The sequence below is a fragment of the Arvicola amphibius genome, chromosome 4 (assembly GCF_903992535.2).
Source record: "Arvicola amphibius chromosome 4, mArvAmp1.2, whole genome shotgun sequence".
In the NCBI taxonomy this organism is placed as follows: Eukaryota; Metazoa; Chordata; class Mammalia; order Rodentia; family Cricetidae; genus Arvicola; species Arvicola amphibius.
This window is the reverse complement of record NC_052050.1, coordinates 141,421,569-141,493,657: the sequence shown is the minus strand read 5'-3', so window position 1 is coordinate 141,493,657 and position 72,089 is coordinate 141,421,569.

The window sequence follows — 72,089 nt, the reverse complement described above, 5'->3', positions numbered from 1 at the left end:
ATGTATTTTTCCCAGTGACACTGTGCTGAAGCCTTGTCTACCGCCTGTAGTGCTATTGCATAGAACTTTCTGGAGAAGAGACCTAGTGAAACAATGCTGGGTCACCAGGTGTATCCTTGAGAAAGATACTTGGATGCTGCATCTCTTTTGCTTTTCTCGTTGCCTTTTCATCCGCCTTATTTTCCATCCACAAGACCGAGCAACCATGGACTGGAACCTCAGAAATCATGAGATAAAACTTACCTTTACTTCTATTAAAAAAAACATTAAATTTTATCTTATTATATGTGCATGAGTGTTTTGCCTACATGTATGTCTATGTACCTACCATATGTGTGCCTAGTGGCCTGTAGAGGTCAAAAGACATGCTGGATTCCCTGGAACTGGTGTCACAGATAGTTGGGATCTGCCATGTAGGAGATGGGATTCAAACCTGGATCCTCTAGAAGAGTAACAAAGGCTCCTAACCAGAGCCCTCTCTCCAATCCCATCTGCCATCCTTTGAAGAGGATTGTTTCAGCTATTTTCTCACGATGGTAAAACGTTGACTAATACGGAAGATGTAAAAATCAGCAAATGTCTCTGCATCAACTTGTTTTTAGCCTCTGAAATCAACTCCTCCAACATAGCTAAGGGTCTCCAAATCACCATTTCTTTGACGGCTGGCTATCACAGACCATTTTGACCAGCATTGACTAAGTGCTTTAGGGCATGTGCTATTGAATAATTCCATCAACAATAATAAAAGTTGTTGTTTAATTAGAAGGGAAAGAACGCTGTTGCATTCACAGGGAGATAATGAAAGAATTCAATAAAAGCCCATGACAATCGTAATAGGCTGGTAGTCCCCAGGTCCTCCCCATTCTAAGTATTGCTGTTGGCAGTCTGTGTGCCTGCTGAGCAAGAGGAAACAGACCTGCTGAGCACCTGGGACAAGGTCTTGCAGATGAAAACCAGCTGCGCGCAAAGGAGCTGAGGGAAAAGGCAGTGTGGATATTTTGAACTTTTAGGCTACTCTTCAGCAGCAGTCGCTTCCGAGATGGTGAGAGCGAGCTATGGACACAGGAGGAAAAAGCCATGAGTTCGGGTTTGAGATTCAGACCTCTGATGACAGTCTGACTGTCCCTATGCCTGTAACTGTATGCTGGTCCTCCTTTCAGCACATGGTTCCTCCATCCATCAGGTAGTTGGAGTCATCCCTGACTCTTCTCTTTACATACTTTGACCAATCTTTCCAGCAAGCACATTAGGCTTGACTTGCAGCACACATTGAGAATCCAGCCATTTCCCCTTCCTGCAAAGCCACTATCTCTTTTAGATATGTTTGATATTTTCTAACCCACTGTGAGGTGCTGTCCCTTTCAATATCTTCAATACCACAATCATAAAGACCTGTCAAGAGAGTGGATGAAAACAAAGGCAATTCATTCACTTCTCTTTGAGTATGGGATGGACTCACTGAGCCCCTTCCAAAAATTATGGAGACAGAGTGCACCTTCTAGTGGAGACCCGTGCAGAGACCAATCTCATCAAACAACGAAGCTTCCATTACCAGTGAGAAGTGATGCCATATTAATGGTGTCATGATAAAAAGGCAGGTTTTCTCAGAGGGATTCTGCCCAAACACCATTAACCTGGTCCAATAACAAGGAAACAGGCAAAAGTAATTTGAAAGACATCCTGTAGTGTAAACAGTAGCCCTCAAAACTCTCAAAGTTACAAAAGTAAATACTGAAGAACCAAAAAAGATCGAAGAGACAGAACACATTAACACACAATATTGTGTCCTGGGACACAAGAATAACATCCTTAGGAACTCAGCTGGCCGAAGTCTAGATACCAACTGTACAGCAGTCCTGGCTTGTCTGTGACTTCTCTTTCCATGGTTTTCATCACTCGTGGCCAGTCAGGAAACAAATATATAAAGCTGAAAATCCCACAAATTGTAATTGTAAGCTGTGTCCTACTCTGAGTAGCACAACGAAATCTTGAGGTGTTCCGCTCCATCCTTCCTAAGACCTGAATAATTTTGTTGTCCAGCGTATCCATGTTGTATGTGCTACCTTCCTGTTGGCCAGTTAGTAACTGTCTTGGTTATTAGGTTGGCTATTTGATCTCAAAGTTCTTGCATTCAAGTAATTGTTATTTTATTTAATTATGTCTCTGACTGCAAAAGTGATGACGTTGGTAAATCAGATACATCAAAGTGAAGCTGTGCAGTCCTTTAAGGAAAATTGAATTTTTATGACTTAATAATAAATGGGAAATATCATATGTTGACATTTACACTAAGAAAGAAGCTTGTGTTCATGAAACTGCAAAGAAGGGGACATTTGGGTTTATTTTCTGTTACTATAATAAAATACTTGAAATAATAAACTTAAAAAGAATAAAGATCTACTTTGGCTCAGTTTCAGAATTTTCAACCCATAAATTGGCTCATCCATTTTTTGCCTGTGGCAACGCAGTAATGTATCATAGTATGGTACACACAATAGAGCAAATCTGCTCACCTCAAGAAGGCCAGGAAATAAAGCAGAGGAGACAAAGTGACATTCAAAGACACTTACCCAGTGACCAAAAATTACCCCGTAACTACCACCATAAGTGGTTCCTGTCACTTCCTAATAGTATCACACATTGGAGACCAAGCCTCTAATGCACATGTAAACAGGTAACACCCCAGACAGAAAATCTAGAATGCTTCACACCACAGAAGTTAGGACCAAGTTATGAGAAGTACTTACTGACGATGGAAAAGGACTAAATGATAATCTAAATGCTGTCCGTGGTTGTAATCCTTGGTCTTAGTACATAGTTCTGGAGACAAGGGGAGGCACTGGTGCCTTCGGGATGGTAATATCAAGGAATAAATCCTGGTTTCAGCAAGTGTGCTGTGGCTATCTAAGGTACAAACATCAGAGAAAACTAATGAGTGGCCTATGGCGACAATGGGCTATTAGAAAATAGTGTTCTAAATAGAAACTTACTCCAAACTTTTAAAAAGCATACACATGTGAAAGAAAGTCACATTGGTTTAGTCCTCTGCTCGCGCTCTCATACGTACCCTGTCCCCCATGGCTCTACAGCCTGGCCCCTCTGCTGCACCTCTTGGACTATGCCAGCCTTCTGCTGTCACTCTTGTTGGTCACACATTCTTCATACTGAGGACATGTTCTCAGCTTGGGCGCTGTGCTGTGCATCTCATCCTCCGGAGCTCTTCCTGCAGATGTGTGGATCTAGTTTCTGAAGGTCTGATTCAAATGTCAGCCTCTTAGTCAGGTTTCTATGGTTACACATCTAAAGCTGCAGCTTCCCCTTGATATTGTCTAACACATTTCTTTTTCCTGCAATGACTTTCACCTTAGCCCTTGCTGAAGCTACCTTACTGCAGCTGAGCTGGATTTTCCTTTGCCTTATTGCTAGACGCTAAGCACCAAAATGCAGATTCTTGGCTACTCTTTATGGCAATATCCTCAACTCCCTCCAGCACATGGTAGGTGCTCATTAAATCTTTTCTTAAGAATTAAAATGGCCTTTGGTGTTTCTTCAACTTTGACTCCTCCATAATCCTGATTTCTTGGAAGTTTAAACTTGTTCAAGACTATGAGGAAGACAGCACAGTGTTTGGCATGAAAAAACTTAAGTTCTTTCTTTTTTCAGGTCACTAGAGACTTCTCATTCCTAATGTTAGCCCTCTTAACAAATTTACTAGCTCTGTGGCTGACTATTCCACAAGTAGGTACAGATTTTGTTGAATTAGGGCTGAAAACAAAGATTTGCAACTTGTGATTAATCTTTACCACACACAAGTCCCAACATATGGCAAAGCTCTGTGTCTTATGCCTGCTTTTATTTCAAGAAGGAGATGGAGGAGCACAAGTATCAAGATTTTGAAATTGATTTGTAAGTCTAAAGTGACAATGACATATTCTAAGTAGTCCCACAGCCTTAAAAGCTGCAGAGCTTATTTTCAGTACATTTTCCCTATGTTCACCCTGACTTTTGGAAAAACTTCACTCATAACTGCATCGGAGGCTCTCTTGTGTAGATGGACTTATACTCTCATCTATGGCTGATATGAGGGAGTAGATGAAGCACTGAGACAGAGCAGGATATGCACTGCATTCCTTGGCCTTGAAACAAGAATAGTACCATGAGATTGAGGAAGACTTGGTGTCTATCGATTGCCTGACATCTTTAGCAAAACCATCACATGTATGGAGTGACCCCAGGTGAACTGTGTTGGTGCAACTTATAGTGATAATGGAAAGCATGTTTATTACAAATATTCTTATTGTGAGAATGAAAAATAGATAAAATATATCATCATATAATCATCATTAGGCACAAAAACTTTATATTACTTTTATGACTGCTACCATTATCACCTTACATAAATCGCATGCAAAAACCAAAGCTAAGCACTTATCATGTTACGCTCTTGCTTAATCTGACAAAATTATAAAAGAGGAACTACCTTTATTCTCCATCTTAAATAGGGAAACTGAAGTTTGCCATGGATTAGTATGAAAAGACTGAAGAATTAACACCCAGGGACCCCATCCCAGGTTAGAATCTATCACTTCCTGCATGTTGCAGAGTCCAAAATCTGAAGCCAGCACTCAGGGCACTGCTATTCATACATGTTAATTGGTATTGGGTTTACATTTATTCTGTGCAGGTCACAAATCCTATTGTCCAGGCGCACATGTCAAGTCTGATCAGAAAATCCAGAGCCTGGAATCAAATTTCCTCTGCTCTTTGCCCCCAACAGCTTGCAGGTTATAGCTAAAGTTGGGTGTTATCCATCTCTGTGGTTGGACCCCAGGGACATTTATTGGCCTAAAAGTTAAATGGCATAGAGACATTCTCAGCAAAGCAGACTCTTTCATCTTCTTTAGTCAGATTTGTGGCGACAGTCTGGGGAACAGTGCACCAAACAAGGTGAAGATCTTTTTCCAGAATCTTCCTTAGGCAAGGAGAAGAGGACCCCAAGGTGGAGGAACAGATGTCTGGATTGGGAAGCCCCTTTCTCTTACCAAAACTAGACACTAAGAAACAAGGTAAATTACTTTGTTGACAGGCATAAGACATAAGCAGAGTGATACAGCATAAAGAAGCTTTGTTCCTGAGGTCCCAGCCCTGTCCTGCAGAATAAAAATGTTAGTCCATAGCTCAAAGTGCCAGGTGATGGATGCATGGTCTGAGAGAGGCCTTCGCAGGGTCAAGAGTGAGTTCCAGCGGGGGAGTCCTCCTCCTTGTGCACTCAGCAGGGAAGATGATCAGCCCATAAACCTGAGACAGCTCCAACCCACGCTCATCCCACACATTGTGAATACTGATTTCACGCTGACTGATCTCAGCCTTGTAGGCCTGAAAGAAACGACACAAATAAAGATCTAAAGCCACTGAAGCCATCAGCTCAACATGCTCCTGTGCTATAAGGATGACAGAGAGATGAGACTAGCCCTAATTGGTTCCTAGCATCTCTATTAAGGCTGATAATTTAAAAGCTATGCTATGTAGATATGATATGTATCTACAAATCAACACAAGGTTGAGAAGGAATTATAAACACCATAAACACCAAGCTGGTATATCATGGAAGTTCAGCTCCCGTCTCATTAAAATCTGCTAGAGTTGAGAAGAAATCAAAGACATTTCTACCTAACTTTGTAACCATGGACTCTGACATTTTTTTCCTACATTGCATAGTTATTCACATAAAAAAATTTCCTAATTCTTTTATTTAATCTACTCGGTTTTGCGATTGGTTTCCTCACTTCTTATTAATATTATTTACTGTTTGTGAGTCAAAGTCTCACTTTTTTGCCCAGGCTGAATTTGACTTTCAGCCTTCTTACCTCAGCTGATTAAGCAAAGGGATTTCACGTGTATAACATTATGCTCAGATTCTTGATTTTAACTAATGTGTACTGTTTAACTAAAACCAAAGTATTGTTGAAACCCAGACTGCGAAGATGAATACAGTAATATAAGGTCTTTAGAGAAGCAAAGTTTTATAATAAGGATATGAGAGTTCAGGCAAGACAATATGAATTGCACAAAGCAGTACTTATTTTTACAAAAATCATAGACTAATTCTTTCCACAAAGGAAGGAAAAAAAGAAGCAATTTTCATTGAATTAAAATAATTTCCAGATACTTGTTTAAAAAATAAATATCTGTTGTGTTAAAGAATGGGCTATGTAGCCTTCACAGAGGGGAGGTGCTTAGTCTTACTGCAACTTGATATGCCATGCTTTGTTGCTATCCATGGGAGACCTGCCCTTTCCTGAACAGAAGAGGAAGAGTGGATTGGTGCAGTGAGAGCAGAAGGGGTGGGCCAGGGAGAAGGCATGCAAAATAAACAATTTTTAAAGACAGAGAGAGAGAGAGAGAGAGAGAGAGAGAGAGAGAGAGAGAGAGAGAGAGAGAGAGAGAGAGAGGAGAGAAGGAAAGGAAGGAAGAAAGGAAGATAAAAAGAATGGGCTATGGCCAGGTGATATAAATGTATTAAATGTCATAATGGAACTAATTATAATGAACCCATTTTATTTAGCTAAATGTTAATTAATGGAACAGCAAAATGTTGTAGCAGGAATATTCTGTGCAGGTGGTGGCACTTTACTGAGATCAAGAATCATAGAACCTGTCATAATCATAGTTGTTCTCAACCTGTGAATCAAGACCCTTTGTGGGGGGGGTCACTTATCAGGTATCAGGTATATCAGATATTTACATTATGATTCATAACAGTAGCAATATTACAGTTGTGGAATAGCAATAAAATAATTTTATGCTTCGGGGTCAGCACAACATGCCGAACTGTCCTAAAGGATCATAGCATTCAGAAGGCTAGAAACACTGGCCTATGAAAATATTTTTGTGTCTAACAGAAATGCAACCAGGAGATATCACCAAGCAAGATAGGACCACAAGCCAGAGAAATTCCAAACTGGGCACTACTGGGCTCTATGTTTTGAGTTTGCACTTTTAAAACAACATTGTCTTTTATATCTTGTGTAATTTGCAGCAGAAACAAAATTGGAAGTCAAACTAATGCCAAGTATTGATAGGCAAGACTCAAAAGAATTTTGACATGTTTATAAAGTAAAATCATGACTCAAAAATCAAACACTAAGCTAAGAAAAATACAAGAAATACTCAGGAAAAAATATTTCTAATGTACACTTTTTCAGAAAAAAAAACATGCTGCTACATGTTATAACTTAATAAAAATGAATACCAAGCCTATTAAAGGAAAATATATGTTCAACTATGTCAATTAAATATGAGAGAAACAGGATGATAGCAAAATATAAATTTTGATGCTTCGTACTGGTACAAATGAAGCTGATGAAATAGTAAGACAGTTTGGCAACCCCTGCTCCTACCCCACCCCCAGCCCAGTAGCCTGATTACACCACACTCCAATCCTTTGATGTGTTTTCCATTTCTAAGACTTTTCTCCAAGAGACAAACAAATGTGAGCCATTTTTGCACGCCAAAACTGCTCATCTCAGCAGAATGTGCCCAAGCAAAGAGGAAAAAAGAAAGGTGAAGAGAAAGGGAACAAAAACAGAGTTACTCTCTGGTTTTTTTTTGTTTTGTTTTGTTTTTTGTTTTTTTGTTTTTTTTTTTTTTGGAAGTGGGGAAACTTGCGAGTGAGGGAGAGAGGGGATGGGTGGGCGAGAAGAAGACAGCAGTGAAGAAAAATGTAAGGGGATCATGCATTATCCGGAATTCATTAAGCAGAAAAGCCGGAATGACCTTAAAGCCAGTATCTTCAAATCTGTTAAATGACATAAAAACATAACACAGTTAGAATTTGCTTAAATTCTACTGCTAAATTCCACATGAATCTCTATGAAGCCCTTTACTCTTAGAAACACTGTAGTTAAACGGAAGATTACATGTAAAACACAAATATGAATTCCCTCTTCTGTAATGTAAGTCTACATGTGGTGTGGGAGGAACTGCTTTGGCCTATAGCAAGGCAGAACTTAGCTAGGAAGAGAAAACTAAACTGAATGCTGGGAGAAAGAAGGTAGAGTCAGAGAGAAGCCATGGAGCCCTGCCAGACACAGACGCCAGACAAAACTTTACCCAGTAAGCCACAACCATATGGTGATACACAGATTAATGCAGATGGGTTAATTTAAAATATAAGAATTAGCCAGAAATTTACTTAAGCTATTGACCAAACAGCATTGCAGATAATATAGTTTCTGTGTGGTTATTTTGGGGCTGAGAGCCAGGAACAAACAAGCAGCCTCCTACTACATACATGTAAGTGCCACAATTTTTCAATACATCATCTGAACTACATGAAAAATATTTGGTATTTGCTGCACCTGGGACTATAGACCCAGATCATGACTTAACGCAAACTAGGAGGAAAAGCCCAAGTCTGATGCTATTCCTCTCCTGGGAGAGAGAGAGAGAGAGAGAGAGAGAGAGAGAGAGAGAGAGAGAGAGAGAGAGAGAGAGAGAGAGAGAGAGAAATGTAAAGCAAAAAATGCACAAAACTAAGGAAAACAGCAAATACAGACCATATTACCTTACTGCCTACAGTTTCATAGGAAGTGGCTGCTTTTCATTCACACAGAAAGCTTCTACCAATTGCACATCAGAACAATCACTGAAAGGAGAAATTAAAAACAAACTACTGGTTCTGTCTCTTGCTTGCCATTTGGTCCAATTGAATCCTGTGGGCATTAATGTCTTCCCAAATCTATCTGTGTTACCGGACCCTCAATTGCCCTCTGTTGAAACCAGATCTCTTGTTCCATGCATCAGATTCAAGTCTTAGCCCGGTGGGTTCCATGTGAGCAGAAAGGCTCTCACTCAGCAATAATAGAATTCGCTGAGGCAGTGCTAGACCAGCCTCACCTGAGAAAGTAGGAACTAAGGTACAATGAAGCCAGTCTACTGCTTCCAGACCCCACAAAACAAATGGAGAAGAGGTCAAAAGGCAGGTGGCACCATAGAGGTATTAAAAGTTCTGGAAATTTGAATTTGACATCATTGGTGCCATTATTTCAGCCCCACAAATCTCTGTTATGCTCTAACAGATTTACCAAAAGAAATGCTATGCCTTACTAGGCAAATTGCATTGCCATTTTATATGCATACATACAGAGAAAATTTTTACATATACAATGAAGATAAGCAATCCATCTATTATTACATAAATAGCATATAATGGGCAGAAGAAATGAGGCAACTTACTCAAAACTTGTATTTTCTGCCACATACACAATTCTTCTGAAAACTGGAAATACCAAATCTAAACCCAATTTCACATCTATGAATTTTAGTTTCCTGAGTTCCAAACTTCTCATACACATGCCATAGTGAATCATATCTTCATTCGTACATGTACCCGTGTATGTTCATATGCATGTGAAAGTATTTCTATTGAGACTTTGATTGACATTTACTATATGAGTCAAATTCATTTTCAAATCTAGTCTCTATTGCTCCATTGTTAATGCTTGTCTACAACTCACAAAACTCCACAATCAGACCAGAATTTAACCCCAGACAGAAACGCCCCTCTATGCCCTTCCTACTGTGCTGTGTAATGTTATTACTATCATCTGAATGAGAGATGTAAGGTAGAATCCAGACCCATGAACTCCTTCTCTTTCACAGAGCAGTACAATTACAGGTCAACAAGCTTGACAGAGCCTTGGGCTCGAGGTTTTACACGAGTTCAATCACTGACATAACCTGTGAACAAGGACATGCCACCTGTGTCTAAACCTTTACCTATAAATTGAAAAGAAGGAAAGCAATCACTGGTCTCACAGAACTTCCACAGGGGAAACTCAGAATGCTTGCAAAGCCCTTCAGAAATGGCAATGTCTTTATTAGCAAGAAATATTCTATAGCAGACACTGTAAGAAAATGGATATAGAAAACACACTGGATCATAGCAGTTTCTAACCTCCAGGTACTTGGCAGGGCATAGAAAGATAGTCTTACAGTGTCTCCATCCTCAAGAATATATGACTCTTGTGTACCACAGAGAAGGGGAAAGATGAGGAGAAGTAATTGCATTTCAGAAACATTGCGTGCAGTGCCAAGAAAACATACTGTCCAGTCTATTGTATAATCTGAAAGTATTTTCAATATTTCACAGATAAATGGGATTCTAACACTGTAAAATAACATATTTTATTCAGTTTATTGATTTCAATGGATAAGGTATGATGTAACTGAAGGCAGGGTTCCCTACTGCAGGTGATCCTCAAGCAGAGGGTGGAAAGCCATTTGGTTAAGTTGGAAAGAACATTAGATGGGGGAAAGACATCATTCAAATTCATTCATTTACTTGACAAGAATTTAATTAGAACCATCTTGAGGTTCCTTTTCTATAATCAAACATTTTGCCATAGGACTGTACGTCTTTTTCCTCCAAAGAATGAAGTTGTGACCATAGCCATGCTCTAGAATATGGATGATTATGGCTGACTTGAAAAGAAAGGAAAGAAAAAGTAGAATAGAATACAATAGAATAGAACATAATTAAACAGAACAGAGCAAAAAAAATAGCTGACGTTTTAGAGCCTATTCCCCTATGGTGGGATGCCTCCTTTAGCATTGATACAGGAGGCAAGAGTTTGGTCCTGCCTCATCTTGATATGTCAAGCTTTGTTAACTCCCATGGGAGGCCTTACCCTTTCTGAGGGTGGATTGAGGACAGAAAGGAGGTAGGGGAAGGAATGTGAGGAGAAGAGGGAAGGGAAACTGTGGTTGGTATGTAAAATAAATTTAAATATTTAATAAAAAAAGAAATAGCAGAATATCAAGGACAATGCTATTGAGCTTTGGCTTTCAAAGCACTTATTGTCCTCTAACCCTGGCAACCCTGCTGAATCAGCAGCAGAGGATTATCTGCATCGCTTTAGGGAGTCATCATCTACCATCGGATCCATGAGCAAGACTATCTGGAAGTCATCAGATAACCACAAGTGGAAAAACAAGTCCCTCTGAGGTAACTAGAGACATACACAGTCCTGTAGACTGCATACAATCACAAAAGCTTTTTGCTTTAAGCCATAATGTCTGGGGAAGAATGCACAGCAGTGATCCCATAGAAAGATTCTGGGCTATGTAGAAAAGAAGATGAAATGCCTTGAAGAGCCTTCCCAACCCTAAAGCAATGGGTTTTCTGTTTGTTTCTTGTTTTTGTTTTTGCAAATCCAAGACCTTGTTATTCTTTTGAGTAAGATCAGTAATGCGTGTGTATGGATGTCTATATAAATTTTTAGATGAATTAAAGACTCTCTGCAAGCATCAGCTCTAATACATTCTCCCGGCAGGTCACTACTGCAGAGACCAACCACTGCTATGGGTTGCTTCAGATCTGTGTATCCACAATAATGCTGTGATTCCACACCCAGGAATACACAGCTGTCATTTGCTTCCATTTCTCCCACTGAACTCCCAGGCATGGAAAACACAATGCTGCTCAGGGAAGCTTTACCACATACAATTCACTATAGAATTCACCCTCTGTAGTGTTGGATTCTGCTGAACTGTATCTCCACTTACAAAATGTCAGTACATGTGTGTGTAGCCCTGAAAGCATCCTGAGGCTTGGGAAAGGCAGATCACGACATTCATACTATGCAATATTAAAGCCCCTTTGAGTTCAAAGTGATGTATACTCAAGTTCTAAATGGTATCAAAGTATAATTATGTTTTGCCTTGCAAATGAAAGCAGAAATCTCATCTTTTATAGCTCTGCTGCTTTCTTTGTCTTCTTTAAATCCAAGACCATCAAAATACCCTCAAATGTGATCTTCTCCATAGTAGCAAGCACAGAACTGCCACTGAAGGGCAGGGATGAAGTGGAAGTCCCTGAGCCCTCCACTTTGGGTTCAGTAGAATAGCTCTAGGGTGTACCAAGCATCCTTCTCGCATCTTGGTTTCTATGATTCCTGGCTCCTGCGTGATCTTATCACCTTTAATGTCCACTTTGCTTTTCATAAAATAAGTAGTCAGATCAACTATCACTTAGATTTTTAAAAAAGTCTATTGGTGAGATTTTCTACTGTCTGAATATGAAGAAGTACTTATATCTTCCAGCCAAGGAGACAATGGTAGGAAATCAACCCAATGGATAAGTAATCTTCCTACTTTCTGTCAGTTCAAACCCACTTGCTATTTCTCACATGCTCTGTAAAGGGCAGGCCCCATGTAATGAACTTATTACTAGACACCTTCCTGCCACTACCTCTTAAGAGCTCGTACATCAGTCTCCAGTGGATGCCTGTGTGTTCAAAATGGCAGCTTTGCACAGCAGCTCCCAACTTAACCAGGTCTAAGTTCTTGAATAAAGGGAGAAATAAAGAACCGTGGGAAAACTATTTGCTCATTCATTTTATAATTATGGGCTTCCATCACATGTGTGTGGGTTTCAGCGTTAAAGGCACTACAGAGAACTAAATTGTAGAAACCAGGGTGGGGGCAAATGTTCCTTGCATTCATCCCCTATCATTCTCTTCCTGATATATTTATGATCTAAAATTTATCATATTTATGATCTATCTGCAGACAGAAGCAGGAAATACTCCCTTGGCTTAATAAAACCAGACTTAGTATATAAGTAAAAGTATTAATAGCAGTCATATTGAATAGATATAAAGTTACATGACAGTCACAACTCTAAGTAGCTACTTGATTTTTATTAGCTAGAAATAAGACCTTCTTCTATGGGCTGCTGCTGGATCCTTTATGCCATCATCACGATGAACACACTGGGCCAATTTTAATGTCACAATTGCACTATACACATCAAGCTAGGAGAACAAAGGTAGGTAAATTTCCTATCTGAACTTCCTTCATAAGCGGGCCCCAGGCAGCTCATCTTCTTAGCTCAACCTTCACATTGTAGTGACCACAGAACAATGGCCACTTTCTAACCTGATGAGACCTAAGTATTGTGAGAAATGGGACAATAAGAGAAATTGTATTATCCCTATTGGTCAAGCAGGAGGGGTTTGTTGGGAGGACCTTGATCATCTTATTACAAGCTGTGATAGAATTACTGAATGTGGCGAAAAGCTAACAACTGCTTTTCGTGTCTAAAACCAAGGATGCTCTCCCATTTCCCCTTCTCTTTGAATAACCCAGGGAAATGCCCAATAGGAAGAATGAGTGGGAAAGGTCACTGTGTAGAGGAAAAATGAATCATGGGTTCTTGTGACAGTACTATATTTGGAAATTTTTCTTCTATGTATATCATCTAATTAGAATTAGGCGCAATGTACCTCTGTAATCTCTCCACTTGGGAGCGAGGTTAAGTCCAGCTTAGAGGTACTGAGTCGGACCCTGTCTCAAAAGACAGAAAAGGGAAAATAAAGCAGACCTAGTCAATAAGGGACAGACTCAGACCTCAGCAGCTCTGATACATGGCACTCACGTGTCCAGATAAAGTGACCGTAAAATGAGCACTTTGTCCAGTCCTAGAGCTGAGGAAGAGAGAAAGAAGAGAAGATGAATGCTGAACTCTCTAGGTGGTAGCAGAAGAGGAGCCTGTAAGCTCAGGGGTGAGGTCAGCAGTGGTCAGAGGTGGAGTCAGTATAAAGATTGGGCAGGCTCTCCCATGACTCTTCAGTTAATTTCTCACTGCCTTTGCCTCCACCCATACCAACTGAGGAGTGCCTTTATTAAGATAACAGGTATCGTACTCTAGAATGCTGAGGAAAGATAAGAGAGTGTCATTTCCCAGGATTTCCTTTGGCCAAGCCAGGCATTCATGGAAGTCAGCAAGCACTGTGTGTCCTATAGAAAAATCTCAAAGGTGAAGTAAAAGGAACTGATCTGACATATCTGGATGAGAGACCCAGGCCCCAGCAGGTCTGTGATCCATAGCCCTAACACAATCCTGAGCCCAGAGCCGGTGAAAGAAACACTTTATCCCTGAACCCAAAGCCAGGGGAAAATACCCTGAGTCAGAAACCAGAGCCAAAAGAACACAATTTACCCCCAGAATCAAAACCTGTAAAAAAAAAAAAAAAAAAATTCATTCTGGCCCTAAAATTGGAGTCTAACAGCTAAAAAGAACCAGAGAAAAAAAGATAGTTTGACCCCAAAATCAGAGCCATCTCTGACCCCACCAACCAATCCTTGAGCAGGAAAATCATCCAATCCCTAAGCAGAGAAGTAGCTGCCCCTAGTCTAGAAGCATGACCTCCCGCTGGCCTTAGAAGGAGGCAGTCTCTTCCAATCAGCAAGGCCTGTCTGCCCCTGACCTTAGCTCATTAGCAGGGGCCGATCAGAAATAGGCAGCACATCACCCCACTGAGAGAGACCAATCAGGAATGGGCAGCACCTCTTATGATTGGAATTCCCCAAGCCCTCCCCTTCTTGCCTGGCCTCTATAAAAATCACCTTCCCATGAGCTCTGGGTCTCTCCTGCACTACTTCTGCATGATTGCTATCACTCCGGATGAACAGACAGAGGAATCCCAGACACCATAAGGACACTTTGCTTTTCCATTGGCCCATGTCTCGTGGTGGTAATTTGGGGGTCTGGATTTAATGCAAAACATAATTATCAGTGCCATTACAGGCTTGCCTGATGGCCTGTAAGTCCATTGTTCTTCCAGAACATTGTGTAAATTAAGATCATTCTAAAAGAATTACCAAACACTATTCAAACAAGGGCAGAAATGAGAGACTCCTGCTTTATACCTACTGCGACAGCCTTCCTGTAGACCACCTGCCATACTAAGATCGTTGAAATGACTGTAGAATTGCCCCCACTTTCTGACAGTAGTCAATGTGCAATGAGCCCTTGCTTCCTTCTTGCTCTCTTCCAGATTGTCCGACGAAGCCTAAATCCTACAAAGATCATCCTTTTACTGACATAAGATAGGGTCCTCAGTAGCTCTTACTAGCAAGAGGAATGAAGTCAACTCATTTACCTGCAAGTGTGTCCCTGTGGTTTTTAATTAAACGATATTGATGTTAAACAAAAGTAGCTGAAAGGACTTTGAGAGAGGGCTGCTGTCAACTATCAACTCGGTCTGTATGTATACATATGTATATACACATATATGTGTATGTATGTGTATACATGTATATTCATATGGTCCCTGTGTGCATATATAGATAAACATATATACATACATACATACTGTCTGTGTGTATGTACATGTAAGTGCATGTTCACAGGTATGCACATACAAGTGGAAACCAGAGGTTAATGCTGGATGTCTTTCTTGATCACTCACCTTGTGTTTTAAAACAAGATCTCATACTGAACCTAGACTAGAGTTCACCAATTCACTAGGCTGGCCTAGCCAAGGAGTAACAGAGTCTGCCTGTGTAAAGTAGCCATACCCCCTCTGCCAGCACTAGAGTTACAGACACAAGTCACCACTTCTGGTTTTATGTAGACACTGGGAATCCAGATTCAGGTTCACATTCTCATACAGCAGGCACTTTATTTGCTAAGACACTACCTCACTACTTCTGTTAGCTTTTGAGTACAACAGACACTACAGAAACCAAACAATAACCAAGTAGAAGCACTCACTGTTGAATCTAATGCTTAAGTTGGGCTGTACTCTAGGACTTCAGAGCAAATGTCACTACTCTATGAAGAAGGTTGAACTGCTGTGGTTAGTTGCTTCAGTTTTGTTTTGTGTGTCTCTCACCCCTCAAAAGGCTGGGCCTGTGTTATGATTTGGGCCTGGAATATACCAGAGAGATGTGTGTTAAGGCTTGTTCCTCAGCTTATACCTCTAGCATAAAGAATTGTTAAGAGCCAATACCCACTGGGAATTTGTTAAGCCACTGAGGGTATTCATTCCAAGGAGACTGTGGGACCCCAGACTCTTACTCAGTATTTTTGCTTCTTGGCATTGAAGTAAATAGCCTGTTCCACAATGTATTCTTCACTGAAGTGCTGCCTCACCCCAAGCCAAACTGCAAAATGGCCAATCAGTCATGAGCTTGAACCACCAAAACTGTGACCCAAGGTAGAGTTCTGTTCTTGTAGCGTTGGTTATCTGGGGTATTTGTTAAACTAATGGAGTGTTAGCATACCCAGCACTCACCTCATGGAGCAAGAAGAAACGTGTGTGCTCAGATCTCACACTACATCGCTATTGCCTTTGTGGAATGAAAAAAAAATCATCTTGCATTTTTGAATGTTCAGGGCACGGTGCAAAAGCAAAGCAGATGCAGGACTGCTTGAATGCTGTGTTCTACGCCTTTAATTGAGAAAATGTAAAGTCCTTGCAAAGGCCCTGGGTACAGACAGAGGTGAAGAATTGGAGATCCCACTGAAGTCTGCCACCTGTAGCTATTTAGCCAGCCCAGGATGGTGTTAGATGAGCCGTGAGGAAATTCTCATGTCAGTGAGAAACCACAGGAAAGCAGGTCAGCCAGCAACTCCCTTTCACAAACAACCAAGCCAGGAGTGACCAACCAAAAGGATTTGGACCAATCGTAGATCCATGCACACATCCATCCAACAGTGTAAAAAGCACCCAACAGACAGGGAGCCTGAATCTATGCTCTATTAAGGCTAAAGGGCCCTTCATCCATGGACCCCCAAAGCCTTGCATTACACTATAAATCCCAGGTGTCCTCCCTATTTCTTGATGTTCTTACTGCACAGGATAAAGGAATCTGACAGGCAATTTTTAAAGAAAAAAAACTGGTTTGACAGTACCTAAGGGGAAGATTTGAGTTTTAGTGCTGATCAGGCATCATATAAGATTATATTAAAATCAATTTTGTCCCTATTAACTAGCCACGTATATCAATAAAAGGTCAGAAAAGGTAAAATTTAAAAGGAAAGATTCCTCAGCACACCAGAGCAACAGAAGGTAAGTGTGACCCTACATGTAGCCATTCTGACAGTTGGGACTATCTCAAGACATGTCGGAAGGCATTATCTACAAAACGGACTGTCAACGGTTTTCCCCATCTCTGACCTGGAAGTCACAGTCAGAGAATGGTGAACATTTTCTCCATCTGCCTGACTGGAAACACTCATTTCAAACGTTGGGGCTTGCCCTAATTAGCAGCATTATCTCTATTTTATTTTTTTTTCAAATGAAATTGCTTTATAAATACCTCCCAGGCTATTGTGAGAATCAAATTAGAGAGCAGATGTGAAAGTATTTTTGAAAAGTTCAAAATGTTATAGGGATATAAAGTTATCTGACATGCTGCTACGATAATAACAATTTAAGCATGCTAATAGGCATTGCTTTCTCATTAGTGAAGCAGAGCCATGGTGGAAAGGATGTGAAATCCAGTCAGCTCTCAAACGTTCACATTCCAGCCCTGCACCACCTAACTGGTGTGACCTCAACAAGTTCCTCATCCACTCTAGCCTTTCATGTCCTCATTAGGGAAGAGAAAACGGAAAGGGTGGAAGTAGAAGCTTGCCAAAGCCTTTAGAACTTTAAATAGAACTTCTTGTTGGCAGGTTTTCCACATACGCTTTTCCTCCTCAGATAATTCATAGAAGACCATAGAAAAGGATACCTAGGTTCTGTGGATGATGACTATGTATAACCCTCTAGATGCATGCTTTTGAAACAGTAACAAAATAATCCTTATCTTAGAGTTAACTTTATCACAGCCATTTGTGATGTTTCCAGTCATTTGGATACAGATCTTCAGTGCCTTAACTCTACTAGACTCCACATGCACACAAAGGTCTTCCACCCGTACCCCTCCTTAAGCCGCCCTCCTCGGTCTTCCTGTCTTTCCGTTCCTTCATTAACTATCTCATTGTATTCATTGCTGTGAGCCACAGGAATCCTTACTGAAAACCTATCCACTGTGAATAGAAGCTGTATTGGCATCACTGAAACAATATGTAGAATACTCACAAGAACTCTGAATGGCAGGTTTAATTTCCTTCCTGTCACAGAAAGGCTAAACACGCACAAAGGCACACTTCTAGGGAGGAGGTGAAAGCATACCTCATGCTCATGCTTGACTACACAGTCCCGGCTTCTCAGTGTCGTAATGCTCTCTGACCTCCATTGGAAGCTTGGTACTGTAATAATTTATCCATTTGTCTCCCATCTAGGCTGTCAATTTCTTGGTAGTTGAGAATACTTGTTATGTCTTATGTCCCTAGCAATTATCACAATGCATGCACCAAAAAGATGTTCAATTAGTGTTCGTTCATTGAACAAATTATACCAAACACACGAACATATCCTTCTATCACATTTAATACCCAATGTATAATTCTCTATAGTGATACACATTTTATATATTTTGTCATGTATTGAAGCTAGATTGTTGTGTATGCTAGTGGAGCACTGTATGGTACTATAGCACTACATCCCCAACCTCATACTACCAGTGTGTATGTGTGAATGTGTGTGTGTGTGTGTGTATAGATGTGCATGTTGATACCAACATGTGTTTGGAGGTTATAGGGGACTATTAAGTGCCTAGCTCTGTGACATTCTGTTTAATACCTTGAAAGAGGATCTCTCACTAGAACTTGAGCTAAGCCATCAATCAGTAGACCCCAGAGATCTTCCTTTCCCACATCAGTGCTGGAATTACAGGTATGTGTGCAGCTATGTTCAGCTTTTTACACAGATGCTGGAATCTGAGCTCAGGTCTCCATGTTTGCCGAGTAAACACCCATGCCCAATGACCGCTCTCTCTAGACCATCTAAAATAGCACTTAAATTCAAGATCTTAGGCCTATAATTAAGTAGGATAAGATTCTTAAAACCTAAATTTAAAAGCGTTTTTATAACGTTTCAAAATAAACCTTTTAAAGTCTCAAAATCACTATAAGGTTTCGCTTATGAAGCAAAGTATTTCAGTAGTTATATGCTTCTCTATAATATCATAGGTATGAGGAAGAACTATAGCATGGTGAATGATTTTATGTATGTCCTAGATCTTAGGATCTAGGATACTCATTTCTAGTGTCAAATTGACTAGATTAGAAAACATCTGGAGCTTTAGTAAGGCACGCCTTTGAATCTGACTGTGAAGACATCCCCGGAACTAGTTAACTGCTGTGAAGACATCCCCAGAACTAGTTAACTGCTGTGAAGACATCCCCGGAACTAGTTAACTGAAAGCAGAAGACTTGGCTCCAACAGGGACAGCACCGTCCCATGGGCTCTGTTCAGACTTTACAACAAAAATGATAAAAAAAGTCCAGCTGGAACATCCCCATTCTCTTCCATCCTCTCTGGTCCTCTGAGATGAGAGAAATAAATTCACACTCCCTCTGCCCCAGCAGAAGCCATTCCTACTGCTATGCTTCCCAGACAATGACAGATGAGAACCTCAAACCAAGACCCAAAGAATACCTGTCCTTACTTAGCCCTCCCACATCGATCAAAAAATTGCTCCTAAATATATACCCACAGAGTAAATGTTGGAGAGATTTCCTCAACTGAGGTTCCCTCTGCCCAGGTGTCTATAATTTGGGTCAAATTGACAAAAACTAGTGCATTTCCTTACCTTAGCAATTCCATCTCTATCTCTCTCTCTCCCACCTATTTATTTGGCTACAATTCTTTATCTCCAATCCACTGTACAGTAAAGTGTACTCTTTAACCAGTCTCCTTCTGCCTTCACCTGCCCCACTTCTCCCTGGTCCTGGACTTTCACTAGAAACTCAGCAGAGATGTGCAGAGAGGGAGGCAGGGAGGAGCTCAGCAGAGATGTGCAGAGGGAGGCAGGGAGGAGCTCAGCAGAGATGTGCAGAGTGAGGCAGGGAGGAGCTCAGCAGAGATGTGCAGAGGGAGGCAGGGAGGAGCTCACCAGAGATGTGCAGAGGGAGCCAGGGAGGAGCTCAGCAGAGATGTGCAGAGGGAGGCAGGGAGGAGCTCAGCAGAGATGTGCAGAGGGAGGCAGGGAGGAGCTCAGCAGAGATGTGCAGAGGGAGGCAGGGAGGAGCTCAGCAGAGATGTGCAGAGGGAGGCAGGGAGGAGCTCAGCAGAGATGTGCAGAGGGAGGCAGGGAGGAGCTCAGCAGAGATGCGCAGAGGGAGGCAGGGAGGAGGACCAGAAACATCAACATTGTGCTCACATCTCAGACATCACGACTTGTATTTCACAAGCTCTGAGTTCCTCAAATTTAAACTCATTAAACTCATATTTGAAGCAATGAACTTAGCATTAGGGTAAAAATTTACATAAGATAATATGTAAAAGTCCAGAACAAAATAAGAGCTTAATAGACTGCGATCCTATATTAACATGTCTATTATTGTGAGATGAGATACGTTGATTATATGTTTCTTAGGTGGCTTCAGTACATAAGCGAGGCATATCTTCCTTCACGTTTCTTCTTTTATTATTTATTAGAAGTGAGGTTATTTCCTTCAAACTTTTCATTTGAATAAATACTATTTATTCTTCAAAAGTCTTTTCCTGCCATGGATGTCCTTACTTATGTCTCTGTTCCCACCCCAAACCACACTAAACCCTCTCATCCAATTATGGGATTATCTAGTATCTATTTTCTATCGCATTATTTGAATTTAAAAACATATTTATTGTACATCTTTTCTTAATTCATGCTAAATGGATGCTACTATTTCAGCCTCCTAGTAGGCATATCATTCCCATGCAAATGGAGACTACCATTTGGGACATGAGTACAGTGCTATATTCAGAAAAGAAATTTCATGATATTTGTTGGGAAGATTAATAAACAATGAGGGCATTAATGAAATAGAAACACAGGCTTGGCATGAGGATTCATGAGAATGAGAATCATATTTTGGTGTGAGCTGAATGCTAAGAAAAGGTAGCAGCATGATTAAAATGGCAAGTAGGAAAGTCTGATACAGTAACACTGCCTGGGATGGATGCTGAACGAGAATCTGAGAACCAGAGAGACTCCTGGGCTTTGTGATAACAGTTAGAGGAAGAAAATGCATCCAGAACAGGAAGAGGTGGTAGGAGGGAGACGTCAGTCAGCAAGTGAGGAAAAGGAAGGCCAAGACAAAGCAAATGAATAAATACATTCTAAAGTACAGAAAAAGTAAGTGTTCCAGGCTGGAGAGACAGATGGACAGTGGCTACGAGCACATGCTCTTGCAGAGAACCCAAGTTTGGTTTGCAGAAAAGACACTGTCTTGTTCAACACTCCCTGTTAACTCCAACTCCAGTGGATCCAGGGCCCTCTCCTGCCCTCCGTGGGCACCTCACATGGACATGCACAAAGTTGAAAATGAAAAATTTTTTATAAACCATAAAATGAGTGTGCCAATGTTTCTGGATTGGAAAAATCTGTGTCTGTGATGAAGCAGGGACACACCAAAGATGAGCTTGCTGTTGATTTGGCAACACCATCAAGCCTGAAATGCACTTGTCTAATAATCAAGCTTGGAAAACAGAATTAGGAAAATATAAACTGTCAGTGAATACTCTCAGAATCCCCCAAATATGGATTACTTCTGGTTTTCCCAATACCTCTTGAGTTGTATAACCTTAAACTAGTTCAAATAGAGGATCAGAAAGAGTTTATTTGGTTTCTCAGTTGGGTTGTCTTTCATTCATGGAAGTAGCCTAAGAAACCCTAAGGTCCAAAAAAAAAAGACAGTGATATTGTTAAATGTAGTTCTCTCATTTTTTTCAGATATTTTCTTATTCAACTTACTTACAGACTGCTGGTATGGGAGTTTTACATAGCACAGAAGGATTTTACCTACACTTCTGGCTCCCTTGAAACAACAGAAGCTGCATTTGTCCCTTCCATTTGAGTCAAACCAAACAATAAAACATGTGGAACAATAGTATTAAAGTTCTAGAGAGTAGCCAAATAAATGGAAAGCCACTAGTGCAAGGCATAAAATTGCCCCAACTCCACACTTTGAGGAGATTTATAACCCATAAAAGGAAGGGAAAAATCCAAGCAAAGTTCTTTATAAATCCATGAAGTCAGTGACTTAGTGCTGAGAACCCTGGGATAGAAAACTATAATAGGAGACAACTACATGGGGAACACAGCAGAGGCCTGCGATGTGTCACTGGGAAGCTAATTATGAACCACTCTGTAGCACTTTCATTTGGTGTCAGAGCTCAGGCTGGTCCACAACAGCACCCACTCACATCACTAAGGTTGAGGAGCATCATGATTCAGGTGATAAAGAGTTATCAGAAAGGCAATGGGGCCTAGTCAACAGGCAAGCACCACTCATTTCTACCCATCCCATTTCAACGGTGGATCTGAAGGATTTGCTTGATTCCAAGGAAGTTTACCTATACCCAGAGCAAAGCTCAAAATAGACATAAGAATAAAAAGCTACCTAACCATTAAGGAAGTAAAATTCAGAATATCAGAGACACAAATAAAGAGGAAATTGTGAAATGGAATGAGCATTAAAACTGCTTAAAATATACTCAGAATGGAGGTCAGTGCTAGAATTAATAGGCAAGGACATGAAAAAACTATTGTAACCAAATGCTAAGTGTAACCATAAGAAATGTAAGGTGATCTTTTAAGGTTAAAACCACAATGGGCAAAATGAAAATTATACAGAATGGAGTTAAAGGCTCACCAGCACTCCAGATAAAATGATCAAGAAACTTGAACACACATAAACAGAAATCAATCAAGATGAAATGCAGAAAGTCAATGTGTGTGTGTGAAAGAGAGAGAGAGAGAGAGAGACAGAGAGACAGAGATAGAGACAGAGAGACAGAGAAAGAGAGAGAGAGATTAAAACAGCACCTATGAATTGTTAGACAGCTTCGGTTTCAACAAATTTTACATTTAAATATATGACTGGTTATATTTCAATTATACCCCAAAAAAGCTGTTAGAAAAAAAATCTTACCACTGTGTTGTTTTTATGTATTGGTATTTGTAACTGACTCATGGCTATTGCTTGAATTAAAAGGCTCTTTCTCTACCCACCTACTTACCATCGCTACATGTGGACATTTCATGAGCAATTTAAACTACTCAAACTGAACACGAACAACTAATATCGTTTCTCCTCAGGTACATGCCGCTCATCTGTGCCTTTCCATTTTATTGACTGAAAATTCCTTTCTCCTGGTTATTCGCTAAGCCACAAATTTTTCTACTTTTTCCATTGCCACTATTTTCCCCATGTGAGGGGACTTTTTTGTTGTTGGTTGGTTGGTTGGTTGGTCGGTCGGTCGGTCGGTCGGTCGGTCGGTCATTCCATCGGTCGGTCGGTTGGTTGGTCGGTTGGTTGGTTGGTTTGGTTTGGTTTGTTTCTCAGGAGACCCACACTTGCCCCCTTACTGTCACCCCACGGATTCCACACTGGTTAGAGCTACCATAGATGTTGTCATTACTTTCTGATTAATTTCATTTCCCCCTGTTTCATTATGGAAATGAACATTTATGAAGTTTAAGGTGTTTCTATTTCTTTGCTCAGAGAACATCAATGGAGTTCTATATATTGCCAAACATGAAGTAGCCAAAAGTCCATAGAGCATCCTAGGCTTCTGTGGTGGCTTGAAAGACATGGCCCCCAAGGGTAGTGGCACTATTAAGAGGTGTGGCCTTGTCAGAGGAAGTGTGTCTCTGCAGAGGCCAGTTTTGATGTCTCATGTATGCTTAAGTGACACCAGTGAATCGGATCAATTCTTTTTGCCTGTGAGTCTAGATGTAAGAATTCTCAGCTCCTTCTCTAGCACCATGTCTGCCTGCATGCTGGCTTGCTTCCTGCAATGATGATAATGAACTGAGCCTCTGAACAGTAAGTGAGCCACGTCAATTGAACGTTTTCCTCTATAAGAGTAGCCATGGTCATGGTGTCTCTTTACAGCAACAGAAACCCTAACTAAGACAGAAGTCAGTACCAGAAATTGAGGTATTCTTGTGATAGGCCTGACTGTGTTTTTGTTCAGAGGAATAAGAACTTTGGTACTTTCTGTAAGGAAAGCAAGGGGATGTTTTAAGCTCTACTTAATGGACCGTACCATTAGGCACATGGAAGACAGCGGTGTTAAGAGTTATTTGGACTGTGTGAAGCTGGCTCAAGAGACTTCAGAGGAAAAAAATATCAGTATGTTGCCTAGAAATGATTCTTGTGATATTTTGCTCACGAATGTCACTGCTTTTTGTTCTTGTCCAAAAAGTGTGCCTGAGGCTAAAGTGAAGAGTTTTGGATTAATTCCATTGCCAGAGGAAATCTCAAAAACAGCCTTATATAGACTCTGTTGTATGGTTATTAGTGGTAACTCTAAGGAAGATTTATAATGAAAACAAAGCAAGCTGTGCAAGGAGAAATATGAGGACAAGAAAGTGAGTTGGAGCTAAGTCCTGTAATCAAGGAGATAAACAGATTTTTCAAAAATGAATACAGGGAGTGGTGACCTCAGGGCAAGTTCCTACCCAGCTAAATTTCCAACTTGTGAAATGGAATTTTAGAACCTTAGAGCAGGCTGTGATGGTACACAACACTGGGAAGGCAGAGGCTCATGAATTGCTGAGTTTGAGGCCAACCTGATCTACAGAGCAAGTTTAAAAACAGCCAAGCTTAGGCTATGAAGGTAACCATCAAAACCAGAAAGCTGATAAAGATGTAACTGAACAAGTAAACCATGTTCCAGACCCAGCAAGCAGCAAAACTTGGCAGCTTTGGCCACATGGTTCTGGATTTAGAGTTAAGGATAGAGAAAACGGGTTATGGAATTTGCTTCTGCAACTAAGGAAAGTTGCTGAGGCCAGGTATGTGTCAGGTGTGTCCCTGAATGGAGGTCTAGATAGGCCATTGTGTAAAACTCTGAAGTTGAAGCCTGGATTGGCCTGGAGACCCCAAGATGTTGGAGATGCTAGAACTATGGGATACTTGCCAAGGAAAAATGCTAACAGGGAATGGAACCATTCCAAGAAAGAGAAGTGTCTTGCAGTCAACAATGCAGAAAGGAGTTGGAGATCTGAAGAACAGTTGACTTCAGACATGGACATGCAGTTTGGAGTTTGCCTGGATGGGTTTTGGTCTTGCTTTGGTCTAGTATTTTCTCACTATGCTCCCTTTCCTATGTTTTGCAAAGGTAATGTATATCCTGTGCCATTATAAGTTAGAAGTATGTGATCTGTTTTTTATATTTTGACTTTATAGGGGATTACAGTTAATATATTCCATGAGTTTCAGAAGAGACTGAACTTTCTTTTTTTAGTTGCTTCTTTTATACTGATTTTTATTGATCTCTACATTTTTCTCATTGATTTTTATTGATCTCTACTTTTTCTCTGCTCCCCTCCCTGTTTCTCCCCTCCCTTTCAACCCTTTCACAAGGTCCCCATGCTTCCAATTTACTCAGGAGATCTTGTCTTTTTCTACTTCCCATGTAGATTAGATCTATGTCAGTCTCTCTTAGGGTCCTCATTGTTGTCTAGGTTCTCTGGGATTGTGATTAGTAGGCTGGTTTTCTTTGCTTTATGTTTAAAAACCACTATGAGTGAGTACATGTGATAATTGTCTTTCTGGGTTTGGGTTACCTCACTCAAAATGATGTTTTCTACGTCCATCCATTTTCCTACAAAATTCAAGATGTCATTTTTTTCTGCTGTGTAATACTCCATTGTGGAAATGTACCACATTTTCCTTATCCATTCTTTGGTCCAGGGGCATTTAGGTTGTTTCCAAGTTCTGGCTTTGGATTTTCAAACACTGCTGAGACAACTGTAAACTCTGAGAACTTTTGAAGTTGGACCAAATGCATTTTGCATTATTATCACAAGTGTATGGGGGCCAGGGAGTGAGATGTGGTGGTTTGAAAGAAATGGTCCCCAAGGCCATTTCCCAAGGGCAGAGGAACTATTAGGAGGTGTGGCCTTGTTGGAGAAAGTGTGTCGCTATTCACTTATTCTCAAGCTACACCCAGTGAGACAGACCACTTCCCGTTTCCTGCATATCAAGTTGTAAAATCCCAACTCCTCCAGCACCATGCCTGCCTGCCTGCCTGCTTGTCTGCCACTGTGTTCCACCATGATAACAATCAACTGGACTTCTGAAACTGTAAGCTTAGGTATTTTCCTTCATAAGAGATGCTGTCATCATGATATCTCTTCATAGCAATAGAAACCCTACCTAAGACAGCTTCTTGCTGGCACTTCTGTTTGTATAGAACACTATTCCCATCAATAGCCATACCGTCTAAGAACTCAAGCATTCCCTAAGCAGTACTGGGAATATAAGGTTTAATTATCATATATTGAGTCAGTAAAGACATAACTCCAAATGATTTGACCAATAATTACTCATTGAATAGCAAGTAGCATGAAGTTGGGACTCCATAAGTTTATTTGCACAACTGTATCTTGCAATGGTACTCCAAGGTAGCTGGTGGTCATATAGCAGTGGCAGGAATCTCTTCCCAGAATTCTAGTCTTATAAAGGGACTCCAATATCCCTTCCAAAGACAAAGATATTGTCTAATTAATGAGTCTTCAAAAAATACTCTTGGCATCACAGAGGTTCCTAGGAAGTCTCTAGAGAGAGAAAGATGGTCTCCATCTTAATTATGTCTGCAAGGAAACAAACCTGCCTTCTTAAGAAGACAGTATCTAGCTTCTAAGGCTCAACAATCTAGCCTGTGACGTGTGGGAATAGCAAATAGAATTTTAGCTCAAATCCTGGATTTTCATATCCCAAATCTTTATCCAAATATCATTGCCTTGGTAAAGCCTGGCTCAAACATTCTACGTACTCCTAAAATACACCCTCAACATTATTCTATTCAAAGAACATGTCAACCCTTCTCAAACATTCATATTTAAGATCTGCCATATCCAGCTCAGAGAATATTTATTCCATGAGAGCATAAATTGTACATTTTTTCATTACTGTGCTCAGAAACAACCACCTCTCTAGTAATAATTAATAAATTATTATAAAATATTGTTCATGGAATAAAGCTATAAAAGCATTAAATTATAGTTCTATGCCATGCTTGTCAAAAATTCAAGCCTTATAAAGGATTAAATTCACAAATAAATGTTATTATAAGCTGGACATTTTAAAGGGGAAACCCCATTAGACTATCAAATTGTGCAGGTCCAGTATCCCTTCCATTGAATCTGCTCCACAGAACATAGATGGCTTGCAGCCTCAGAAGCCACATCTTTTATTCCACGATTATGTTCACAGCACGCAATGATTGCTTAGGCTGTTTAACCAAGCACTAATCACAATGAAGTATTAGAAGTGAACAATTTCTCTCCATGAGCTTCCTCTGCCAGACTACTATGGTTATGGGTCAACTCATAATTTTAACCAAGTCAATCACAAAACAAATAAATTATATAAAGTTGTTTCAACCCACTCCTTCATTCTTGAGCTTATACATGTGTTACTATAGTTTAGATGCTGGATGCTCCCCACCCCCCAGTCCCATATGCTAAATTTGGTCCCAAGGAAGATGCTACTGTCAGGTAGTAAAACTTTTCAGAGATGGGGCCCAAGTAGGAGGTACCTAGGTCCTGGGGAGCATATCCTCAAAGGACATGGTAGGATAACAGCCTCCTCTCTTTATGACTTTTCTTCCTCACCTCAGGAAGATGCTCCCTACCTAGCAGAATCAAAAAATGGGTCTACTACTCTAAAGCCTTGAAAATTTCTTTTCTCCTTGCTAGCTATTTATTTCAGTTCTCTTGTTATGGTTACAGAAAACTGACTTCCAGGGGTATCAAATTGTGTTGTTGTCTAAGGGTTGTTCTTCATTCTTCTTTCTCCCTCTTCTTCCTCCTTCGCGAATATTACCTACTAGAAAGTTGCTTTTTGTTTTCTTTTATTTTTGTTCTTGTTTTTTCTTTTCTTTCTTTCTTTCTTTTTTTTTTTTTTTTTTTTTGTTCTAAACCTATTGTTTTCACGTCAGCTTCCTGGGAGATGTGATCCAACGCAAAGGCACATTATATCTGTCAATGGTGGTGAAATTTGTCTCTTCCCAAATTATCTTAAATGCAGAGGTAATGTCATGACTATAGGATTCATATTTGCAAAAGTAAGCAATAGAACTTCTTTCCCTGGTGAATAGCAACTAACTAGAACTCTGGGCTCAATTTCTTTGGAAGACCAGTTCCACAGGGTGTGATTTGAATTTAAATTTATCTCAGAACCAAAATGGTTTTTCTTTCCATCTGTGTGTTGTGTGGTGAAATTATTCTTCATCCAACAGGGCAAGGCATTTTACTTTCTCGGAGACATAGATAATTTTTTTTTTGCTTGCCCTGAACATCTTCACGTTCATCCCAATTTGCTACTTAGTTGATAACACAGTCTTGAGCAAGTCCACTGTATATTGTAAGGCCATAAATATCATCTGATCAAAATCTTTGTTGTTAGAGATTGGCTAGGAAAGGAATCATTACTCTCTGATTCTGCTAGGCAATATTCAGTAAATCATCTAACACTATGAAGTCTTTGCTATCGTGTTATACAAATCAGAAGACTTAAAATGAGAAAGTGATTTGCAACAAGATGTTGCAATTGTCCTTTTTATATTTTATTACCATAGACTTTGAGGGAGGGACTGCACCCAGGCACAGGGACACAATGCTAGCCGTGAAGGATGGGCAGGTATTCGTCATTGCATAGCCCTCTTTAATTCCTCACCATGTCCATGCAGCCTGCAAAGTAAGAAGCCCTGGATTCATTCCTGAAGCTTTCTGACCCGTACCAATGCGTTCCATGTCTGCCTTACATCTGGTGCAGCACTCAAGCTGCATTCTCATGAACACCACACAGAGCTCAGTATGAAGCCTTCGGGATCACTGTATTCAAGTCTTTGTTTGAGCAGGGTTGTCTTTTCCTCATTCTGGTAGCGGCACACTGTTGGATTGAATCCTGTTGTTAGCTAGACAGGGGTCCCGAGAGAGGACATGTTGGGTTCTGTATGTTTAACTTTTTATCCTTTATGTCAACCAGTTATGTTTCTAAAACATTTCCAATCCCCTAGGTTCACAGAAAACAAATAACTGCACAGCCCCCTTCTTCCTTCATCCTTCATAAATAATCCCCAAGAAGGATGACCGCAGAGACAGGGCCTGAATGCTGAGGAGAGCATAATAACTTCAGCTCTACCTCAGAGAATCATTTTGCAGCCAGGTCACAGCAAAGGAATGAGCTGCAAACTTTTTTGTGTAATGGAAGCAGTACACCACCTGCCAGGCATGGTAGCAAAAGCTCTTCCCTGCAAAACCTTAACCGTGTCATCCAAGACCTTTAGTGCCTGTGTAATTTGTATAAGCTAAAATGATGCCCTCTACAGCCTACATCTTTAGCTGCCATAAAGTAATGTTATAATCTGGTTAATTATGTGACTTAGCAAACCAGACTTCATTTTGAATCTAAACATCACCACACATTTGCCATGTCACCTTGGGCAAGGTGTTTGAACTTTCTGTTAGGCGGCTGATGCTTGTAACACCAAAGGTCCCAGTGTCTTATCAGAAGGAAGGTTTACTCCTCACTGCTTCTGCCTTATGGCTGTGGATCTGTCATAGATAGGAAGCACTGTGTCTCAACCCACCAGCCTCCTTGCTTGGGACAGAGACACAACTTAGTAGCAGATGTATAGGAAGGTAATGGTCAGCCATGTGACAGTTCATAAAGCGCTTAGCTAAAACACACATAGTAACCCTTCTACTCACCTGATTGAATTTAGTGCTGCTATCAATGTACAGAAAAGTACTCTTCTCCTATAGAGAAGATAGGAAAGTCAGATACAAAGGAAAGAGGTCCTGAATACACTTGAATAGAATGAAATAAATACTTGTATATAGATACTATCTATCATTTATATCTTACTTTCTCTACCTATGAAATGCAACCCATAATAATATTACTGACTTCACAGAGTAGTTAGAAAGACTAAATTAATTTTTATATGAAGCTGTATTTTTAAACAGAGCCCACAATGCAGGAAAATCTTATTAACTGTTGAATATTATTATTTTTCCAATAAACATGGCATTTTTTCCTGCCTTGCACAAGTGTTTAAGAACCTTGTTATTAACTTTTCTGTTATTGATACTTTGTGATGTGAGAGAAATTGTATTAAGTAGTTTATGAAGCTAAGAAATTTTATTCCAGCCATTCCATACAGTAACACAGAAAAATACTCTCCACTCATCTCCCCAAAGATGTCATTGAAATGTTCCAAAGAGTTTTCTAAAGAGTATAGTGTCTCAAGAAGAGATCATCCTATACAGAAGCAAAATGGGTCATTTGTGAGCTTCAGTGACATTACTATGAAACTGGTAACCAACTGCTCTTGAGTTAGACTTGAGGCCAGCTCCATGAGAGGGGATTCATGCTTGGCACTAAACTTTGCTGAAGACCCATGACAAGGAATTAACTACCTGTTTTTATAGCCATTTACGAATACTATTCACAGTCTTCACCACAGAAACCTCCCTTTCCAAAGAATAGTGATGAATATAGAATACCAAGGCTCCAAAACCACTGGAAGAAGACGGCAGAGGAATGTTCAGCCATAAACAAGACTTGTACACTGCTCGCTCTAAGGCCCCAGAAACTCCGCAGAAGAGGGAACAGAAAGAATATAAGAGCTGCAAGATGAATCTTGAGAATAGCTGTGAAATGCTATTTTTAACAAGACATACACATTATAATCTGAATACATATTCTAAGATAATACATATCTGCTAAGAATAGGCCTGTTGAGAAACAACTGTGGATAGGAGAAAGGTTCAAGAGGTCACTCCTTTCACAGCTGAAATATTTGCTACAGAAAGATTCAGGGAGAACGTATTTCTTCAGCTGTGTATCCATTAGTGACCCCACAAGGTTCCAATGTACAGTCCCAATTCTACCATCACAGAAATGACCCTGTTTAAATTCAATGGGTGATGAAACAAAGCCAAAAGTCATCAATCTAGGAAAGGGACAGATAAGAAGGGCAACTGGAAAAGAATGGGAGGGAGATAATAAAGGACGGAAGGAAAAAGTAATCAAAATGTCTTTTATATGTACATGAAATTGTCAAGGAGCCAACATGATTAATAAAATCATCATTTGTAAATCTTCTATGAATCTAAAGGATTCTACTCAGAAGAAGAGATGCAAAAATGATGCAGCCTTTTGTATGTTTACAGCCTGGTTAGAAACCTGTGTCTGAGGTCGGTGCAGCAGATAAGGTATGCAAGGGCATAGATACTGTCAGAGGTTAAAGGGAAGGGATTCTAATGCTACAAGCAGGAAATTAACCCTTGGAGAGCAGGACACCTTAACTAATCCTTTAAGGGAAGTAGGATCAATTTAGCCAGATTAGAGAAGGAAAGGACAAGGAGAGAAAAGGAACATTAGAAAAAGACAGCATCCTAGATTGTCTTTCTATTGCTGTGATAAAACACTGGCCAAAGGGAGCTTAGGGAAGGAAATGGTTTATTTCATTTTACCACTTACAGTTTGTGGTTGCTGGAAGTTAAAGCAGGAACTCAAGGCAGAACTCTGAAGGCAGGAGCTGATGCAGAGGCCATAGCGCAATGCTGCTTACTAGTTGGCTCTCCCTGGCTTGTTTAACCATCTTTCTTACACAGCCCAGACCAGCTGTCCAGGAGTGTCACTTGTCACAGTGTTCTTGGCTTTCCCATATTAATTAACAATTAAGAGAACACTCACAGTCAAGCCTTCATGCAAGGTTGAATCTGATGGAGGCAATTCCTCAATTGAGGTGCACTCATCCCAGGCAACTCTAGTTGGTATCAAGTGGTCAAAGACTAACCAGCATGGACAGGTTGCCCATTCTCAGGAGAAATTGAAACACTAAAAACGTACAGATGTTTTCCATTAGAGACAAAGTAAGGGGCCAAGGAAAGAAAAAAAAACTTAGCCAAACTAGATGCTCTTCCTTCTATCACCACCTGGGATTCTCCGTCAGGCTTAGATTAGTTATTTCCTACTGCTGTCGCAAAACACCTGGGAAAAAAACAGCTTAAAGAAAGAAGGGTTTGTTCCCTTAAATGCCTACATGAACATTTTTTCATGGTAGGGATGGGGGCAGCCTGGCAGCAGGATGTTGGTGGAGTCTGCTCATTTAGTTCCCGTCCACCCAGACCCAAAATAATTACTAGAAACTGTATTAATTAAATCACGGCTTGGCCAATAGCTTAGGCATCTTTCTAGCTAGCTCTTATATCTTAAATTAACTCATCTCTATTAATTTGTGTATCACCACAAGGCTGTGATCCACTGGCAAGGTCCTGATGCAATCCCACAGGCATCTTTCTCCATCAGCGGCTACAATAGCTTCTCTCTGACTCTGCCTACTTTTCTCCTCTAATTCCCGCCTTGCTCTATTCTGCCCTGCTAGAGGCCCAAAGCAGATTCTTTATTAACCAATGGTATACAGAAGGAATCCCACATCACCAGGAGCATGAGACAGTTGATCACATAATAAAATAAAATGAAATAAAAACAAAAACTATCATAGCATTGTTGGATGGGGGCTAATCAACAGAAGACAAAGAGAACCAAGAGAAGGTACAAAAGTCAGAGACCTACTTGTTCACATACTCAGGAGACCCATAAAATGCTAAATTTAAAGCTATATTTAGAGGACCCAATGCAGACTCATGGAAACTCTGTGTTTGCTACGTCATTCTCTGTAAACTTTGCTTGGTTGACTTGGAGGGTCTTGTTTCCCTGGTGCCCCTGTTGGCCTTCATTTCCTCTGGCTCTTGTCCTCTTTCTTCCTCCTCTTCTGTAGAATATTCCTTGAGTTCTGAGAAAAGGGATTTGATGGAGACTTCACATTTAAAGCTATGTGCTTTAATCAATCTCTCTCTCTCTCTCTCTCTCTCTCTCTCTCTTTCCATATTGTCTGCTGTAAGTCTCTGTATTTGTTCCCATCTTCAAGGCTTTACCTCTTACTAATTTACTTAAAGTACTTCCTTGAAATCCTATATTCCCGTTTATATCTCAACTTTCATACTGTCATACAGACTATGTTTTCATTAGGTTGTGACATTTGTCATTCATGCCCATCTATTATATGTCTTTCACAAAGACTATTTCCTTTCACATAATCTTAATATGACCCCTCCCAGTCTCTCTCTAAGAGACATCACACATATGCAGACCTCAGCTTACACTCTCTCCCTCCTATCCTCTATTATAGAAGAAGGAAAAGTGTGTTTTGGCATGTGTGCATACTATACCAATAAGCATGTTCTATAAAACATGTATATGGATTTTCATAGTCACCTGCCTTCATAGGGAATCAGTGTCACATGGAAATATTTTAATTGATCAAACATTCTTCCAGTTTGGTGAACATCACTGCATTTGACCCCAGCTGTTAATGCTGTTGGTTAATCACACATCAGTTGCTGGTACTACAAAATGCCAGGGAAGCTGTAAGAATAATTTCTTTGGTAGCTGATTTTGAAGCAACTGATGCCTGTGCCATATAGTAGCAATTTTGGAGGCTAATGAGCCTGCATGACATAGGAAATGGCAGTGGATTGCTGAGTTTGCTTGGAAGGCAGAAAGAATTGCTAGGCCTCAGGTGTAACATCAGGGATCATGGGAAATACCTCAACTCATATTTGTGTCACTTGTTCAGTCTCTCTGCTGAGATAAATTTAGTAACAGCCACATAATTCTTGCTGTCACACAGCTGCCCAGTGCTCATGGTAAGCACGTTCATATGAACCAAGATCATTGAGAGAAGACCTAAAATTTATTTCAAATATGATTCCCTTTATTCTATACCTTCCTCACCAAATGCCACTGCTTGTGGTACAGGAACACTCAAATGTATGCACATGCACACACATGAGTGTTTCATAGATTTCCAGAATACACCAAGACTTCATGAGCTTATTACAATCATGATTCTATATTCCCTTTTCTTCAGCCCACTACTCCTGACTTACATTTGGGACATAAGGAAAATTTGCTAAAGGGAACAGGGCAGGAGGAAAAAAAGAAACTCTCCAGTTTTACAAATTAAGGAAAAATTCAAACCTAGTTTCTGAACTGCAGTGAGGCTTTCTGCTGTAATGTCAAACCCTTCTAATCATATTTTTCTTCCCCTTCGACCACCTGTTTTAATGAAGATCACCACAAAAGTATAACACAATGCCAGAGTGAGGGGGCCCTGCAGGTGATCACAGCAGGGAAATGACCCTCAAAGGGGTTAGCATGAAAACACTGTTCAGATTAACTTTACCAACCTGGATCAAGACTTCAGAGAGTCTGATGCCAAGTACTTCATTGTCAGCATATTTAAAACACAGTACAATTTGCGAAAATGTTTCCAGGTAACAATCATTCCATTCCAAGTTTCCATGCAAGGTTCATCCCAATTCCCGATAGATACACAGTAAAGCTTAAGGTGTGACTACATAGAAACTCCTTGGCAATGAACACATGACTATGTAGGTGTGTTCTGTAGCTGAAAGGTCGAGAATCTAGTAGGGTCTCTAACTGAGACCACATACTGGTCCACATTATATGTGACATCTCCCCCAAAGGATGGATTTTATTAACTGGGAGCTAAAGACAATGGTCTAGGGAAGAAAGAGCTTGGGATAAGCATGGGGGGATTTGGGTGAGATCTGCCTCTATAGCCAAAAGTAGGTAAAGTCTGCCTCCACAGGTAGTAAGAAGTCTACAAAGTCATTAACTATATCTATGCCTGGGTTGGAAAACAGGTACTTGCTCCTTTGAAGAAACACCCTTTCATGACTAACATTCCTGTTTTCCCTAGTGACCTGTGGGCAAAAAGACCTTTGTGCTCCCAATGCCAGGATATTTACATCAGCAGCTCACATGGTAGAGAAGCCAAGAAAGGCAGAGTGGGAACCTGGAGAGCATGGTACAGGGAGAAAAATAAAGTTATCATAATAGAAAAGGTGAGATGACACGGTCATCCCATTGGATGACAGACACTTGATTTAGCTGGCACTATTTGAGGAATGAAATTGTAGTCACCTAATAGAAATATAATGAAATTTCATTTCATCGTGGGTTAGGGATTACTCCAAGGGAGGTTAACTCTAACTTCAACTACTTGAAAGAGGCTAACTGAACCTCTGCAAGCATCCCATATGGCAATCACAGAAAATACTTGAAGAAGAAAGCAGGAAACTCACAGCCAGCTGAAGTCAAGCTGGCCATATGAGAGAGAAACCTAATGAAGGAAGGTGTTACAGGCCACCTCCCAAACCCCTTGGATATATCTGTTTTCTGAACTGATTCTTACCACTATAAAACCTTAGGATATATATATATATATATATGTATGTATATATATACATATATATACATGTGTGTATATATGTGTGTGTATGTGTGTGTGTATGTGTGTTGAATTTATATATTCAGTATAAAGGAGCTGGAAAAACAAAGTATAGTTTTTGCTTCCCCAATTAATTCAAAATTCTTACTTTATATGATTATTTCTGATTCTCATCTGGTGTTTCAAATATCCTTGCATTTAAGCCAAAACTTCAATGGATCAAGATATTTTCCTGATGATGTAACACAATCTGTTTCCTCAGAACTTTCATCCCTTGATTGCCTTAAACTCAGCAGGCCTTGCTCTCTATAATTTTCCATTCCTCATTTTCAAAAACCATGGAAGTATCATCAGACAACTCAGCAAGTCATTTGAGTTCTAGTTTTATGGATAATCTTCTTTTATTAATACACAGGCTTTTCATCATAATACACATCACTTACATTACAGAAGGACTTGCTTATTCTCTCATGTGCATTTCTCTTCCCTGAAAACCAAAATCTAAAAGTCAACAATAACCAAAAATGCATGCATGATAATGACAACTGGCACAGATAGGACATTTGGAAACATTGTAAGAGGGATTAACCCAATTTCACAGTTTCTCAACTGTACTTCTAGCCATAGGGGACATCATTATGTATGTTAGCCATTGGTTTAGTATATGCATAGAGCCTTGGAGGGTAGCTCCCCAACCCCATAGAAATCATCTCCAATCTATAATTTATAATGAAATTTAACTGTCCATCTCATTGGCTAGTCAACTCTGAGTCATGTGGAATTCTATGGGACTATATACCCCATTCTATCGAAAACATGAGAATCTCATGCCTAGAAAATAAGTGTGATTTGGTTGAGTATGAAAGAGGATGTAAGTCACCCTAAGAATGAATGACAACTATCTAAAACAGATATTACATAGCCTGATAGTATAGGTGATAGGGAGGACTGAGTTACAAACAACAAACAGATCAGATTTTGAATAGAATTCAAAAAGCTTTGTATAAAATTCCCAGCACCTGTATCTTAATTTCTAATGCAACTTTCCAATATAAAGAACAAAGTACTTTGGAGAAAAGGTAGATCTTAAAATTGCATGAGAAAATTTACAAGATGAACCTGAGGCATCTTCTAATGTCACATTCAATATAGTGTAACCTGCACTGATGGATCTATGTTTAAAGGACAAATAATACATCTAAATACCTTCTAAATGGCCAAAGAATAAACTACTTGTCCAAAAAAAATAGAACAGAATACTTCTTTATAACCCAAAGTATAATAAATACACATTAATCCATGGTGATAAAAATAAATAATAAATGCATAAATAAAATCATCAATTTCTTCTACAGAATTTAAATTAATTTATTTACTCAATGCATTCTAAGAGGTGAACTATAACTTATTTCTCTCATGAGGGATCTATGACATCTGTTCACACGATAAAATGGATAAGGTTAGAAAAAGTCTAACTTGTCATGGAAATTCATGAAAAAGTGCGTATGGCATAATGATACTAAATATACTAGAATTATATTGGTTGGAAATCCAGAAGAAAAGGGGCATTAAGTTAAAACCAAGGACATCTAATACATTGGTCCCTTAATGGTAGCAAATTCATGGCAAAGAGGTTCTGCTTTTGTTTCCATAAAGGACAGAAAGCTAAGGATTCCTTACCGGCTACTATGGTTTGATCAAACAAAACCCACTAAATCAGTGGCTCAGATGACCCAGGACTGCTAGCTGAGATGAACCTACCACACAGGATAGTCCATGAAAGACCGGATTAACAGTGGCCCCAATCATCAGGAAATAGTCTAGAGAACAATGCCCAAATTCCCTAATGATTGTTTGCAAAGGTTTGTTTACATTTAAAGGGGGATATACTATAGAGGTGAATACTTTGCATTGGTATGGATCTTGATTTATTGATACAAATTTAAGGTCAATTTGTTATATTTATGCTCTTGATTAAGGTATTGTGTTTGTGCAGCTCATTTAAAAATTGTATAATTAAGAAATACAGGTTAATAGATAGTCATCTATAATATTCAAGCTTATAGTCATGTTAGTTAGGTTTTCTAGATGTATGGAGATATATTTCATATGAATAGGTATTCTTCAAAACTTTCAAATGGTATTTAAAATGTTTTAAGAACGTAGGACTTTTTATGACAAGGAGACACATCTACTCCTGGCAACTCCAATCTACTTCAAGAGGATGATGAGCCTCAAAGAGGCTCCTTATGGAGTTTGTTAGTCATTTCAGCAAGAAACTGCTCTTGTCTGAACTACTTGATGGTATGCTGTATGAATTGGACATGCAGGACCCACAAAAAAAAACTGCTTAAAGGTGAGACAGTCCTTGAGGGTTTGTGCTTCATAAAAGAGTGTGTCAGACATTCTGCAGGAAACAAAAGAAAGTAACTGACAAACTGCCAATAGAGGAAAAACAGTTTTTCTAATTTCCTGCTTCATGGAAAATTTGCAGAATGCTATGGACCTGTAGGCTGAAGATGAATACCCCAGTGTTACAGAACTTTGAGTGACTGTCTAGGCAGTGAGTTGTCTCTGTTAATTCTAGAGTTTTGAAAGCTCCTTACAATACATGTCCTGTTAACTTAGGTAATATAATTTTCTGGGGTCTTTGATGGAGTTGAAGAATATATAGTTATAATTATAGTTTTCCTTAGTTATGATAAAAGATTAAATATACAGAAATATCGTAACTTTAATTCTTGCTTGATACTTATTATGTTATATGTAATTTTACTATATTAAAGTTAAAACCTTTTTTATATAGGCAGAAAGGTGGAGATGATGTGGGATTCCCCTTTGTATGATATGAATTTATTTTTACAATTGGTTATTAAAGAAGCTGTTTTGGTCGATGGCTTAGTAAAGTAAAGCCAGGTGGGAAATCCAAACAGAGATAGACAGAAAAAGTAGGTGGAGTCAGAGAGACACCACGTAGCTGCCAAAGGAGAAAGATACCAGCTGCCATCCAGGAACTTACTGATAGACCACAGCCTCGTGGTGATACACAGATTAGTAGAAATGGGTTAATTCAGATGTAAGAGTTAGATAAGAGTATGCATAAGCTATTGGCCAAACAGTGTTGTACTTAATATAGTATCTGTGTTATTATCCAGGTCTGGGCAGCCAGGAAATGAACAAGCAGTCTCTGCCTATACTAGTACAATAAGTGAACAAGAACAAAATCTGGACTTGAATATGAAAGGACTCTGAAATATTATAGCCACTTTTCTATTAATATAAAATGGATACAAAAATGTTTTGATTAAAATATACTGAGTTACTTCTACTTGAATAAGGCTTTGCACCAGAGAGGATACAAATGGAGAAAGCCCATGACAGAGCCCACTGATAAAGCATTTGCCTACCGTGCACAAAGCCCTGACTCAATCTCAAGCACCACAAAAATGAGAGTGAAATACTTACACCTTGCAAAGGAGAATGGTTGAAGATCAAAAATACCTCAGCTAGATTTCTGCTGGAAAAGCAGAGGCTAAGACACAGGCTTACCTAGAGCTACTTTGTCTGGAAGGCAATCCTCTAGCAATAGCTAGAAACTGGAGAGATGGGTAAAAGGAGGCATATGGAATAAAACAGAATATTAGCAGTACCTTATTGTGATAACTTTATTACAACAAATGCTGGGAAAAGTTAGCTTTCTCTTACTGCTATTTACCTGAGAAGGGGAAATAATTGTCTTATGGGTGATTTTGACTGTGTGTCAAGTATTGCATCATTTGGTACTATTTGTAGCTCTGTTCATATGGAAGAATGACCCAGTAGAACCCCACAAATATTAGACATAGGACCTAGCAAAGAATATCTGAGGCAAAAAGCAAGATACAGGCAGAAGCAAAGATTAAGGCAATTTACACTCACATTTATGGGCTCCTGCACCAATGTCTTGACCATGAAGTAGGTCAAGATGATGTGTATGGACAGATGATAAAACAAAGCAGCATATAATCCCTAATGCCACAGTGAGAATAGTTTCATAGTATCACCGTATGCAAAGGAATTCGCGAGAGACAATTTCAGTATCCTTTGTCCTTTTTCACGCTTACTTCCTACATCTTTTTCTAAACATCCTCTCCAGGAATCTAGAAACTATGGCAATCTCTGTCAAACCATCCTGAATGAAACATAAAATCTTTCTACCCATTTCATGGAAACATGATTGAAAAGTTAAAAGCCTGCTAAATTAAAATCCTGAGAGGGATACTATGAAGCAGTTCTGTTGATTTACACCACCTGTTCTCAAAGTTCAGCATGCATCACAACTTGTCCAAAAAGAGGATGTGAAAATGCAGATAGCTGGGCCCTAGAGCTTCTAACTCAGTAACAGCCTGGGCTTTCTTATTACTGGTAGTATATATAACGTCAATACAAATGATAGAAAATAGATACAATACATATTATTATATATATAGATATTATACATAGATATACATATATACATACATATATGTAGAAGAACGCTTTTAGTATGAGGAACTGCTTCACATGATTATGGGGCAAATAATTACCGAGTTTCTAGACACTCAGGAGATCCAGAGTTATATTTTCACTACAACTGTAAAAAAACTCAGAACTAGGGAGGTGATGACAGAATTTCATTCTAAGTACTGAAAACAAATACAGCAAGCTGAAAACTCAGACAGCTAGGAAATTCTCCTTTGCCCTGTCTTTGCAGCCACCCAGCTGGCGAGAGCAATCTTCCTACTTTGTCTACCCATTACAATGTTGATTTCATCTAAAACTACATTTTTTTAACAAACTCAAAATAGTGTTAATATTTGAACACCTCATGGGTCCAATCAATTCAATGGATCAAATAACCACTGAGTATGTCTAGAGTGAGTACTGACCCTGGCATTTCAGACAAATCCCCCCTCTCATCCTCACCCTCTACCCCCCATCTTGGTTCCAGTAGTCAATGAAGCATACTTTGAACTCAGGTTCTCATTACAAAGTATATTTGTACTGGCATCACTGCAGATACAAAGCTCTCTAGAAAGATTCCCATTACAGGCAAGAAGCTTTCCCTGTTAGAATATGGGTTATCACCCGGCCTACTCTCTTCCTTCTTCTGAAGGTAATGGGTTTCTGATCTCAACTTCATACCTCCATCTCTATTTTTCATGATCAATTCCTGGTAAGGTTACAAAGCATTATGGACCTTTCAGGCAATAAGGAAATAAACGGAAAATAGAGGAGATAGAAGGTGATTCAAAAATCGTTAATGAGGATAGAATCAAGTCTCTATAAAGGCTTCCTGCAGAGAGATTCAACCAAGTTGAACAAACACTGTGCTCAAGGGAGGTGGGTTTTTTGTTTTTTGTTTTGTTTGTTTGTTTTTTCTATCAGGGACTTAGAAACCGTTCCTTTTGTTAAAAGAGTGACAGAAGCCCCAGTGGGCACTTCATCAAGTTCCAGCTAATACACAGATGTGGCTGAAAGGCAGGTTAAGAAGCCTTCACTCTCAACCCCTGAAGGTCTCCAGGTACAGATGCTGTCCAGAGAACAGTAACAAACCAGCATTTATTACGTTAAGCCTAGTCAACCACGAGAAATAGAATCAGTACAATTCAGGCCCAACTAGTGCAGAAAAGAAGAACACAAGAATTACTTGAGTCCCTGTGTCCCAAGATTTATATCTGAGAATATCACATTACTCCAAGGGATGATGAGAAGTCATCAATTATTAAAGGGCCAATAGAGCCCAGACCTTCTCTCCTGTCCCTCTGTGTGTGCTGAGGAGGAGTGCCTGAGAAAGGTGCTTTTTGATACTCTGTTCCATGCTTCTGACTCTCTTGGCTGTGAAATCAAACCAAGATATTAATCCATGAGTAGCAAACCATAGACCACATTCTGCTACCTACGAAAGCAAAACTAGAAATCCACACCAATGCAGTGGTGGTTTGTTCTTCTTTCAATGAACTCAGACTGTCATTGAATACTCTGGATTTCAACTTTCCATCCAGACTGATTCTCTCCAGATCTGCTGCTAAACCACACTTCCCTGTGTGGTTTTTTTTTTCCCCTCAGGCCAAAACTTTCTGAGGATCAGAGGAAAACTGTCTAATCTTTCTTTATTCAAAGTAACCTATTTCTTGCATGCCCACTGAGTTCACCTTCTCCTTGTGAGCATAAAGCTCTTTGAGCAGAGACTTTACCATGACTCACAACCAATGATCCCAACAACAGATTAAGGACTCTACCCCAAGTGGTCACCATGCCCTTTCCAATGTCTTTATAAAGGCTTCCAGTCACAGGCTCTTCCTTCTGTTCTTATCATCCTGTGGTCATGCTCTCATCGCCTACGAAATATTAGCAAGCCATTTCCAACCAAAGGAATAGCAAGCCAGTGTCTCTGAGGCCCTAAGATGCATACTCATGGTAAAGAACAGTAAAACTTCCTGCCTTGGATGGGTCCTTCTAGAATCCGTCAGGCTGCCTATCACAGAGCTGATGGCATTTCGAATAAGTCCTAGTTCAGAAATCACAAACATGCTACTTTGCTAATTATACCCAATTTGTTCAAGCTTCCCAGCTCTATCTCAGTGTACTCAACCTGGAGGTCCCCTTTGGGGAGGTTAAATGACCCTGTCACAGGGATCACCTGAGATTACAATTCATAACAGTAGGAAAATTACAGTTATGGAGTAGTAACAAAAATAATTACATGGTTGGGGATCACCACATCATGAGGAACTGTATTAAAGGCTCACAGCATTTAAAAGGTTAAGAACCACTGCTCTATGTTCTCATGAATATAAAAACTTTGGCTCCACCACAACAGTCACATGACCCCCCCCCCCATGCCACCCTAGCCATCAGGGTAGCTGCCTTTTAAGAGCATCAGCATCAGGGGTCACTTTAAGCAGTTTCAGGCTTCATTTTGGAAGTTTCCGGTGTGTGTGTGTGTGTGTGTGTGTGTGTGTGTGTGTGTGTGTTTCTGTGTGTCCCTGTGTGTTCCTGTGTGTCCCTGTGTGTCGGTGTGGTATGGTGTGTGTGTGTGTGTGTGTGTGTGTGTGTGTGTGTGTGTCCTGTAATCATTACTCCAAAAAGACAAACCACTTTTTAAAACTCAATCTCCACACTGTGAAAGTCAAAGACTTCCCAAGTTTGAGATATGTCAGTCAGGGGTCACTTGGAAACTGGTTTAACAAGATTGCCTCCTCACTGTGTGAGCCATTTAATTTCTTCCAGCTCTACTCTGCGGCTGACAGAAGGAATGGCTTCAAGGTTACAGTGAGGGACTCTGTGTACCAGAGTGTGGCATGTTTGTAGGAATCCAAAAAAGAATTATGGTTTAAGTCTTTTTTTTAACCCAAGCAAATACACAATTGCATATTCTTCTATGTTCTCTTTTTAAAAATTGCATCATATATTTTACACATCCCACACGACCAGTAACCATTTGCCTGAGTTTGACTTGTCATTATTGTTATTATCTTGTTCTTTTTTATCTAGCTCTAAATGTTGGAGTTCTCCGAAGTCCCATTCCTGTTTGAGTTCCTCCCACCCTTGATATACTATTCTTATACGCTTCTGTATATTTCCACCACTATAAGGAACCTAACGCTTGATGACTTGAAACTGCCATCTCCTCCTAGGTCTTTCTCCCGGGCTGTATAGCAATAAGTACCTATCTTTACATCCAGAAGTTGAATAGCTATTGCTTCACAAGTGAACTCCAACGCGGTATACAACGTAATTCTCTTCTTTCTATATTGCTCGAACAATCTGATGCCAGTTACAGGATCTCTCCCATCAGGACAGTCACCACCATGCCCGCCTGCTTCTCTTCCTGTTCCTGCAATGGTGGGAAACATCACTCATTCTCACCACATTAGTTTCAGGCAATGGAAAGTTATACCTTTCATCCATTAGTAACAAGGATGGCTTTGTAATGCATCTGTTCCATAATTAAATATAAGCAGTTTTCTGTGTGTTTTTATTTCCATGACCGATCTTTTCCTAAGATTCAGTATGTGGAGGGAAGCACTGGAACAGTGACATTGTGGCAATTTCTCCATCTGCAACCCCTACTGACTGTCCTAGCTGGTTTTTTGTCAACTTGACTCAAGCTAGAGAGGTATCTGGAAAGCAAGAATCTCAGGTGAGAAATTGCCTCCGTTATACTAGCCTATAGGCAAGTCTGTGTTTCATTTCCTTGATTAATAATTGTTGTGGGAGGACCAAGTCTACCGTGGGTGGTGCCAACCTTAGGCGGGTAGGTGGTCCTGGGATATATAAGAATACAACTTAGCAAGACGGTAAGTGCATTCAACAGTCTTTGCTCCAGTCCATCCTTCCAGGTTCCTGCCTTGGCTTCCATCAATTGACCGTGTGAATTAGGTTATCAAAACTAAACAAACCCTTTCTTCCCCAAGTTGCTTTAGGTCATGGTCTTTATCACCACAATAGAAACCTAATTAGCACAGTGACTAGGGTGTCTATACCACAAGCCTGAATAAAATAAAAAAATATATTGGCTATGTGAAGTCTCTATGAATTGCAGCTTGTTTGTTGGCACAGCGTACCCTAGCCTAATAGCATGTCTCGTGTCACCAACAGAACCCAGATTCTTACAGAACCGAGCATCACTAATGTGGTCCTGTCCTTTGCTTTCTCTGTCTCAGTGATCAATTCATTCTGACAGTTCTCATATATAAAGTCCTTGAATCACTTCTCCTCTAACTTCTGGTATTCTCCTGCAATTTACATTTTGTGCATATGTTTTCTTATTTGTCTTTGGTTTGTTTGCTTTCTTTGTTTTAAATGCATGCATCAGTAGCTTTACTTTTTTTTCCCCCAATAGTCTTCCATTGTACTGATATGCCACATTCTGTTTGTTTCACTCAAGAATCAGGGGTGGAACATTTGGATTGTTTCCAGATTTTTCCCTGTTATGAATGAGGATATTTTACTTTAAATATCTTTGTGCAGATATACTCATGGATGCTTCTAATATTGGGGGTAAATATCTATGTAGTAGAATTATTGCATCAAATTCTAAGTAAAGATTTAAACGTTTTTGCATGCCTGATTTTATCATTTTAAGTATTTTTACTGATATTTAAGAATTTCATCTACGATACTGTATTTACACCATCTACCTTTCTCTCTTCTCTCCATCATCTCCTCTCCCAACACACAAACATTCTTCAAATTTACGACTTCTTATTCTTTAATTTTTATTTAAACTCACAATTAAATTTGCAGAATAAACTGTAAGTATATAATACAACCTACTGAGTCATTTAACGTTGTTAAGATGTGTTTAGGGCTGAGATTTGGGGGTTGGAGAACCTGTGAAGGCCCTTTTCCTTGGAGAACACGGAATCTCTGACTCATTTTCCCTCTCTCACAACCATTAATTGCCTATTGCTCTACATCTAGGAATGGGGCCTTGTTTTGCTTTCTTTAAGACAAGGTCCTGCCATGGAGCCAAAGATTGCCTCAAACTTGCAGTCCTCCTACCTTTGTCTCCTGAATGCTAGCATTATAAGGCAACCACCACCACATTGGTCCTGTTACAAAGTTCACTAGGCTTCCCCTGTCTCCTAGATCACGCTTGTTGTAGCACCACGCTTACCCCAAACCCCTCATATGACTGCCAGAGTATTTCAGAACAAAAGTCAGATTGATCCCATTTCCCCTTAGAAAATTCAAAATTGAGTTCTTTAAAATGTACTCCCTCGTTGTGTGCCTTGGCTCCTTTCTGTAACTGTGGTTAAGAGGCTAACCACCCCGTGAACACAATGAGCCAAAGCTGTTCTCTCTGAAGCTACAGAAACCACCTTTTTAGGGGAGACAGACTATTTAACTAAACCAGTTCTCCACATTTGTAGCCCCCCCCCAGATCACGTCCCAGAGATTCTGATGAGCAGCTAATTTCTTCCTACTCAGGACTGTCTCCTGCTGTCTCCCATTCATTGTTACTATGTACCCACCCAGCGGGTTAGAATAAAGTATTGCCAGAAAATAATATGACTAGGTGTTATTATTATTAATTCTTCCTTTATGCCTAGGAGAGTCTCCCTAGAGAAGTACATAATATAGTTAGAAGACAGTACCCTGGGATATGCAAAAGAGAAATAGGAGGGATTGTTGCATAGTTCTCTCAGTAGCTACACCCCCAGGACTCTCACTTTGAGCTGTAGTTAAACTCACACATTTAGATTTAAAGGACAATTTCTAATAGTTGATCCCCTACAGGGTTTGCTAACTGTTTTTCCTACCTTAGACATAAATAATCAAGTGACAGGCCAGAGAAAGGAGGTTGGTGCCTACAGTCTCGGTATGGAAATGCCTGTGATTACATTTTTCTGAAGTTAATAATAAAATAACATTAATAATTAGCCTATTAGTCAATTACTGTTTTAAGGCAATTTTTTGTAATGCACTTAATTATGCTAACATTACTTTTATTTTCTATAGCCTCATTGTTTCTTTTCAAACAATTTGTAGAGCTTCTAGGTACTGTGATTACATAAATTATTTTTCAAGAGGAATATTATTAGTAGCAGAGATCTTACACAGACATCTCCACTGGGTTTTTCCTCTAGAGCAAACCCTGAGAACTTCATGGCCTCCCAGTTCTCCTCAGAGAGCTGGTGCGGACAACATGATGAATGTTAGGGGATGGAGAAAAGTTAAAAGATTAAAAACAAATCCTCCAAAGCAAACAATCTTGTGGAATTCCCTGTTCACCCTGAGCGTGAAGTTCACTGGGGGCTTTGGTGACATGTAAAATTAACAAAGACCTCCACGAAACGAGCTGACAGGCTTCTTGGAAAATGCCATAGGTAGGGTCACAGTGGTCTGGGTAGCAGAGATGTCCAGCCAGGATGAACAACCCTCAGTGTGGCTAGTGTGCACTGAGCTTTAGTATTCTTTGTGATTTGCTTGTACGACAAACAACTGTCTGAATGATGAATTGAGGTTCAGCTTGTACTGTTGCTAAGAAAAGTAAAGTAAAACTTGTGTCCCTCTAAAATAGCCCTCTTGTCCTCTGCTCGCCTTTGGAGATTGGGCGAGTGACTTTGACTGCATCCACATCCATCCTCCCTCTCCCACACGGGGATTTCCCAGAGGTCTGCCTCCACCAGACTCATTTCTGGGTACACCAGTCATATGAGGTACAGAGTCACCCTGGTCATTTGCTACCTTGTGTGTCGTGTTTTTTAACGCATGGTTATTTCGGCCATGCTTGTTCTCTTCTCTATCACATATTCTAGTACGTGTCATTTCTCATCCACGTCTCCTTCACATCTTGGATAAAATCCTGAGAAGAGCAACCTGGAAATCTCCAGTGACCAAAAAAATAGAGTTGTTTGGAAATATTTCAGCATAACGGGGTCAGAAATACAGACATCCTCTAATGTCTATGCAGCACTGGCTCCAGGAACCCACCTCAAATACCAAATCCTGTGGACGGTCAAGACCCTTCCACAGCTGTTCATCGTTTTCACATAACCTATGAACATCATCCCATAAACTTTAAATCATCTCTAGTTGATATTTGGTGCAATGCAAATGACACCTGCACAAGGAGGAGAAAATTGTCTAAGCATACACAGTCCAAGGCAAATCCTTTAAAGGAAATCACTTTCGCAGCACACAGGGTTGGTAGAGTCCACAGAGTTAGAACTGCAGACATTGTCATGGATAATAATTAAGAGGTCAGAGCAGAGGCAAAGATGAGATTATGCAGTGTGTGATAATCAAGAATCTGGGGAATCCCACATGGAATAAAACCTTCATACTTAGCCAGAGTCTGAGACTACTGAACCACATTGCAGCCAACCTTCCTCCAACTACCTGAGTCATCTTGCTTTCTGTTAATTTTGTGAACTTGCCAACTCTGGGTCAGCTCATGGGACATATTGCTTTCTTCTTGAAATGTTCTTGTCCCAAGTACACATGGTCCCATTTCCATGACATTTCAGGTGTCAGATGAAGCACTGCTGAGACCCTTCATCCACACGGCTGTCATGTTTGATAGAGACTCTCATTTCTGCCATCTCATTAACCCCTGGTCAGTTTATACTGACATGTGCCTTTCATCCACAGAAATACGAGGACAGGAGATTTCTGCGTCCTCAGTTCTGTTTGTTTCCTGAAGATCAGGGAATTCATCCCCTTATTCAATACCCAGAGTCCGTAAGAGTACAGAGCATGGCAGGCATGGGTCATCACTGAATGAAGAAAGATGAGCACCCATGGGAGAAATTAAAAACCAGAAAATCAACAAAGAAAATTATGTTAGCAAGAAAGAGTTAGCAGGCAAATACTATCTTACGGGGTAGCCAGAAGATAAACCTAGATACAGATTTATCTTTTTGTATTTCTGAAGAAATATAGTTGCTATTATCTCATGATGGTACCAAGTAGACGATAACCAAACTGAATGGATACATGGAGGTGGGTAGTCAATTAAGCACACTAAGATCTCTGTTGTGACATATACTTGGTTTTGTTAAGAAAACTTTATGTCACACTTTAGGATATCCACCAAACTCTTCTCTGGCTTTTCCGACACTTGTTTCCAAGACAGTCCAACTGGGTCTTAATGCTCTTGCAGAGAGTTTTGTAGTTTGCCAAGGTTAATATCTCTTATACACATATTAGTTGGAGCTCCTCAAATTTGGCCAATTCTGTTTTACTGATAGTCAATTTTTAAGGAGACAGTTATGCTATGAAAATAAATGATTCTATTTTTTAAAAGGCAGGCATGAGAGCTTCTGTCCTAATAAGTATAAAACACAGGTATAGTTCTGCTTTAATTCCCAATCTTACCTTGCTGGAGGACCGCTAACTTAGTAGTCAAGGTATTATGTGCCATCAATCATTACTAAAATCCTATAATTACCTATACTTAGTCTCATTTTTATATAGCCTCAATATTTCTAGGGTCCTATCAAAAAGGTCAGTGCAGAATATTACTGTATTTATTCAAGCCTACTCTGAGCTGTTTAAGGCATGTATTGGAAAATGCCCTGTTATTCCTTGCTACGGTTGCTTTTTCCCTTTTCATCCATCTCTGTCTCTTTGCATTTGCATGCCCATGCATCATAATACATTGGTGCAGAAAAGAGTAGTCTTTTTGTCCAAACTGGAGAACCATCTCACTAATGTGTATCTGTTATATCGTGTGTGGACGGACCGCTACCATATTCTACATTGGCTCTATTTGCTGGTGTTATATTACCAGACTTCTGACTGCTAAGTTATTTAAAATTCTTTCCCAGGACTCGCCATAAGGGGCAGGTGGTTCTTAGCATGCTTGCTGTCCATTGTGAATGAATGGCAGGAGCAGCGGTTGTAATTTCTACCATGGCTTCACATTTCCACTGTCTTTTGTTTGCACAGACTCCCAAGTTTCCATGATTACTCTAGCTTGGTTGATCCTTGACTCCCAAACGAGAGTCATAGAAATCCGATCTGACTCAACACTAGAAGGAGCACTATTTGAGAAAGGTTCAGAAAGAGACTACTATTTTTCCAAGGGGAAAAATGTAGTTATATTTTTGTTAATATATAATTAAAGTAGTCATGCTCAACTTGCTATTTGCAAGGGAACAAAAATTTTCTAATCATATTTTCTTTTAACATTCTAATCAATCTGTGGCTATATTTTTAGCTAATCTTATTTAGCATTTACGTACCTCTGATGTTTCAAAGCAGACACTATTATACCCTTTTTTCCCCATCTGATTTAGAGGAATGTGTAGCCCTGACTGAGCTCAAGCTGGCTATATAGGTAAAGATGATCTCATTCTAATCAACCTATTTCCATGCACCAAGTACTAGGATGATAACATTTTCTAAGATGTGTGATTTTATGCAATGCTGTGAATCAAAGCCAGCAATGGTTTTGTACATGGTAGGCAAGCACTCTAACAGCTGAGCTACACACAAAACCCTTAATTCTTTTTGAAATAAGGATATTTAACTTCAAGGAGTTGAAATATCAGTAGTCATACATCTAGACAGTAGAACAGGAAAGACATAGCTAATTTAATTCTGAGCTCAGGTTCCTTTTGTGCATTACATTGGAATTAAAATTATTTCCCTTATCAATATTATTCTATGTCTGGCTATACACCCCTACCTTTACTAAGCTTTGGGGGGTACAGCTAGTTAGGTATATAGAGAGAGGAAAAATTTATAAGGATAAAATAGTGAAATATCAATTAAAGAGCAAGAGAAGAGAGTAGAAGCATGTCCCAGAATGTTGAATATAGACTTGAAGCTTGGAGAATGAAGTTGGAGGTTCCAAGAGACAAAACAGTGTGATCATTGTCTCTTCCTGTACATACATTGCTCATGCATTCCTGTAGTACGGTCGTTCTACAGGTCATGGTTTATTGATATATTGGGAACTGAGGATCCTGGGATGCACAAATGCATGGGTGTTTAATATTTCTTAAGTCATGAGCTTAGTCTGCCACTACATACCTGCCTTCCTATTGTGAGACCGTCTATCTGTTTACAACCCATGGCCCAACAAGGACTGTCTTGCTTATTTTTCTATAGCTGTGAAGAGACAGCAAGGCAATTCATAAAAAGAAGCATCTAATTGGGGATTTGTTTACAGTTTCATCCCTTTAGTCTGTCATAGATAAAAGCTTGGTGGCAGGAAGGCAGAGATGGTGCTAGTGCAATATCTAAAGGCTTATATCTTATATGCAAGATGGAGACAGAGAGGGAGTGACTGACCTGATATGGGCTTTTGAAATGTCAAATCCCACCCCAGTGGTACATCTTCTCCAACAAGCCCATACATCCTAATCCTTCCTAAACAGTTCCACCAACTGGGACTCAAACATTTAAATATATGAACCTATGGGGGGGGGGGGCAGGCTTAGCATTCTCATTCAAACAACCATAAGGATCAACTTACTGTCTATCGTCAGAAAATGAAGACATTAACAAAATTTTTCAAGCCAGGCTACCAAGGCTTTAACAGCACTGCTGTGTCAGAGAGGTGCTCCTAACCCAAAAGCCATGAAGTCATGAGAGAACCCAGCCAACTTCTATCTATCCTGCACAAAGCCTGGGACATCAAAGAGATTCTCATACTGAGCTGCATTACACTAATGCTTCTCTGTGAAGAGGAAAGAAGGGGAAATAGTGAGGGCTGGCCGGAGAGAGCCTGCCCTACACATACAGCCTCTTTCAGCTGCTTTTACCACACATTTTCTGGAGTCAGGCATTGGCTACCCTTGGTGGTGCATGAGAAACCTGTCAATCTGCTGTAAGACTCCTAAGCAGAATTGGGACAGTTTTAGATTTATTAGTGCTGATCTCTTGTTGGACAGGGGAGCCAAGAGGAGGTGTCAGCTCACATTTCTGTCTCTTCCATGGCGGGATAAAGGTATGCTTTTCGCTCCTCACAGGGAATAGCATTTGGCCTGTGCTGCTGGAACTCAAATGAATAAGGGTGAATGATGCAGACAGTTCTGTCAACTGTACTTTAAGCTGTCTAAATGGTTCCCGCAAATTCCCACCTACAATGGGCAAGGTCAAAAGTCTCAAGAAGGTACCACCTCATTAAGGCTGAAATGCACCTGGCTCTGCGTCTCTCACAACCAGGCTTGATGCTAAAATTAAGCCTACAGACACCCAAGCACTCCATCTTTCCGTCTCTCATTTGGTCCCATTAAGCACAGAGGACAGTTAATAAAGGAAGAAAAATTAGTCTAACCAAATTAATTGAGCTCGAGTAGAAGGGAGGTGAGCATTGCCATTCAGTCTATTTCAGAAAGAACAATGGGGCTTTTATTGTTCATAATGCCTACTGCCCGGATTCTTATTTAATGCTCTTATAGTTTTCAGGTGCACTGTACCTGGGGGGAAGGAAATTCAAAAGTATTCTTTGGCTCTGGTCCTTTCAGGAGAAAAGAATGGAAACACATCTAAACGAAAGGAAACATACAAATCGACCCCATGAATACAACAAGGATAATTAGTGGGTCATGAAATAATATTAGTGAACCTCGCATGGTGCCTTTCTCTGTAGCAATCTGTTGTCAGGGTGATTGACTTGTTAGCGAGGACTCAAAGAACTGTGTGGTGCTCTCCAAATGCGCTATTGTTGGAAGAAAAGTTTCACCTTCCGCATACACAGGAAGAGTCAACCCCATTTAGGATTGGAAGATACACAGAGATTATTTATTTCAATATTCTACCTGAAAAAAAAATGGAGGGTCTTTAAACTGACCTCCTGTTCTTAGGAGCAGCTGCTCTTTCTGTTGGGCTACATGGCTGTTGGCCATGTTAGCAGGACTTCCATGTTAATTCTATTGGAGATTTAAAAAATGTATTTTCTGTCACAAGTTTCTCATACTATAGCAAACATAAATACTATCTATGCCCCTCTACACCCCCAAGAGAGGGATTCCAGTATTGATTGCTCTCGGATTCCATCATAACTTAAAGGGAAACTTAGTGTCCAGAGTCCTCAATGCCCAACAAGTGAAAGAAGGGTGGTTTTGCATTCCTTGTATTATAACAAGAACACATTGAGGAGGCAGCAACCTGGCCTTCCTTAGCAACAGTCTATCTACAGAAGGGAAGTGGTAGCATCTATGTAATCATTTGAAGGGGGTATAGGTCAGATATTCCTGCCACTGGATCCACTCAAAGTCTTCCCGAGACCAGTGTTTTATCCTGTAGGAATACAAGCAGCTTCAGGCTGTGCTGAAACCTACTGCTGTCACAGTCTGCTCCCAGCTCCACTCGTGGACCTTTTCCTGACCAGATCCTTTACCAGGCAGTATCCTGGCAGATGCCACACTTGCCAGTGACTAATCCCAAACCCAGGCTGCCAGTCAGCCTTGCATAGAGTCATCCTACCTGTGTGATTGCTCATATAGCATATAGCACAGATAGCACATATACACATATAGCACAGATTCTCCTGTTGACCCTGTGAGTATTACCATTCCACGCCCCACAAAGGAATGCATTCAGTTTATCTGACACTGAGGATGACCGCCTGAAAAATTATGCACATGTACCGGAACCTCTTCCAAGAACAAGCATAGTGTGTGCTGACCTCTGCTTTTGCAGAGATGCTGAGAAAGAAGACAGGGAAGCACATAGCATGACTGGAGAAGCTGTGACAGAAACAATTTCAGGATGAACTGAAGTCACAGATGATCTGAAAGTATGCAGATGCCCATATGCCCATTCAGCAGGTCCACAAAGAAGTCTGAAACATCCAGTCACTGAACACTGGACTTCAACCACTGTATAGTGACTATCAGGGACCACCACTGAATAAGCTTAAGCTGGCTTCCCATAAGCACATAAGAGAAATAACATAAGCTTGGTGCAAATTAAACATCAACCATTTGAAAAAGAAAATTATTGTCTTCTATAAAAATTCACACTCTTGAGACTCACCCCCAGAGACTCTGATTTTGGTGGTGTTACCCGAAATCCCAGTTTCAAACTTGTTTTCAAACCGCACAATGAGTGTCATAGAGTTAAATCATGGACCCCACTTTGAGAAATACAGTTTTACATGATGGGCTGAAACAATGATAAGCAGAATGAGAAGCGATGCCTTTAACATTGTATGAAAGACAATTAAATTATCTCTCGTTTTTAACCTCACTAATTGAGAAAAATATTTTTTATCTTTTCAATGAAGCTTATAATTAGAAAATATTTCAAGGGACTCCTATCTCCCTCACTTTCTCCTAGATTCAATGCTATTGACTCATACCTACCTTTTATTTCAGGAGTATATTCTGATACTGAAGAAGATAGAGATGCTGAAAATCATGACAAGCCTAAGCCACAGTCTCTTTTTACCCATATTTCTTGATTCTGATTTCTAGATTGTGTGAAGGCTGCTCAGAGACTAAAGTAATCCAGTGCAGATCTCCTAGAAGTAAAGGAGACAAGACAGCAGCCCCTTAGGGTAACAACTCTGTTTTCCTTTTGAGTAAGCTGACAGATTACAATTCTATATCCTCATTGTGTACAACAAGATGTTTTGAAATGTATATACACTGCAGAAGTTAAATCTTTGCAGTTCACAAATGTGGTACCTCACTTGTGAGCCGAGTAAAGTGAGAACACTTGACAGCCATTTTCTTTGAATTAGCCCTCTCTTTTTGAGACAAGGTTTCACTACATAACTCTGGCTCTCCTGGAACTTACTCTGCAGACATTCTTGGTTTCGAACTCACATAGCTCGACCTGTCTCTGCCTCCTGAGGGTGGGGATTAAGGGTGTGTGCCACCACCACCTGGTTTGAATTAGTACTCTTGGCAATGGAACAATAACAGCGTAACTGTGTGATCCTTGGTGGCATCAGACAAGGTTTAGAAAACCTAGAATGCCTAGTTGAGGATTGAAGTAGTTGTGGCGAAGGGCAAGAGGTCCAGAGAGCTGCCTGGATGGCTGCAGTGTCCTGAGTAGCTTGTTAGATGGCAGAGGAAGAGAAACAAAAATGGCTGCAAGGAAGAAAGTATACGTCTTTGTTGAGTCTATGCCTATAGTTGATGAACAAAATAAACATTGTGAAAATAATCCTTCTGTGCATAATCAGGGTAAGTGGCCAGGGCATTGTCAGGACTTTGAAATGGAGAAAAGAAATCCAGCATCCTGTGTCCAGCCACCTTCCAGATTATATCTGTATTTCATTGACCTTCTGTTCTTTTACAGTTGAGGGATTTACAGAGTCCATGTAAACTATTCTTGTCCATACATATGTAGATTTTGTCGAGAAGTCATGCCATTTCTGATTGCCTAGAAGTAGTTACCACTGCTGTCGTATATATGTAGAAGCTACTTTGAATGTTCCTTTGAAGCAGCTCTAATAGCTTACTGGTTGCCTCATTAAGTAGAGAGTTAAGTGTAGTGTTTTCTCATGAGCTAACTTATATCCATTTATTCATACACTCATGATTTACTGCTTTTCAAAAATGTTCTTTAAGAAAAAAAGCTGTTCCGCATAATAAAGATTTTTCAAATTCCACCAGATAAACTAATAAATAAATACATAAAATGAAGGACAGTGAGAATAATTCTTGGGCAACATGAAGACTGCAAATGAAGCATGGTCAAAGCCAGAAGGATCTCAAGGAACCATGAGAATTCTCAGTACTGGGAGATACTGGGAAGAATGAGAGACCATTCTATGGATAATAGGAAGGTGTCTAAAGAATACTCATTAATGTTACATTTTAAAGAGTAGGTTAAGAGCAAGTGAAAGGCCTCACCATTCCTTAGGGCAAGACCTGACACCTAGGCACTATGTTTCATATTTCCTTCAATACAACTACAGAAGTATAGTCATACTAGTTATATGTGTACAAGACAAATCCATAGCTCAGGAAGGGTGTGGCAGGGGTATATTGAGCTCAAACAGCAGTATATGATGATTATGAAGTATTGATGTCAGAGTCCCCTCTGTATGCTGTGATTATGTTTTATTATCATTGGTTAATAAAGAAGCTGCTTTGGCCTATAGCAAGGCAGGAATAATAGCCAGGCTGGAAGAGATAGAGAGAGAGAGAGAGTTGCAGAGTCAAAGAGATGCCATGTAGCTGCCAAAGGAGACAGATGCCAGATGCCAGCCAGAAACTTACTGATAAGCCACAGCTTTGTGGTGATTCATTGATTAATAGAAATGAGTTAATTTAAGATGTAAGAGATAGCTAGAAATATGCATAAGCTATTAGCCAAACAGTGTTGTAATTAATATAGTTTCTGTGTTATTATTTGGGGTAAGGGCAGCCAGGAACAAATGAACAGTCTCTGCCTACAATATATGGTGAAAATTCAAACTGATCTGACTCCAAACATCTCCACTCTCTCCCACATTCCATACTAACTGTGAAGAAAGTCAAACTTGGGGAAATAATGTAAGTGAAATACTTGGCTATGCTTTATTGAGGTGCCAAGCAAGCAAACCTCCATCTCAAACATTAGCAACATCAAGAGTGCTCCCAATAAAAAAAAATAACAAAAATGGGCACAGTCAGCAGAGTTAACCTAGGCACTAGGCAAAGGTACACCGGCGTATTTTAAGAAAATCTACCAAAATGGGCTGGTAATTGCAGTGCTCCGATTCTGAGACCCTTAAATACAAAGGATTATGTTTCCACTCCTTGCAGGATGAATGATAATTTAGCAGCAAAGAGAGACATATTAGACCTGTCACAGGCAGATTTCGTAATAATCAGGGCTGTGTGTGCAGGAGAATCAAAGTTCCATGTTGTCAGTTTCTGCTTTTCTAGTTAATTTAACTTCTCCAACAATACACTCTGCTAGGAGGAAATGAAGGGAGTTGGGGGAGGGGATAAATGTTACTAAATTCATCTGACTTTATTTGTTTTGAGTTAGAATAAAAACAGTGAGATTCAAACAAAGCTTTACTTTTGAGAATGCAGGCACCTCTGTGTGCCTTTTGTGGCATGCCACGGCTCATCTCTACTCTCCTAGGCAGGGACATGGTCCCACAGTGATTAATTCTCCTGTAGTCTCACGTTCTTCCTTCTATTTCTCCCTTCCTCCAACTTGTCTGTGCACAGAGAACTTCCCAGACTACCATGGCTAACCATGGCTTGTTCCCTCAGCTGCCTCTTTTCAATCCCTGACTCTTTTCACAAACTTTAAGGATTTGTCGAAGTACGTATCACTCTGGAAAATTTATTGATTTTTAATATGTCTCTGGATTGTCTAGTATCCACCCTCTCTCCTAGCCACAAGCATAATATTATGAGAATGAGGCATTACTCATTGGCATTTTCCCAGCACCTAGGAGAGTTTCTGGGGTACAACTAATAACTCCCAAATATTCATTGCATTAATAAATAATAAAATAGTTGAAGGTATGACTAAGGGAGGAAGAAGCCCAGTGCAGATGTCAATCCATATAAACTCAGACAGTGTGAAATAAAACTGAAAAAGGTGCCTCATTTTTCTGGAGGTCTGGGAACTTGGCTGGACACATGACAAGACACTTGGCCAGAGTTCACAATACTCTGGCTATAGCAAAGGAAGGAAGGAAGGAAGAAAGGAGAAGGAAGGAAGGAAGGAAGGAAGGATAGAAAGAAGGGATGAAGAAAGAAAGAAAGAAAGAAAGAAAGAAAGAAGAAAGAAAGAAAGAAAAGAAAGAAAGAAAGAAGAAAGAAAGAAAGAAAATCTAAACCAGAAACAACAAAAGCACACCACCACCACCACCAGTATCATAGAGTACAGAAGGAAAAGGTACTTTATTTTTGGATCTTAGTCATTACAATTTGCAAGCTATAGATTCAGGCACCCATGAGTCAGCATTCCAAATAAGATATGACAAGTGGGACTTTTATGTTGGGAGGCCCATGAAACTGCCAGAATATGCCAGCAAAGATAAGGAAACAGAACGGCTATCTCATACACCACCTGCTAGGTTCCTTGAGCTTCTGGGATGGATGTAATTGTCCAGTAGCTCAGGTCCTTCTCAATGCCAGAGACTGAAGGATGCAGGTGCCCAAGTTCATCCTGCAGGCAGCTGTTGGAGTTGCGAATAAGCCTCGTTTGCTAATGGTCTACTGACTGTGCTTTCCCTTGTCTTGGGTCTGCCATTAACACTGCCGTCCTTGGAACAACATATGATGACCTGTGTTTGTGATGTCCTATTAGACTATTCAAGGCAATTAAATTGCCTCTGGATAAGCCTGTGAGCTATTTGTATGTCTTTCCGGATAATTTTACTTAAAAATCCCTGGCAAACAAATGAGAACCCCAGAGAGCCCAAACCATATGGCAAGAGGTTTCCTCACTGCCAGTATTGAAATTGGTCTACCCTAGTCTGTCTTGTTTAAGGTGTCACTTCTTCAACATTCTTATAAAAACTCTGTCTTCTGCTTACTGTCTGTGTCTAGCCTGGGCTCACCATGGTGTTCTCTCTCTCTCTCTCTCTCTCTCTCTCTCTCTCTCTCTCTCTCTCTCTCTCTCTCTCTCTCTCTCTCTGTCTTTCTTCATAAACACACACACACAGTGCTGGATAATAGCCTTTTTATTATTCCTTTCCTGGAATGTTATGTTATGTTAGTTATACATCTTTACAAAATGAGCAGCTAAACATCTCTCTATATGTGTACTGACCCCATCTTCGCTTAAGTGGGAGGATGCAAAATATCACTTGCCTCACACCACTACAGTCCCTTAGTCCAAGTTTACTTACCATACTGTGAGTGTACCCTCTGCCATGCACAAATATTCCCGTAGACAATGAATAGTCCGGATGCAAACCTCGCATAGACTCAGTCTTCATGCTTACACTTCCCATGCAGGATCTCATTTGATCTTACAAACTCTAGGATGTAACTATGTTACTATGAGAATTGGGGATGTCTGCAGTTGATTTGACGAGGCTTACTTCCTTGGTAAAAGGCAGAGCTGCCCTCGAGTCAGCACTGTCTGACATAAAAGTCCAAACTCAAGCGCTCTTGCTTTTGTTTCCTTTGAAACCTCGTGGTTTAATTACTCTCGTGAGACGAGATCTCATGCTCAGGATACTTTAATAGCTTTCATACTAAACACGTTGATTTAAAGACTTTAGGTCTTTCTTAAGAGGTACTAAAATATTATATGACTTTTAAAGAATTTACTCTTTTAGGATGAGTAACCCCATAGGAATCACTGACTCAAGGTAGCAGATGTGACCACAGAAAACTGTTCAGCCTACTTACCATGTAGGCATAGTAACTAAGCCCAGCAAACCTTCAACACAGCATGAACAAAATAGAGATTGCACTTATCATGGTCCACTACTCACTTGAGAATATTCACTGCCTGGGAGGTACATATGTGTACCTCCAGGCATCCTGTGAACCCCTTCCTGTAAACAGGTTGACGATAGCGAGAGTCCTAATTCTACAGTTTAAACAGAGATGGATACATGACGTTGGAAAGTTAGGTTTGGTCCCATTCAAGCAATCTGTAAAATATTTCTCTTTTCACTTCTATTCTGAAGTGTATCATCCTTGATGAAACTGGATCCCACAGATGTCTCTGCTGCTTCTCTAGAGCCAAAAGTGTCCTCAGAAAGATGAGAAAGAAGTCACCTAGGTGACAGGTAACAGAAAGGATGAATTGCTTGGATTGTCTCCTGACTGTCCACAACTTTAAAGGCTAGGTTTTGGAACTTTTGTAATTAGAAGGACATCTGGACACTAAGGAAAAAAATTTCTAATATCCATACTTCAGAAATTAAATTTTTAAAGTTATACTACAGACAATTATAATAAAAAGAATACTTTCTTTTGCCAAAAAATAGCACTCACCCATTTAAACTTTCTCAGAACATATTTTAATAACAATTATTCTTGTAGCCCAATAGTATGATGGTTAAAGAAATGGTTCTAGTGTTGCTAAAATAATGTAATAATATGCTATCCAAGTAACATGAAAATGATTGTTTCCAAATGATATCTCCAAATATCTTTAGTTAACATAAAAAGATAAAACATATTCTCGATTTGCAATACATGCTGTTTCTACTTCTAAATTTTTTATATGGAGAACAACATCAAAATTTCAGAAAGAATGTATTTATACTAAAATCAGTCTTCATATAAGTAAAAAGGAAATGATAAGTCATCAAAAAATGCTAGCTACAAATATAGAACTTTAGGCTATCCATAGCCTTTTACTGCAAAGCTTAGCATATGTCTCAATATAGACCTTCACATCTCCAAAACACCTAATATGTGTTTTCATTTAATTTTTTGAGGTATCTAGAGAACTGTATAGACTATTTCTAGATGTTTTCCCCTCTTCTTTAGATAACGGCTCATTATAATGACCAGAGTGCGTGCCTTTTTGCCCTAAAATGTTTTTGCAGATCAGTATTTTTAATTCAGATGATAATTATAAGAGGTCAATGTTCTCTTTTCACCTGTAGTTTCTTACATATGAACTAGAATGATCTTCCAAATCTCCCAGTATTCATCCCCATCCAAATGTGCCCATCCAAATGCCAAGTGTTAATCCTCTCCCCATGAACATTCCCTCTGCCCTTCTCTCCCACTCCCCTCCACCTTTCTCTCTGGTTCTACAAGACAGTTTCCTGGTTTTGCTCATACTTTCCTAGACTTCAGAGTTCTAAAGCTGAATTCTGCAGGAGGCTGCTTCTCTGAGGTGTTGAATAACACAATCAGTCCTGACCATGTGTGTAGCTACACAGTCAGCATCAGCTTCCATCCTGTTCTGCTGCTGCCACTTCCTGCTTGCTTCCTCTTCGTCATAGTCAACCAGCAAGTGACAATGCTCTGCCCCACACTTTGGTTACAAAGAACTCTGACGTGCCTTCCCCCTTCTCATGTATTTAAAATCCCTCTGGAACCACAAGCTAAGTCCTTTCTCCCTTAAGTTGCTTCTGGAAGGTATTTTGTTGAGATGTTAAGACACGATGGAGTACTTCACAGTGGAAAAAGAATAATCACATCTTGAAATTTGCAGACAAATGGATGGATCTAGAAAACGCCATATTGAGTGAGGTAACTCAGACCCAGAAAAACAATTACAGGATGTACACACTCATAAGTGGCTTCTAGACATAAAGAAAAACCACCTTACAATTCACAACCCCGGAGAACCTAGCCAACAAACAGGACCCTAAGAGAGACATACGCGGATCTAATCTACATGGGAAGTAGAAAAAGAGAAGCTATCCTGAGTAAATTGGGAGTGTATGAATTATGGGAGAGGGTAGAAGGTGAAAGGGGAGGGGGGAAATATATAGCTCAATAAAAACAAATTTAAAAAAAAGAAATGAACCAGATTATCATGTCACATCCCGTCCTCTATCAACCAAAATCATTTCATTTCCCTTCTCAGCAACTATATGGGTTCCTTGTTGTATACAAAATACAAACCCAAACTTTTATTATTTTAAATAGCAGCAGGAAATATAGTGGGGGGGGGCGACGAGAACAGAAGAATTCTGGGAAGAAAAGCTGAGTCTGCAATTGTCACCCAGATACAGAGGAAGCAAGATAGGAATGCCTCACTGATAGAGGTACCATACCTTGTGGCTAACACAGACAAGAATTATTGGTTACTGTAAGATGTAAGAATTAGTTAATATGAAGCCTGAGCTAATAGGCCAAGCAGTTTATAATTAATGTAGACCTCTGTGTGTTTCTTTGGGACTGAACGACTGTGGGATTGGACAGGACAGGAACCTCCATTCAACCATTATATCCTTAGTCTTCAATATTACTCAATATTATGTTATGTTATTCACAATTTCAAAATACCCCCTTAGCTTGTGTCTTAATGTTTTTGCTCCTGATGATCTCCAAATGGCAGCTCTTTATTCTAATTCATCTCTCTTCAAAACCAATTCACTTGCCACCACGCCTTTAGATTGAATAACCCCATGTCAGAAATAATTGTCTCTTAATTTGGATGCCTACAGCTTATTTGTACATAGGCTTAGCCCTTATTCCTTTCTTTCTGTGCTACCTCAAAAGTCAGCTGAAGGGATTTTAACAGAGCATGCTAATGGGATTAGAGAGACCTGGGCTATAGTCATAGGTTTACCCATCACTGCTGCGTGACCTTGGGCAGCTACTTCCTTTAAATTGCCCCAGCCTCTTCTCAACAGCTTAAAACTGTGGAGGATAATAGCTACTCCATATAAGTTTCATGTGGATTAGCGAAAACTTTGTTTATAAATACCTGCTATCATTTAGATAATTGATGTCATAAAGAAGTATTTTTCTGTAGGTGGTTTTCATTCAATAAACTCTCCTGTTATTTCTCTCTGAAGAAATAAAGAGTTGTGGCTTAGAAAATCTGAGGCAACAACTCAGGATCAACAGTAACAAAACAGCGTGAATTTTGCAGGTGAACAGTTGGGATAGAGCCACACAGTGCTTAACCTTCACTCAGTGAGAAGATCACTTGAAACATCTTTTAGGACACTGAGGATGGCAAGCACGGCGCCTCCCAGTATAGACCGTGACAATCACCACACATTTCGTGTGTATCTGTTTACTCTACCACCCCACACTCTAGATTATACGTTTCTCACAATCTAAGTGCTGAAGAGTATGATTTTATTCATTCCCGAGTAACGCTGATGCTTAAATGGAGTGTGTTACAGAGTTAATAATGTTCAATTGAGTTGAATTAAGTTTAACTGAATTGAAACTAATCAAACCTACGCCAAGTAAATGTGTGCATCAAAGAGAGAAAATTTGCTATTTAAGATTCACTTCTTTGCCCTCCATCTATGCCTTGACTTCCTGCTCTGTTTACGTTAGCAGCAAGCTCTCAGCACCTCCCTTTCTTTTTCTTCCACTAGCTTCCATCTGTTGCTACTGCTACATTACATCCTTCCCGGGATGCATTGCCACCCCTAATCATTTCACTGTGGTATGCCCCGACTCTGTGACGGACATGTTATTTGTATAATCGTGTTTCTTGGCAGCGATGTGTAAACTGGGAAGGGGGCGTGTTCATTAGTCATGTTTGTCATTCTCTTGGAGCTGCAAACACTTTTCTCATTCTGACTGTTCTTCGCCTCCTCAATTTGTCTTCCTTGTGCTCATTTCTCTTCAAAAACTGCCAGACTCCAGTTACAATTACCTGGATTTGTAGCAGATTAGTTGGGCTTTCCAATGTCGATGCAACTTTACAGGAAAGGGTAAATATGCAGAGACCTTCTGACCAACAGACTTTCAACTGTTTTCCTCTGTTCCCACCACCTCACAACACTAGACACGTCCCCAAATGAGTCTGCTGCATGTGTGCTGACCTGTTATCCATCCTCTGAAAGCAATCACTGATCTCATCCATCTGCTCTGTCACGGCATCATCGTCTGCTCCCCAGTAAAGTCGGAAAGACTGAAACCAAGGGTAATTGCAATCCTGTTATCAACAGCGCCCCTTTCACAGCAAATTATATTCAACACATTGGTTGTACCAGTTCGAAAAATGGATGCTAATGGCAGGACTCCTTGAATCATTTCTCTTACATCAGCATCTAGGGATCAAGTGGAAGCCTAACAGGCGCACAGAACTCTGATGCCAAGTTCTTATATTGTGGACACGCACCACCTTGGCTTAGATAATTCCTTATTTGTTTTGAGTAAACCATAGCTCTAGCACTATTCCTATGTATGGCGTTGGCCTTAGACTAACACTAGCACTTACATCACACTTTCGGGATGTTGGGAAAGATTAAAATGACAAACCAAGTGTGCCTGAACTGAGAGAATTGCTTGAACTTGGGCTTTCAGTATAACATTCAGACATTCAGTCAAATCACATCAGCTTGATCACCCTGGGTGATGTGCCAAACAGAAGCCAAGTATCAAGAGGCTCTGTAGTCATCCAACAGGGGCCACGGGATCCGCTTCTAACGTGGCACATTTAAATGGCCATTGGTTGGGTGTCTTAGTTCCTTGTCACAAGAACTTCACATGTGTGCTGCTTGAATAACTTCACAGTTTGGAAATACAGTTCATCCAGATGAAGGAACAAGAAATACTTTGGTGTAGACCCTTTACCATGACTAAGTTCCCAAAGTACTTGAATATTGCTTTTGTTCTTTTCTGTTGCAAGAGACTATCTAAGTCAAGTCACAGAAGATGAAATTGAGAACCTATCCATGGAAAGAAAGAGAAGAGTATCGAAGAATGTTAAGTACATTTCAAACTACTGTGACTTTGGATGTCCCCTTTGGACTGAAAATCATCCTGGGAGATGATTTAATGGCAATTCCTCCCTGCTAAACTGACATAATTTCAAGTTAGAAAAAGTAATCTCCTCTCGACTTTGCTTTGGGTGGTTGCAATATTGCTGACCTTTCTGACTTCCAGAATTCTATTTTTTGTTGCTATAATAAAATAGGGTAAACTTTAACACAATTTTACTCAATAGAAGTTCATTTCTAGGGTAAATGTCATAGGTTTCTCTCACAGATGAGGATAAACTGAAATCTTGGCAAGTGCACAGCTAATGGGACCAAAGTGGCCAGGGAAACAGAACATGGCCGTCCCACCTTTAGTTTTCATTTTCATTTTGTTTTTCTATAGAGTCACAGCTGAACAGAGCCTGGAAGCCAACCTTTAACAGATTTATTATGTGACCTTAGGCAAAGATCTTCTCTGGGCACTTGGTATATGTATGAAACGAAAAGAAATGATCAAAAGTTCCTCAGGGTTCTGTTCTGTGTGTAATCCTTGACAATTTTCTCAGCCGTTAAGAAAGACTCTAAAGTAAATGGACCAAGTGATTCCCTATCTCCAACAGACTCTTGAAGAGTAAGTACATGCCCAGTCCATTAATGAGTTAGTATGACACCCCAATCACTCTTCTGGGTAAACCAAAGGTGAGAGAGATAATCCATGACTTGGAAAAGTAACCTACCATCAAAGCATGTGGATCTACTGACACATTCCTCATGCAACTGGTCATCTTTGTGAACCAAAAGTTCATGAGTAACATTACATGTTATGTGTTATGTAGAATTTGCTAGCCAAATCCTGAAGTCTGCAAAAGGCATGCCATATATTTTCCCTTGTAACTATTAGGCCTTGTCCAAATTTGTATATTAAACACACCAACTTTCCTTAACAGCAATTACAGCTAGCTTGAATGCTGGAATTATTTTAAATTTCTTTTTTCTACATTGATTTCCCTTCTCCTTTGTGTTTACAAAAAGCTAATTAATTTAATACTGTCAAATGCAGTTAGCTGATATTTTTGTTCTAAGTGATTTTTTTCTAAAAGTGCAATGATTTCTTCTTTCTAATTAAAAACCAGGTTGCTCATATATGAGATATCAATAAATAGTTCAAAACAGTGTCCTAAAATCATAAAGTTTCAAATATTCATAATGTAAATTTACACCATTTTAGAAAGTTCACTCATTTCACAAAAAATGCTTTCCTACATTGCTAATCTTCATGCACATTCAGAACTAGAGAGGCAAAGATTTCATCCTTCCCATCTAAACAGGCTCAGAGAGTTTTGGATATCTCCAGTGGCACCCTCTCTAGAGTTAAAAGGGTGGGCATATTTGGGATTCTCCCTTGAATATGAATTCTTCTGGATTTTGGTTACTCTGTAAAGTGCTATCTATTCAAATTTATATCTTACACATAAACCCAACCTTCATATATCCAAGGGAACATAAATTTTCTCAATGCAGATAAAGAACCAATAACTTTAAGAGTTTTACTGTAGATGGAGTAGCATGAGCTAACACTCAGTGACAGAACATAACATGTTTTATCAAATAAACAACAAAGAAATTCAGAGAAGTATAGCTACCCAATGTATAAAATGTCCCCAAATTCTACTCTCTCTTTGAGGCATGACATCACTGGCAGTATACAGTGATCTAGTTTTTTTGCCATAATTATAATTCCAAGTGCTAATACAAGTATCTTCAATACCCTTGATAGGTTCTAGGGACAATGTGATGATATTTAGCTTGTATGAATTCAAATGTGCAAGGTCATATTAAAAAATAATAGGGATGTTTAGATGCAAAACACAAGCTAGCTGCTTATCTAATATAAAACTCAAACAAAATTTTCTGTCAACACAAGACAGAAAATTGACCTGTGTTGAATTCTCCATGACAGTGCAACATGTCTAAGCTCAAATAGTTCACTCTTTATACAGAATTGAGGGACGGAACTTAGAGAAACTATGTCTACTTGCAGTTTCCATCATATTTTAGGACTCTGGATCAAATTCAAGAAGGAAAGAATACATGGTAGACAAGGTGATGTACGAAAGTCTCCAAATGCAGTGTTTGTCTTCCTAGGAAAAAGGTTGGACTCTAGGCAAGAAATGAATTTTGGCAACATAAGCAGCAGAGGCAACTCAGGTACCCAGGTGGGTGATGGAATGGTGGCTATCATTTCAGCTAGAAGTACAGAAACAAAATTGTGACTCTGACTTATGCATATTGTTCCACAGATACATGATCGTCTTCTGACATTGAGGTAAATGTGCAGGTGTAATCAGCCAGCTTCCTTTATATTAGGTAGATTACCAAAAAGGAACCATATTGAGTTAGACCAGAGGCTTCAAAAGGATTCTACACAGATCAAAGAGACATGTTTTCAAAGGTTTTCCAATAAGCTACCTTACACACTTGTCTCCTGTCTGCACCCCCTTCTATCGAATTCCTTCTCACTTTCTTGGAAAGGCAATCATTTTATTAAGAGATTAACTGCTTCTTTTCTTCTCACACGTTATCCTTCCACAGCATGGATTTTCATTGGCAATTCTCACTGTGTGAAATCAAGAAAGAAAAAAGGAGAAAGAGAGAAAGGACTCAGACCTTGGTAGAGATGCTAGGAGAAACTTTCAGTGTTTCTGCATATGATGTTTTCACCAGGACTACACCAATTAGATAATGCATGGGCTTCACAAATCAGGAGTTTCTGTTTGACTTCTATTTGAAGACATGGCAAGGTAGAAAAGGTATGTATGGCTACATGCCTTAGTTCTTAGTGATGGGTTGATGGTTTTTTGGTACTTACTTGTCTCCAGACAAAAGCTTGAGGCAGCTTGTCGCATTGCATCTGTAGTCAATTAGGAAGCAGAGAGCAATGACTGCTAAACTCACTTTCTCTTGTAAGGGCCCAGCCGACTGAATGGTATGGCCTACAATTAAGGTAGGACTTCCCACCTTACAGGAGGCCATGGATTTAAAGGTGGTGGGCAGACATGGGAGGTATAGGAGGAAAGTGGGGAAGGTAATGTAACTAGATTTTAATTAAAATAAAAAATAACGTATGATTTAAATTGAAGTGGCAAAGAAATAAAAACAAATGCTGGCTTGTGAAAGGTCATGGTGTGTTCTCCAGTTAGACCATCGCTAAGTTCCTTTACACACCAGTGGTTCGGTGCCCAGGCTCTGTGAATACATCACCAAATCCATTCAGGTGTGCCTGTGGTTACTGGGGGGAATCCAGCTTAAATACACTCTGGAAGAGTAGATAAGACCGCAGATCAATCCGAGAAGGGTATTTGTGGTGCCAGGCAAGGAAATGTTCTTGTGGCATTATACAGTGTTCACTATAAACAGTAATGGTGTTTGAATTGCGGAAAGGGAAATTCTTAATTATCAGACAATTGACAAAGTAGCAGGAGTGATTTCTCTCCTCTGTGTTCTGGGGTTTTGTACTTCGTATTAATCCTAACCCCTAGGAAGGATGAGACCGGTGGCAGAACGATGGGAGTTCTGTTTTCACTTCCAGTGTTCCTACAGTGTACTAACACCTTAGTACGTGTTCCATATGCAGCATCTCAGCTACTTCTAAGTACTCCACGGAGAGAGCACTTTGGAAGAAATCTGAGGTTTGGAGAAACAATCCAAGGTTATATGTCTACAAATTCTGAATGCAGGCTCCAAACCAAATTCTACCTAACCCCAGGAAAAGTACTTTATATCCATATGGTATACCTAAGCTAGGAAACTCCTTCTATCTAACAGGAAGACCATGTATGGACTGGGCTGTGGAGCAAGTCAACAGCACTCTTGCATACCATAGATACCACAGTTGACTGACTTCAAATGCAGAAGTACACATTGGAATCTGCTCTTGCGGTTAATGTTCTTCCTGATAGGTAGCATTTACATCCTCGTGTGTGTGTGTGTATGTGTGTGTGTGTGTGTGTGAGAGAGAGAAAGAGAGAGAGAGAGAGAAAAACAGAGACAGAGTACCCCTCTTTCCTAAATAACTTTCTCGTCCAAAGACACAAAAAGAAAAAGCCCAAGTTAGCAAGGGTGATGCAGACGGGCATGATTCGTGATGGGTGGGCTCCCAAACTAGTTGCACGAGAGGTGAGGCTGATCCCTTCAGAATGACTGTGGCCCTGCCTGTGTGGAGGGGCTATTGCTGCCAGCTTCCACTGCCATCCACCACAGTGCGGGGAGGGAACGCCATTAATAATCATTAGCATGAGGCTACAGGTGCTACAGCAGATGTTGCCTGGCAGGAAAATTGGCAGCATCTGAGAACACAAACCAGGAAGTAATTTTCATCATGGGACAAGTCCCAAAAGGTGTCCAATCTAATTCGGAATGTGTTCATTCTTCTAGCCTTCCGACGATGGGAACTTCACCTAGTCTGACTTTCTCAGGCAGTAGATGTCCCATATCTGCTATTTATGTGTCCCCCATAATCTTCCATCCCACTGATTAATGTGTAATTAGGACTTTTTTTGGTTTTCCTCCACTATATTATAAGATCATAGAGAAAATGGAATATCTTCCCTTCAATTTTGTGCCTCTAGCACCCAGAATGTGACCTGTGCTTAGGTATTATTACATAAATGAGAATATAAATGAGGACATGAGCCATCAGGTTAGTGGGCTGGATGTGAACAACGGCAGCCATTTCTTCACTCAGTCTTCACCCCTGAATCTGACACCCTCAAAAATGACCTGGGTAGCACTCTACTTTCAGAAGACTGTCACCTTGTCTTTGAAAATAAATCATCACTTTGCAGTGTGGATGCAAAGCCATAATCTTGTTTAATCATAAAACCAATTGTGTGTGTGTGTGTGTGTGTGTGTGTGTGTAAGAGAGAGAGAGAGGGGGGGAGGGAGAGAGAGAGAGAGAGAGAGAGAGAGAGGGAGAGAGAGAGAGAGAGAGAGAGAGAGAGAGAGATGGGAAAAGTGTGATCACCAACTTTGAAAGCAGATCACCGAGAACAAGTGACTGTCCTGACATGATGCAGTAACTACTGGAGTCAGATTTTAATCAGACTTTCATCTGGACCCCATGGAGGTTCTTCCTCCACCACATTATACCCTTAGCCAGCACTACTCCCCTCCAACTCTGGAAGCTGCCTTCTCTCATAGTGATACTCCCCTCTGTGACAGCAGCCTGGAAGAGCTGAACAGAGCTCATTGCAATAAGAGCACAGGGCACAAAGCTCTTAATCCTCCCTACCTACTCTAGTCACTGCTACCAAAAACTGGGGTTCCTCTCACCATAAAGTGGGTGACCAGAGAGCAGTGTTTAGGATAAAGAAGTAATATGTACCCCGGGAGATAGGAAGCTCCCTGTAGAGGCAGGATGGCATTTTTCCAGTCTGCAGAGCTAACAGCCTACAACTAAACTAAAGTGTGAAGGAAACTGATGTAGCAATGTCAATGTCTGTTCTTGGTTGGCAGCTTGACTACATCTGGAATTAAATCCAAACAGCTGGGTACACCGGTGAGGGATTTTTCTTAATTAAATCATTTGAAGTGGGGAGACCCACCTTTAATCTAGATCTTTTGTGGTGAGAAAAATCCATCTTTAATCTGGGTCACACTTCCTGGTTTATATAAAGGAAGGAAGCTCTTGCTCTTTGCCTGCTTGCCCTTACACTGGCAAGGTCATACTTTTACTGCCATTAGAGTCTATATCAGTAGTTCTCAACCTTGAGGTCATGACCCCTTTGGGGATCAAACAACACTTTCACAAGCATCACCTATAACCACCAGAAAACACAGATATCTACATTACGATCCATAACAGTAGCAAAATTACAGTTATGGAGTAGCAACAAAAAGAATTTTATAGTTGGCATTGCCACTCATGGGAAGCTGTATTAAAGAGTCACAGCATTAGGGCATCTGAGAACCATGATCTACTTCTTTGAGACTGTGGCATGTACTTCAGACCAGCTGAGACACCCAGTTACATAGACTGAATGAGTTACTGGATTCTTGGGCTTTTCGTTGATAAACAGCCATTGTTGGACTAGCTGGGCCACAAGCTATAAGCTACTCTAATAAATCCCCTTTATACACACATATATAAATATTAAATATATATTATATATACATACATATATTCATTCTCTCAGTTCTATTCCTCTACAGAACCTAATATAGATACTTAGCTAAACCATCCCACTGCACTTAGTCACATAATCAATAGCATAGACAGTACATACAGTACCGACTACTTAATAATCATGCTAGATGGCTGGCTTCCTCATTTATGTATCTATTATACTGCATATCTTTTCATTAGTTTAGAACATACTCTTATTTAAATAGTCACTGTAAAAAATATGAAGGAAGGAATAAGACAGTCAAGAAGGATACTACATAATCTACAATGAAAAGAAGTGAGACCAGAGGAGCAGAGAACCGCAGAGACCAGCTCAATAAAAAGCTGAGTTCCTCCCTAAGCTATGAGGCAAATATGTATTGTAATGATTCTCCCAGTTCTTTGTCAAAGTGACCTATGGCCACTTAGTTGAGTTAGAGTTAAACTCGCATTGGACTCTTGGCCTCTGAAGTAAGATTTATTGAGTGTGGAGTGATCACGTATAATCTTCCCAAACTGAGCTCCTCACTCATGTCTCAGATCATAAATTGCAAACAGCATTGCATCCTGGGGAAAATGTCAGGCTACTTGCGTTCTTACATATTTAAAGGATGTAGCAAAGGCAGTCCATATAGCTGCGTTCATTCTCAAATCACCCCTTATAGAAACTGGGCTGTTGCTGAAGGACTGACCCCTACAGCGAACTCCCTTTAGCCTTACCATTGCCACCAAGTAGGTTAAGCTGCTGTCAAAGTAAATTAGCTTGGAATGCAGTGAGTGATCAGCAGCCAGGATTTGATAAGGGCTTTCTTTCCATGCGGGTCAGTAAAGGAGAGTCAAAACAGACCACCTGTGGATAGATGCCACAGTTTTGCCACCACACCACACTATGACACACCTGCTCTGCAAAAGGCAATAGCATGTGGGAGGTGCGTAACTAAGGATAAAGCAGAGGTCTCATGGATCTGTCACCTGAGTGACAGAAGCAGCTGAAAGGAAAAGACAGGAACATAGCAAAAGAACAAAAGGGAACCTTTATCTTACAACCTGCATCAAAATCAATCCGAAATGGACTATAAACCTAAATCTGAGACCTGAAACCCAAAAATTCTAGAAGAAAACAGGAAAAAACTATTGGCATTGGCTTTAACAATGAGTTCGTAGATACAGTATCAAAAGTACAAGCAATAAAAGCAAAATTTGATCATCAGGGTTACACCCACATAACAGACCTTTGGATAGCAAAGACAGTTGACAGATTAAAAAGACAAAAAAAAAAAAAAAAGAGAGGAAAATTTGAAAACCAGAATCCAATACAATGGTATGTGTATAATCAACCAGAAATTGCTACAACTCAAAAGTAAAAATAAAACTTCTTAGGCTATTTCAAGAAATAGCCTACAGCTATATGAGACAATGTTTGCAATGATTTGGGCATGGTTTGCCCCTCCCCCACTCCACCCTAGTGTCATGTGTTAGGTGGTTGCTCCCACTGTGGTACTCTTATGGGATAGAGGGACGTTTAAGAGCTGCACCTAACAGAAACCTCCTTTGGGATGTCCTTTACCTTTAAGAAAAGAAATGAGTCTATTGTCTGAGACAGCATGATGAGTCTGAGGATATGTTGATATACGTAAATAAGCCCAACATAAAGTGGCAGTACAACATGTTATTGCATGCATTACTATGCTACATTCTATCACTATGACAAAAATATTTTTGGTAATAAACTTACAAGAAAACACTTTTGACTTACAGGTTCAAGGAATGCAATTCAGTACAGTTGGAGGCATTGTCACAGAGTTTAGGGAAGCATTTTAGGACCCCTGGTTGTTTTTCATGAGAGCTTATTATTAAGCAGCAAGCCCCACCACCCTTCTCGTTGGACTTTCTGATGGTTAATATCTCTTCCTTTTGTGTGTGCCTCCACCACAGTGAGTCCACCCACTGTATAATGATGTAGCCACAGAGGACCTAACATGAGCCTGAATATATGTTAATATAAGTATTAATACTAATACCTATGTTGCCATAAGGATTGTATCAGCTATATATTAGTATTAATATAAGCTTTATATTAGTTATTTAAGTGAGTATAATTATTAAATATAATATACTAAGGCTAATACAAGTATAATGCCATGTTGTTTGGATTTTCAGCCTCCCAAATTGTAATCTAAATAAAACTCCTCCTCTCATAAGTACTCAGCCCAAGATATTTCATTCTAACAACCAAGAACTAATACAGTGCTCAGTGTCATTGATCATTATGGAAATCAAAAGTCATAAGGAGAAATTGCTCACACCTATTAGGATGGACACTATCCAAAAGTAAACAATAAATATTGATGAGAGTGTATATGAAAAGAAACCCTTGGGTATTCGTTGGTATGAATTTGAATTTGATTTGGTACAATCACTCTGTGAACCCCTGTGGAGGTGCCTCAAGAAACTAAAATTTCATCTCTCAAAAAATACCCACCAGGTAATGGTGGTGGACACCTTTAATCCTAGTTCTTGGGAGGCAGAGGCAGGTGTACCTCCATGAGTTCGAGGCCAGCCTGATCTACAGAGCGAGCTCTAGGACAGCCAAGGCTACACAGAATAACCCTGTCTTGAGAAACAAACAAAAATACTCAAAAGAATTGAAATCAAGAACTCAAAGGGACATTGACTCATTCAAGTTAATTGCAGCATTATTCACAAAAGACAAGACATGAAAGCAACGTAAATGTTCATGAAGGGATGAATAGAGAAAGGAGATGCGCATGAAACACATGCAGTGGAATACCATTTACCTTAAGAGAAGAAAAGGTCCTACTGAGACAGCATGAATGAGCCTTGATATAAGGAAATCCCTCAGCCTTCTGATGGGATAGAACATAGAGGGAAAGCCCTTTCTATATAAATGACCAGAAGTACCTAAATTTTCGCTAAATGCCCACTAAGCTTCCTTGGTCCAGCCCCTTCCCTCCTTTGGTGA